This window comes from Hakea prostrata, chromosome 7 (assembly GCF_041222555.1).
Source record: "Hakea prostrata isolate BN-2017 chromosome 7, UWA_Hpros_2, whole genome shotgun sequence".
Lineage (NCBI taxonomy): Eukaryota > Viridiplantae > Streptophyta > Magnoliopsida > Proteales > Proteaceae > Hakea > Hakea prostrata.
In genome coordinates this window covers 23,189,510-23,259,451 of record NC_142606.1, presented here as the reverse complement: position 1 = coordinate 23,259,451, position 69,942 = coordinate 23,189,510, and the positions used below count along the sequence as shown (strand labels likewise).

General features: G+C 39.4%; 6 protein-coding genes across 15 annotated transcripts in view; 3 read left to right on the top strand and 3 right to left on the bottom strand.

Annotated features, from left to right (window-relative positions):
• Nucleotides 1–1,942: 1,942 nt before the first annotated feature.
• Nucleotides 1,943–3,721, top strand: LOC149010653 (Chaperone DnaJ-domain superfamily protein). Of its 2 annotated transcripts, none has more exons than XM_089162001.1 (5): nucleotides 1,943–2,275; nucleotides 2,377–2,464; nucleotides 2,571–2,641; nucleotides 2,744–2,806; nucleotides 3,013–3,253. In XM_089162001.1, exons 1-5 carry the CDS (start codon nucleotides 2,168–2,170, stop codon nucleotides 3,058–3,060), a joined length of 378 nt encoding a protein of 125 aa, XP_089018127.1. In that variant the 5' UTR covers nucleotides 1,943–2,167; the 3' UTR covers nucleotides 3,061–3,253. The 2 variants fall into 2 exon arrangements, with proteins under 2 accessions (XP_089018127.1, XP_089018126.1); XM_089162000.1 differs by lacking the exon at nucleotides 3,013–3,253 and adding an exon at nucleotides 3,269–3,721 and having other exon boundaries at nucleotides 1,947–2,275.
• Nucleotides 3,722–17,743: 14,022 nt separating this feature from the next.
• LOC149010651 (calmodulin-binding protein 60 B-like) lies at nucleotides 17,744–27,062 on the bottom strand. The gene is made up of 10 exons (XM_089160494.1): nucleotides 26,329–27,062; nucleotides 26,160–26,235; nucleotides 24,936–24,988; nucleotides 23,866–24,359; nucleotides 22,593–22,753; nucleotides 22,283–22,486; nucleotides 21,839–21,992; nucleotides 18,953–20,741; nucleotides 18,578–18,837; nucleotides 17,744–18,483 (listed from the first exon to the last, which is right to left on the bottom strand). The coding sequence occupies exons 1-8, from the start codon at nucleotides 26,412–26,414 to the stop codon at nucleotides 20,221–20,223; spliced, it is 1,749 nt and encodes a 582-aa protein (XP_089016620.1). The 5' UTR covers nucleotides 26,415–27,062; the 3' UTR covers nucleotides 17,744–18,483; nucleotides 18,578–18,837; nucleotides 18,953–20,220.
• On the bottom strand, nucleotides 18,075–19,099 carry LOC149010652 (transmembrane protein, putative (DUF1218)). Its single transcript, XM_089162468.1, has 3 exons — nucleotides 18,953–19,099; nucleotides 18,578–18,837; nucleotides 18,075–18,483 (listed from the first exon to the last, which is right to left on the bottom strand). The coding sequence occupies exons 1-3, from the start codon at nucleotides 19,097–19,099 to the stop codon at nucleotides 18,075–18,077; spliced, it is 816 nt and encodes a 271-aa protein (XP_089018594.1).
• A 149-nt stretch (nucleotides 27,063–27,211) lies between the features above and the next one.
• On the top strand, nucleotides 27,212–36,483 carry LOC149010650 (uncharacterized). Of its 2 annotated transcripts, none has more exons than XM_089160495.1 (9): nucleotides 27,212–27,591; nucleotides 27,702–27,832; nucleotides 27,920–28,008; nucleotides 28,142–28,236; nucleotides 31,165–31,261; nucleotides 32,837–32,951; nucleotides 33,101–33,255; nucleotides 33,466–33,591; nucleotides 35,657–36,483. In XM_089160495.1, exons 1-9 carry the CDS (start codon nucleotides 27,410–27,412, stop codon nucleotides 35,876–35,878), a joined length of 1,212 nt encoding a protein of 403 aa, XP_089016621.1. In that variant the 5' UTR covers nucleotides 27,212–27,409; the 3' UTR covers nucleotides 35,879–36,483. The 2 variants fall into 2 exon arrangements, with proteins under 2 accessions (XP_089016621.1, XP_089016622.1); XM_089160496.1 differs by having other exon boundaries at nucleotides 27,923–28,008; nucleotides 35,657–36,478.
• A 7,423-nt stretch (nucleotides 36,484–43,906) lies between these two features.
• Nucleotides 43,907–48,841, top strand: LOC149010649 (Ppx-GppA phosphatase). 3 transcript variants are annotated; one of them, XM_089164177.1, is made up of 3 exons: nucleotides 43,907–44,077; nucleotides 44,206–45,399; nucleotides 48,548–48,841. In XM_089164177.1, the coding sequence occupies exons 2-3, from the start codon at nucleotides 44,305–44,307 to the stop codon at nucleotides 48,623–48,625; spliced, it is 1,173 nt and encodes a 390-aa protein (XP_089020303.1). In that variant the 5' UTR covers nucleotides 43,907–44,077; nucleotides 44,206–44,304; the 3' UTR covers nucleotides 48,626–48,841. The 3 variants fall into 3 exon arrangements, with proteins under 3 accessions (XP_089020303.1, XP_089020305.1, XP_089020304.1); XM_089164179.1 differs by having other exon boundaries at nucleotides 43,907–44,081; XM_089164178.1 differs by lacking the exon at nucleotides 48,548–48,841 and having other exon boundaries at nucleotides 43,909–44,077; nucleotides 44,206–46,735.
• Nucleotides 48,842–56,651: 7,810 nt separating this feature from the next.
• LOC149010648 (protein FAR1-RELATED SEQUENCE 11-like) overlaps nucleotides 56,652–69,942 on the bottom strand; it is a 16,837-nt gene continuing 3,546 nt past the window's right edge. For 3 of the 6 annotated variants that reach the window (XM_089161689.1, XM_089161692.1, XM_089161690.1), the window contains 4 exons: nucleotides 59,418–59,700; nucleotides 58,238–59,245; nucleotides 57,647–58,090; nucleotides 56,652–57,572 (listed from right to left, as the gene is read on the bottom strand). In XM_089161689.1, coding sequence (XP_089017815.1) covers nucleotides 56,706–57,572; nucleotides 57,647–58,090; nucleotides 58,238–59,245; nucleotides 59,418–59,435 — 2,337 coding nt within the window. In that variant the 5' untranslated portion in view covers nucleotides 59,436–59,700 and the 3' untranslated portion in view covers nucleotides 56,652–56,705. Of the gene's footprint in view, nucleotides 57,573–57,646; nucleotides 58,091–58,237; nucleotides 59,273–59,417; nucleotides 59,701–69,942 lie in introns of all 6 variants that reach the window. The other 3 variants (XM_089161693.1, XM_089161694.1, XM_089161695.1) reach the window with 3 other exon arrangements.

Sequence of the window (69,942 nt, the reverse complement as noted above, 5' to 3'; positions counted from 1 at the left end):
ACCATACGATCTCGATTTCTTGCTTTATTTTAGCAATTTCTTTCGATTTTTAGGCGATTTTTTCACAATTCTATAGCAAAATCTTTAAGGTCAATTGATAATTTTACCAATTTTATCACAATAATTCAAGCCTCAAAAGGGGATTTGGCAAATGTAATTAGGGAGGAAAATCCACATATAATAATTTTTTTCAAATTAGAAAGACATATTGTAACAAAATCTTTAAGGTCAATGGATAATCTTATTAATTATATCTCAATGATTTAGGCTTCAAAAGACAACGTGTCAAATGTGGTTAGAGAGGAGTATATGCATAAAAGAATTTTTGGAAACATTTTAAATTAGGAATGTATTTTATACTAGAATCTTCAAGGTCTAGGGAAGAGAATTTACATGGAAAATTTTATAGGAAGCAATTCAAATTTACCAATTCCCAATGTGTTTATTAGCATCAAATGAAGGTAGACACCAAATTTGAACCTAAAATACCCCCGAAATGGGGATTGAAATCTAACCTAAATTTTGGCAAAATTTCCCTCATTCGTCATGTTCACCGAGGGACGAGCCGACAAATTTCGCCCAAATATCGCACCTTGCTCATGACTCATCCCAAAGATTGATTAACTGAATCGTATGAGGCTCTTCCAAGAAGATCACCACTTAATATTGCGTGACAATATATCTCTTTTACCCAAAAAAGTAAAAAGACAATATATCTCTCAATCCCACAAGGTCACCTTGATGAAAGGACCTCCATATTAAGAAAAGGAAGAAAAAAAATAGTAAGGACCACGGACTTCCAAGCATGGTCAAACATGTCGGTTTGTATCGCCGTGTCGGACCATGGCAACACGGTGACTAGGGCGACATGTAGCCAGATGTGGGCCGATATTTTACGGGGTTCGATTTTTCGAAGGGTATTTCAGGTCATTTTGATCTGAAATTTGACGTGTAGCCTAATTTGAGGCCAATAAACACATTGGGAGTGTTATTTTGACCTAAAACATCACCTAATCTAAAGTTTATAATTAGCACATGTCCGACTATATGCAGGCAAAACTGAAAGTTTGGAAAATTCATATAAACTAATGTAAATATGTAAACAGAACATAAATACACAACTAGTAAGTATATGCACTAAAGTTTACAATTCATTATACAATTATGTTGAGTATGGCTCATGCTTCACATATTGTTGTGGACGGACATGGGGGTGTGGAGGCAGCGCCCCCGGAGCTTGTAGAGGTCAATGTCACTTTGGCAAAAATCGGCGAAAAACGAATGAAATACTGTTATATATGCGAATATAGCGATATATCAACATTTTGGTGATATATCGCCGACACAGGGCGATATATCTCCAATATATTTTAAATATCGTGTCGCTAGGGGGAGTCGTGTCGCCCCCAGCGACACGACGATATATCGCCAACACAGTATATCATGCTTCCAAGCTTGTTTCATAACTAACCATAGTAATTATCCATTTTACTGGTCGAGATTGGGATTAATTTTTGGTCCACTTGTCCTATATATTGACACCATTGGATAAGACCTAAGAAAAAAATCTATCTACATGAAGATAGCCCTATTTTCAACCACAAAGTCTCGCATTCCAGATCAGTGTAATGTCGTCCGTCTGATGAGCATCCAACCGTGATAAATGTGTCTAAGTCACTTTACATGGTCAATCATAGAGATTCTTATTTGCCTAAGGCGTGATAAAGCATGTCCATTCGTTTATTACCAATTTTCGATTCTATATTGGTTCTGAAATCAAGTAAGATATTGAGAACCGGGACCGAAAGAGAAAAACGTCTTTTCAATCTAGGTGTGTGGAGTTTCCGTGGCAATAAGGTAATTTTAGTTAAAAGCAGCGGCATTCATTGAGCTCCAAAAAAATATCTAGCCGACCACTATCTCTCGTACTTTCCTAACGTTTAAGGCGTTCAAGTTCCCGGGTTCGCCCGGGCAGATATTTTTCGGAACGCTGATGAGGATTTAATTCATAAAGGATCTCTCTTTGTGTTCGTTTCTGGGTTACTGTTTTCCAGAGATTTACAGGAAGAAAGCGCTTCGCTTCTGTGTCTGGGTTTGATTTCTGTATGTTGTTCTAGTATCTGATTCACCGCCGTCGCTCTATTTCGTCGTCAAGTCACCGGAAGAGATGGATCGAGAAGGGGGATCCGACGAATCCTGCTACTATTCCGTTCTCGGGATCCGTAGGGATGCCTCCTTCTCTGAAGTCCGTGGCGCGTATCGAAAGCTTGCTCTGGTTAGTTAGTTCTTCCTCTTTCTTTTCTCCTCTTCTGCATATCTTCGAAGTATTATGAGTTTTTATGATTTTTCTTTCTTGTTTTGTGCTTTGGAGTTAAGAAATGGCATCCAGATAGATGGACTAAAAATCCGACGGTTGCCGGAGAAGCGAAGAGGCGGTTTCAGCAAATCCAGGAAGCCTATTCCGGTAGGTTACACAGAGTTTAACTGCGATTCGCTTTTTCCTTCACAACGACCACCATGCGATGGTACAGAGACATCATTTTTTCGCTAATTTTCGATGTACCTTGCAGTTTTGTCTGATAAGGGGAAACGATCAATGTACGATGCCGGTTTGTACGATCCCTTCGAGGAAGAAGATGAGGTCGGTTCTCTTTCCTTGCCTCGTACTTTATTCTGTTTAAAAAAATTTTCATAAGAAATTCGATTAAGTACTGATCGAATGATTAAATTTTGTTAAAAATAGGGATTTTCTGATTTCATGCAAGAGATGCTATCAATGATGGACAATGTTAGGCCTGAAGCTGAGGTAAACGTTCTCCTTTTCTCCCTCTCTGCCTCTTTCTGAACTTTTTGTGTGGGGAAAGGGGAAATTATTGGTTTCAGGGAAAAAAGAAAGAAAAAAATAGACACCAAAATTGTGTATCATGTGCAATTAAGTTAAGTATATAATATTAAAATCAAAATTATATGTTTTTAAGGTTGATTATACTGATTATGTCATTAATTCTACAGGATCCATGTAGCGGATCTCATTGGGATAAGATCATATTTGTTGTTTAGGATCACTAATTGTGATTACGGAAATTTATGTATTTATTTAATTTTGTTTTATTAATTAAATATTATATCTTCCCACTTTCTTTCCCTCCAACCAAACACGGTTTAATATGCAGTCAATTGAGGGCACAGTGGTCATTTGAAAACCCTTTAGGGACAAAAGGTGGAAAACTGATGGAAATCTTGGTTGTTGGGAATTGGGGATGTGCAGGAGGACAGTTTTGAGGATCTTCAGAAGATGTTCGCAGAGATGGCCGGGGGGAATGGGATGACATTTAACGTTGGAACCGATCGGACGGGAGGGAAGAGGACACGTGTGCCAACCTCCAAGGGAAACGACACGAAACGGAGTAGTTCACGTATGAGCGTGTCGGTTTCCGTTTCTGACTGAAAAAGTAACGGCCGTTATTGAACTCCGTCCGTTCTTCACCTTCTGTGTATCTTCTCTTTTCGTTTGAACGCCTTAACCTAAGATCAGGAGGTAAAGCGGAAGAGTCGTCAAGAATTAGTATTAAGGGAGGTGGAGGTTGTTGGTTCTGTTCTTGGGGTTTTTTTTTACTTTTTCAATTTAGCTCTCTAGATTTTGTTGATTTGGGGATTCTACTCAATTGGTGCAAGGATTTTTGTCCCCTACTCATTGAAATGAAATTCCCCTCGTCTCTAACCTTTCTTGTGTCAATTGTGGTGCTTCTAGATTATTTTCAGTGAAAATGAAACTGTCTGCTCCCGTGTTTTTTCATTTTTTCTTGTGGTTTGGATCTTCTTCCTCAATGGGTTGCCATTGCAGAGATGTTGAGAATCATAAAAACATGGTCAGGCCCATGTTCATCCCAACCTTCCCCCGTCCCTCTTCCTCCTCCTTTTTCGTTCCTCTTTTTTCTTTTTTCTTTTTTTCTTTTTTTCTCTCTCTCCCCCCCTCCCTTCTCTCCCTTTTTTTTTCTTTTTCTCCTCTTCTTCTCTCTTCTTCTTCTTCTTTTCTCTTTTTTTTTTTTCTTTCTTCCTCTTTTTTTTTCTCCTTTTTTTTTTTTTTTTTCTCTTCTCCTCCTCTTTTTTTCTTTTTTTTTTTTTTTCTTTTTTTTTTCTTTTTCTTCTTTTCTTTTTTTCTTTTTTTTTTCCCTTCTCTCCTCCTCTTTTTCCCCTTTTTTTTGTTTTTTGTTTTTTTTTTTTTTTCTTTTTTTTTTTTTTTTCCTTTTTTTTTTTCTTCTTGTTGTTTCTTTCTTTTTTCTTTTCTTTTTCTTTTTTTTTTTTTTTTTTTTTTTTTTTTGTCTTTTTTTCCCTTTCTTCTTTGGCTTCCTTCCTCTCTCTCTTTTCTCTGTTCTCCTTCTTTTTTTCTTTTTGCTCCTTCTGTTTTTCTCCCTTCTTCCTTTCGCTTCTTTGCTCCCCTCTCTTTTTTTTTCTCTTTCCTTGTTTGTTTCTTCTCTCCCGCTGTTTCGTTCCTCTCTTCACTCCTCGGGGTCTCATCTCGTGGTATCTGTTGTTCCGTCCTCAGGGTCCCTTCTCGCTTCGGGGATCCTCCCTACTATCCCAGTCGATCCTATCCTAGAGCAAGATCCCGATATTTTCACATGGCTCCCCATCACTCTGGAGGGATGGCAGTACTTCGTGGATGTACTCATCTTCCCCTCACCGTCCTTACTTGTAATATGGTTACACTATTCTAAGGCGGTCTGACATCCTGTCCTACCCCGGGGTGTTGACCACTTTCTCGAGAAGGAGGAGCTCAAGTACATCGTTTTGAGATATTTTGGGAGACATATGGATCACCATTATGTGTGATGGCTACCGTCCCGAAATCCATCATCAACTTTATGGTGTATTGTGATCGACTTCTTTCTAAAATCTTGGATGCTCTGCACAAAAGACCCTATATTCTTGGACTTTGCGGGATGTGATTGATAAGTTGGGAAGGAGAATGTGTGCGTTGTCACCGACAATGCGCCAACTTCAAGAAACCGTGTCGATGAATCAGTGATATAACCTATTTGGACACCTTCGCACTCTTGTATCGACCTCATGTTAAAGGACATCGCAAGATCAATATTATCCCACGTGAGAGGCCCGGTAACAATTTCATCTACAATCATCTTGCTCTCGAATATGATAGCCTGCCTGGTAGCTGTCACCCGGTCCTCAGATTTGCCACAATTTCATCGCCCTCAACGGTATTCGGAACGGAGTCGCTTGAGATCCATGTTTTCATCGGGGGTGGTTCTCTGGGTTGGATCAGTAGTATTTTTATTTATTTTTATCTATAGTCTCTACTATTTGATTTAACAGTTGTTAACTTCTTATACATTTATACTATGAAATATGAATATCTAGTATGTAGTATTTAATTATTTATTACTAACTTAATGTGTTTGTGATAATTCGTACTAGTAGTGGCCACCCCTCACAATCTCGTCGATGACTTTTGGAGGAATGTGAAAATTGTGTTGGAGACCTTAGATCCTATAATAAAGGTCTTACGTATGGTTGATTCCTCCCTCGGGGGCCCACTATGCCCACATATATCCCCGAGAGAATAACGCAATCCAAAGAGCTAACCCCGAGGTTTTTGTGCATACTTGAACATTGTTGATGTAGATGGCCGCTCATCGATGCATCCGATGCATAGGGCGGGTGTGTTAGTCTGTGTTACTACTTATTATTATAATTTGTAACTTGTAGTAAATATTAATTCTTTGATGTGAGTTTGTGAATTATCCCTATTATCTCAATCCAAAATATCGGTCCGATTTGGGATTGCGGTCCCTACTCGTGCCGTTATGGAGGTTATTGGAAATTACCAACGTCGGTCCAATCAAATTGCCATATGGAGGTAAGAACTTAAAAACTTAGAACTTAGTACTTGCTTTTTATTTGTGAAAGAATTTAGCTAACCATCAATACAAATTATTGCGGATAAAATACTTTGAGATCGGGACCTTTGGTTCGTTCTCTATTCAAAACCGACAAAATTATGATCCGGTTAGATGCATGATTACATTTACATTACATTTACATATAAGTGATACAAGTAGGTTTTTGTTAAGAATTAGTATTAACTTCATTATTTGTGATAATCTAGTGGTGGATTCTATATGGGGCGTGCGAGAACCTCCGAAGAGTGGCGTCGGATCCTCTCCCGGACTTGCTCGCCTCGGTGTGAGAGGTTGGGTACTTTTGGGATGATTCACTCGCGGAGGAGGAATGGCTGGGAAGTCACGCCCAATGACCTTGTGTTTTGTCACTCAACATGAGGCTAAAATTAGAGAACCCCGTTTAAATACTAACAATGGGCAAGACAAGGACATCCGCTCGATGATATCTTCGAGCTCACTCAGATGCCAACATCCACTCACGGTTGGTTGTTGGATGGGCAGCGTGTTAGCCCCTGGAGGTAGGCCGGCCCAATCTTGCTCGCTGCGGAGTTAATATATGGTCTGGCTTCTCAGGCGCATCCCTCCCCCCGATGAGTTGATGGTCTGCCCCGCAGATGATGATCCGGTGCACCCTTGCTCCCGGTCCCGTCATACTCGAGGGATGATGATGACCGTGGTGGTGGTGGTGGTGGTGGTGGTGGTGGTGGAGGAGTACGAACGATATCATGTTCCATTATCGAGCACGGATCCCCCCGGGATACCGGAGAGACTCTACACACTCCACCCGGGATGACGATCTGGTGGTGAGCTTCATCGAGGTCGTCCTCGGTTCTCCCGGAGGGGAGTTTGGCCCTTCTGCCCCTGGGTATGGGTCGTATGGCTTGGTTATGTGATGTCTCGATCTTGGCTCATACGCCATTTGTCCGTGGCGTTGTCGGTGTGGGGTCCTGCCTTGGAGGAGTCGGGCTCCCCCTTGGCTTGGTGTCCCTCCTATGGCCGATGATATGTCGTCTGGGTTCCACTATGGATATTGATGGATCTTCCATGGCTTGGCTCGCGAGGCTCATTGGTGTTGGGTTGTGTTTGGGGTTTCGCTCGGGGTGTCCCGCTTTGCCTCCATTTGGCTCCGGCGCTTGTTGGGGCCTCGTTCCTTTCGTGCTCGTGTCTTGGCCTCCGTTCCGTTCCCCCCGGGGTGTTTTCCGTCTGGTGTGACTCGCCGTTTCCTTGTATGTCCACCATCGCTGCTGTCTTGGAATGACTTCGAATAATGGGCGGTTTTGTTGTGCCTTGGGCCTTGTCCCACTATCCTGAAGCATGGATCCCCAAGGCATGTCTTGGTTTGGTGTTGTTTTGTATTATTTTCTTGTTTTTTCTTACTAATATAATGTTTTGTGCTTATTTATGTTGTTTAATTGTTATGGTTGTAATTCGTTTTCCGGTATATCTCTTATGCCGATCCTCCCTTGTGGTTTTGCAAAACCACCTTCCTTGTGTTTATTGGCATCAATTGGCTCCCACCAAATTTCCTCATTTGGACCAACCCCACATTGGGGGGGGGGGGGGGGGGGGGGGGGGGTTGGGTTGCGGGGGCCGGGGGGCGAAATGCCGATTTCGTTCCCTGGTCAGGCCACAGGGCAGCGAAGAGAAAGGGAGTAGTAGTAGTTCGATTTTTCCTTTTAAAAGCCAGAGAGAAACGCATAACCGAGAGCCTGAAGGCTTCTTAGAGTTACAATTGGGTTGCAGAAAGTGTTAAAAGAGATTCATAACAGCATAGACATTGAATAGTGGGGCCAAGCTGATTTTTCATAACATGGGGATTGGCTGGTGGGGCCGAGTTGATTCGACTGCTCTAAATTCCTTTTCAACCGTGGTTGCTGCATCAAGTGGGTGTTGGATTGCTGGATTGCTGTAAAGTTTAAATCATCCCATGAAATGATGCAATACTTGCCCATTTGTCTCTTTTTTGTTTTTTTTTCCTCTAAAGGATGAGTATTGAATTGAATCAACTTTTCCTCAGACCAATATGATGAAATACTCTGTTGTTTCTTAAATTCACTTGATAGTTTTTTTTTTTTTCCAACCTTGGTTTTCAAGGCTTTGCCCTGATTAATCAGGTGTTCAATCCGGGTCGCACAACTAGCTGTGGTGGGTGAGTCTCCTAGCGGGTATTTTTTGCATCCACAAGGTTTTGATACCGGAATCTTGCTTAAGCGGATCAAGCTGCTTACCACTTGGACCAACTCCCTTTGTCATACTGTTCTTAATATCGGCGTAATCGTGCTTTGAGAGTTGTCTAAAAAGTAAGTGGGGTTGGCGTTCTTGTGGTATATGTAATATTCCTCAATCTCTCCTGTAAAGCTGTTACTTTCACACTATCACTACTTGATTGAGATCGATGAAAGTGGCAGTAGGAAATCTATATTCTTTCTAAAATATAAATAGTTAAATATTGATTACTGATGACTGATGCGAAGAGTCTAATCACCTCTCGAATCCTACTCTCCACATTAAAAGGTGTTATTTTTGTTTGTACATTGTTTGGACTATCTTATAAAGGCAATGTTTATAGAGAAATTCAATACTCTAATTTTCATATAATTAAAAAAACCTATGCAAGTAATTCATTTAAAACCCGTTGCAATTATATGAACTCGTAGAATATAAGAGACATTCAGACCCAACAAAAATTGATGATGTCATTTGATTATTTGAACATAGATTATTTCAGCAGGAGACAATCTATGTAATTAGTGAATGGTGTGAATTAATTAGGTGAGTCATAAAGATTGGTATATTGACTATTAAAGGATTTGTTGTAGTAAAAATGTGCTCTTACCTCCTTGGTTTGGGTCTGATTCCTAAGACCAAAACAAAGGTAAGAGTGGGTCGCTTCTAGGGACCGGAGGCCACCTCTAATGATTAACTCAGTTTAGGTAAGAAAATCAGAGACTCTCCTTGAGAAATAAATGCTCAAAAAAATGGAGAAGAGAATATTCTTCAGGAGTTAATGCAGGAGAGTAATGGCTAGAGTATTCAAAACATCTTGACTTACCTCTAATCAGGCATAGTGAAGGTTATATATGCAGCAGTCCATACCTATGATGGATAAGAACACCTAACAACCCTTCAATCCCTAGATGTCTGAATGGAGGGTGGAAATGACTTCTTAGAGAGGCACGGCCAATGGAAGGATAGTGGAGTGGTTGAGATTTGAGAACCTCACCTCTCAATGGAGAGATTGTGGGTTCAATCCTTACTGACGGCATATGTAATATTATCATCCCCAATTTCTCTATACATAAAACGCTTTTGTTACAAAAAAAAAAAGTCAAACCGCACAATTTTTATGTCGATGGGAGATCTCATTCATGAGTCAAGTAGTCAGTTATAAATTGATACTGACATGACATTAGCCCGCAGTTGGGGGGAACAAAATAGTGTAGGTGCAAGGCTCGAGGCAAGCTTGGGATGAGGGAGAAGCTTCTTGATCATCCTTGAGCATTTAATGACTCTTGGCACACTCAATGCGGAATTAAATGTCGTGATGACGTCTGCATAAAAGACATGCCAAATTTGTTGCCAAACACTGCTTCTACCAAAAAGCTACATGATGGCAGCTGTGTGTCACTGTAATGTATGATTCTTGGGTTCTCAGTTGATATCTCATCCGATAAGCTCCATGATTGAGAAGCGTCAACCGATCTATCTTGGTCTAAGCTTGAGCCCTAAGTTTGGTTCAAGTGACTTACTCCGGTTCAGGTATTCGGACCAAAATGACCATAACAAGATTCAATTCTTACCCAAAAAGAAGACTAGTAACGGATTCAACGTACCGGTCCAACTTGATTTAAAAATAAGAGAGTAGTTTACAGTGGAACTTGGCACAATTTTCAATTATGGACAAATGTGTGATCGATTCTAATCCCTAATTGCCCGATATGGTACAATCATACCTTTTTCGCTTAAAAGGTAGTGTTTTTTCTTCTAAGTTATTTTAATGCTTATTATTTAAATATAAGTGCAAGTTGTCTCAAATTCTTACCAGAAAGGAAGCAACTTGATTCAAAATCTCTTTTCTAAGGAAGCAAGTTGTTTGTTGTTTACAAAACTTTGTACTTAAAAGCAAGTTGCACGGCTGCACCAAAAATAAAATAAACCCAAAAAAAAAAGTACTTAAAAGCAAGTTGGTTTTTAAAATGAAAAATGGTGCAGTTGCGTAATTTTCCCTCACAGAAGATTCTCAATAGATATGATGAAATCCACTCCATCAGTTTCATATTTGACTACTTTTGCCGTTCAATCATACATACTTTTTAGATAGAGACAATTTAACAATTTTATTTATTATAGAACATTTGTGTTGCTGGATACGTCACGGCGTTTATTGCGAATTTGTAAATATCCGATTCGCTGGTTTCCCGGAGGCGAAATAAGATTGACGCCGAAACCGACATTCTTTTCGCCGGAAATCGCGTTTTCCGGCGACCATTCCGGCGCTTTCTTTTCGCCGGATCCGTTTTCCGCGACTCAAACTTTTTTTTTTTTTTTTTCCTCGCTCGGTCGGTGGGTGCGGCTCCCCGCTTTTCGCCGGAGAAGAGAGAAGAAGAGGGGGTGGCATCTCTCCTTGGTCCGGGTGGGTGCGTGGAGGGGGGGAGGGGTGGGCTCTGCTCCTTGGTCCGGGTGGGTGCGCGTTGCCGGAGAGGGGGGGGGGGCGGGGCTTCCGTTCGTTCGTTGCGCGGTCTCGCTCTCGGCGTTTCCTTTTCGCCGGTTCGCCGGCGCGCCGCGCTCGTGTTTCGTTCCCTGGGATACATTACCATATTTGGCAACTTCTTGTCTTCTTCTTCTCTTTTTTGTCCTCATTGCTTTGCAGATCTAAAATGAATATACGAAAGTATTTCTCAAAGAGGAAAAATAAGATTTGTTTGATAAATTACCAAATGTGAAAATAGAAATACTTTTATAAGCATTTGATATAACTTTCTTCTGGGAGCAAAAGGAGTACTAACAAGCATTATTAAAGCAACCAGAGATAAAGAAGATGAAGAGTAGGAACTTTGTAAAGATAGGTGATGCGTCTAAAAATTGATCTCTCTTCAGATCCTTGATTAATGACCTGCAAAATTTGGTTAGACGTGGACCGACCGTATGGTTAAGAGGGCCGTGTCCGTTTTGGAAAAGATGATTTGGCCCAATTCTGATTCTTAGTTGCTTGTTTCTGTGAATTCAAGGTTAGTGTGTTGTTCTCGCTTGTGCAATCGAATGATATTTACCAAATAATAATAATAATAATAATAGGGATATTTTTCTGGTGAAAATGTGCTTTATATTTGTTGTTGTCAATTGTGAGACGACCGCTGAATCACCTGCAAACACAATGGTCTGACCTAGAATCGGTCGGGACCTCCTCCAACTATCAAACCAGTAATGGGAACAACTAAGGTAGAAGACTAGAGGCAGTCTCCTCCGAGTAAGGGAAGTTGTTAGATGCCTTTACCTTTTGGGGTTAGGGGTATTTATAATGTTACTTGGTGCCCCTATCGTCATCGGACCCCTTTGGGATTCTTTTCATGTAAACCATTGGATCAATATGCTGTGGAGTTACATTCCAAGTTGGTTTCATTTAGTAAGTTCGGATATACCCGTTCTCTGGGTCTTGCAAGTTCGGCAGGGAGATGGTTTCCTCAAGTGACCCCATCCTGCACGGGTTCTGTAGGCATAATGTGTTTGGTTACCTGGTTGGTGACTTGGTTACATCTAGTTTGACCACTATGAACCCCGTTTGCATCCCTTGGCGTAACAATATCAAATTGGAAAAGAAAAGAAAATAATTACAATTGATGGTAGCATCATTGTAGCGAATAAGTCACGCCAAACCGGAGGAAGATTGCTAGAACACAAGTGAGTCTCCCCAAGGGAATTCACATAACTTGCCAAAGAGTAAGCACAAAAGTTTGTTTGTCTCACATGATGTGTGAATACACACCGATGGAATTCCTGTTTGATATCAAGAATGCCTTCAATAATACTTTTTGCTGCCCAGTTTTGCATGCATTGGAAATCTGTGAATCAGTTTGGACTTGCACTTGTGGATACCTATGATAATATTGCATTTAACTCCATCTGTAAGTCTTACCAAAAAAAAAAAAAACCCCATCTGTAAGGGAAATATCTTTCAAGGTGCCATAGATGAGTAGCAGCACCAACGGGGTTGGTCCAAGTGGTAAGCAACTTGGTCCGCTTAAGCAAGGTTCCGGTATCGAATCCTTGTGGATGCAAAAATCCCATTGGGAGACTCACCCACCACCTGGTGTGCGCGGGGTCAAACACCGGTTTATAAACGGGGTTGGACGATATAGCGGCCATGTTGAATTTGACCGTGTGCCGTGTCGCTCCTTGGCGCACGGCCTTTTGCCGTGGACTTTTGGTAGGGTTGATATCGACCCTGTTTGTGGGTTTTTTGGTTTTTGACCTGTTTGATGTGTAGCCTATTTGGGCTAATAAACCATTGGTAGTGTTATTTTGATCTAACATTACCTAAACTAATGTTCTTAATCGACCCATGTCCTACTATATGGGACGAGCCCCAACTAAAACCTAAAACTCATAACCAAATCATATAAAGTCTACAATTCATTGTACAAATCTTGTAATACATAAAGTCATCCAACCATATAAAATCTGAAACTCTCGGTCTCGGTGCGTCTTGTGCCTAGGTGGATCAATTCCTCGACTCGTTGTCTCCATTGATGCCCCCCAACAAATTCACATACTCATCCCATCTCATCGATATTGAATTGTCTAAGTAATCATTCACTGCAGTTCTATGCGGTCATCTTCCTCTATGCGGTCATCTTCCGTGCGTGAGAACTCATTTGGGAAGTGAGAATAGGGCCAGGACTCTGCATGCCATCGGATGCCCTTGTTGGTCGTGACTTTGATTGTGAAAGAGGGAGAGGGACACCATAGCTCCCATGATACGAAGAACTAGAGGGGTTACTAATTCCCATATCATCTGTCCATCGGGGGAGGGCACCATTTCCGTGGGCCATCCTGGTGTGGAGCCTCGGACTCATCCAAGCTCATGGACCCCATTGCGCTCGCCGATCCCGGATTAACATAGTCATGGCCGGCTCCCCTCGATGGTGGCTCGGCCTCGTTCGGGTATTGACGCCACGCCGATATCACCACCATGATCATAATCCCGGTCGCATGATCAAATGACTCTCCCGGTGTATCGGGTGGGGGCTCTGTGTCTCTGGTAGTGGACATGTATCGCTCTCAATTCCTCCACCACCACCACCACCACCACTACCACCACCACCACCATCATCATCTCCACCGGTCGACTAGGCGGGTGTGTCATCGGGATTGTTGTCCTGCGGCTCCTCCGTGCCCGGTGCCATCATCCAATCCTCATCGGCGGTGGCGGCTGCCTCTGCTGTGCCGACCCTCTTCGGTGGCCATTCTCACCCACATTAACCCCTGCGCTTGGCTGTTGGGTCGACCTCCCTCCGGGTTGGTCCAATCGGCTCACCCCGTCCAACATCCCGGTGGGGATCTTGGTCATCTTCGGCAACATCAAATATATCATCGAGATTGATGTATTGCCTTTCATTCAGCCTGCTCCCGGCATTTGCGGCTTCAACCTCATATTATAGTGATAATCGAGGTCATTTGCGGCTTCAACCGGTTCCTCCTTTGGGAGTGGATCATGCTGATGTCTCATTCCTCTCACATCCGAGGGAGAGTGTGGCGGATCTTGCCAATCTTCGTAAGTTTGATGACTATTGCCATGAGTCCACCATTCAGCTGTATTATCACAAACATTAAGTTAGAAACTCAAAGTCAAAGACTCAAACATTTATGCATCTGCCCTAAGGATCTAACTATATGTATCTAACCTGGATCATGGTTTTCTGCCCCTGCCCAGCTCCACTAGACCCAATGCATCTCTAAACAATTTGTCTGCAATAATACAATCATTAGTATTGATTGGTTATCTAAATTATTTAAACAATTAATACAACTCACTAATCGTTTGAAATTCCCAATGTCTCACCTCATTGTGGCAAAATGATTGGACCATCTCATCTGCTCCAACTTCGTTATCACATGTATCGGGGCATCCTAGATTTGTGTCCAACCCTAAATGTTGACTATATTGATACTTAGGGTTTAGAAAATATTTGCATATTAAAAAGCTTAAAATTAGTACCAACTACCAAAGTACCAATACCTACAATGCTACAAGCCCACAAGTCTACAAGACTACAAGTCTACAACTACAAATCAACAACCCGAATATTTACTTACCGGCCCTATGAGGGATGCTCGGATGAGCTGTCCATCGTGCATCGACAATATCTAAGGCCCGATGTCCTCTAGGGTTTGCTGCCTTTATAGCATCCTTCATCGCTCAGGGATGCATACAAGTGGGGCTGTGGGTCCCCTCGGAGAGTCCACCATACGCAAGACCTTTACTATAGGATCTATGGTTCAACACTACGTAACACATCTCCGAAATCATCGTGATATTGTGTCTTGTGGGTGGCCATTGGTCGTGTACTATCACAAACTCATTAAGTCAATAGACAATAAATATCATACAAGATATCATAAACTCATAATATAAATATATATTTATAAGATGAAATAGTAGATAGTTATCTTACTTGGATCCGCCAATCAAACCACTCTGCGATGCAAACATGGATCTGAGGCCCCTTCTTATCTTGCATCTTTGCTCGGCGCGAATTTGTCGATCTTGTCGGCAGTGCACCAACTCACCTCCACATGATCTCCGCATCATTGCCGCAACGTTATGATTGTAGATGAAGTTGGTTACCTGTCTTGCACTCTTAGCGGTGTTGTGGACAATGCTGATTTTTCCAATGTCCTTGACATTGGTCAATTGAATGTGCGGCCGGTGTCCACATAGGTTATAATCGTGAGCCATCAACACTTCACCGGCCTTCTTATAGTTGGAGCCATTGTCGGTGACAATTTGCACCACATTTTTCCTACCAACCTGGTCATCACATCCTGCGAGACCCATGATATATCTTGGTCTTTCGTTGCCGTGCATCCCTGATTTCAGAAGCGGTTCTCCAATCACGGTATACCATGAAGTTGATGTGGACTTTCTCGTCGGGGTCCATCCATCGCATGATGGTGCATCCATGTATCCCGGGTTTCATACTATCTTACTCCTGCGCTCTTGCTTCTCCTCTTGGGGGTGGTCATCAACTCTGTAGGGTTGGGACCACTATATCGGCTCGTGCAATAGTATCAATCATATTCGTATGTTGGACCTGTCTTGTGTTTGCTTGGATGTGATTGTATATCCACTTTGACATTGCCTTATTTACCTTCTTTGCCATACCTTTCCATGCCCGGATATCTTGGGTGCTTGGCCCCTTTTCTCGATGTTCGGGATCTTGCTCCATGGTCGGTCGGCGGCGTGGATTCGTGGTTGCCGTGGTGTGGCCTAATGGTCCACCTGATGTATGGGGCCCGCTCGTGATCGCCCATGCCAATACCCACCCCTCCCCCGTCGGTCTGCCCCGTAGGCCTGTGGACCGCTCTGTGCTCTGCTCGGCCATATCTTGCTCCCGTGGTGCATCGTCTGCTCTCTGCCTGGCCCGCCGCATTCCCTCTCCTCCCGTCTCTGTCCACATCACGGATCAACATCCCTATCATCATCTGATCATCCACATATGTGCGCCCCCTCCGCATCATCTAGTGCTCTGTTGCTTTCTTTCGTCATCTTTCTTCTTCCCCTTTTGTTTTTGTAAATCCTCGAGTAACTTGTTCATCTGGATGGGCCTCTGTGCTTTAGTCACATCCTTTGAACTCCCAGTGTGTGACCCTTGAACCTCTGTGCCACTCGGTATATTCTTTTGTGACAAAATTACACTCGTTTTATTTTTGTCTCCATCAATGCCGTACAATATTGCCTCTTGGTCGGTCCTCCCTCCTCTCTGATCTCTCGGGTTGTCCCGCCCTCCTTGACCCTGTCCCTGTCCCTGTCCTCGTCCACCCTGGGAAGACCCAGTTCCCCTCTGACTCCCACCAATAGACATGATGACTGTTGCATTCAAATAACATTAACAAATAACAACATCATTATAATTGTTTATACTTTATACACATATAAACAATCATATATGAAATTATGAATATTGCATGTATGATATAATTATAAAAATAGCTGCCCATATCAAAACCGCGATGAAGCCACATGGGCAACACAACCAACAGTTGAAAAATACTTATATAATTATTCCATAATTTTCAAAACATTTCCCCCCCCATTTTCCCCTATTTTTTGCATTTTTCATAATTATTGATATTTTTATTAATATCAGGATATTTTTTGAAAAATAAAATAACTTATTTTTGGGTCAAAAAATATTTCGACTCCGTGAGTCCATAGATTGGCTCACGGAGTTCCACATATGTTTTTCTATCATCATACAACCACTGTATCACTTAAAAAGTAATCATACAAGATAATCAAAATATCATTTTTACCCACAAAAATAAAAAAATTAAATACTTTGCGGAAAAAAATTCCGACTCCGTGAAATCGTAGATCGTCACATGGTATTCAACATATATTAATTTCAAAATCATCCAACATCATATAGCATGCATTTTGTGAAAAATTACTTGGATAAGAATGGTTACCTGTTTGACGAAAAAACTCTCGATCTGTGCGAAACGGCTCGATCGACGAAACAACGTGATATCCGGCAACAAGGAAGCAAGATGTACCCGTAGATGTCGAAGATCGGACGAAAATATAGTGAAAAGTGCGAAAAATGAGAGAGAGAGCTCGGAGAAGAGAGAGAAGAGAGAGAAATTAAAAAATTCGACGAAATTCGCCCGAATTTCGCCCTTTATCGCGAGAAGTCGGCGATTTATCGACGCGGCGGGGGGGGGGGGGGGGGGGGGGGGGGGGGCGCCCCCCCCGGGGGGGGGGCGGGCGGCCGCGGGGGGGGGGGGGGGGCGCCGGGATTTGCGGGGGGGGCGGCCGCAGGGGGGGGGGGAACCCCCCGGAGAACCTCCTGGCCCCCTCCGAAAACGTAGGTCGATGGGCTTGGTCTAGAAGGCCCATGGGTTTAGCTTACAAGGTCGACGGGCATAGCCTGTAAAGCCCAAATTGCCTAACCTACATTTACAGGGAATTCTAAGCGTAAGAGATAGATTTGTCTATATTAGTTTCTTGTTTTCGTTTGATAGTTTAATGGGCCCTGAAATGGTGGACTATTAACTATGTTAAAATAATATATTTTTTTTATGTCGTACATTTTTTTATAAGATTATGAGTTTACTTTATTTTATTTCTTTAAAAAAAGGAGTAATTTTCATCTGGACTCAATGACAAATAAATGGACCCATCTCCTCTCTTGAGGTATCCAATAAGATCAGTTAAGGACAAATTATTATTTTTATGACTAAAATACCCTCATGTATTTGCATCATGTCTTCACAATTAAATTCAACTGTGAAAATCAAAAGAATTGGGTATTTGCATATTATGAATTTATGAATTATTAAACTTTTGAATATAAAATCAAATTGAGTGGGTGGGTTCACTTGTAAATTCTTTTTTTATTTTTACATTTAAGGATTTGAAGTTTTTTAATTTACAAAATCAACCCTTATTTACCCAACTCTCAGAATTAGTTGGGAATTAGATTTGTAAAAAAAAAAAATAATAGTTCGATTAATTCATAAAATTGTAAATTACCATAAAAATTTTATTTAATTGGCAATATTAGATTAAGGGGTCTAGTTCTGTATTGTCCATCAAATGCCTTCATAGTTAAGTCTTTTAAGAATAATGATTTCAAATCAATGTAAGTCGTGGTAATATTCATATAAAAAAAATTTAAGTTTTGGAAGTTATCTTCCTTTCAAAAACGTGAACAGAACTACTTACAAAATTAATAAATATTTTATATCTAAGGGTTAAATAATTAATTATTTACAAAATTAGATCAACCACAACTTACAGTTGAGAGAGGCTCAAACAATTTGGGAAGCCATTAAAATTTTCAAATTTTACAGTATATACCTCACGCAAGGAAGGAAGTCTGGTGTGCGCATCACGCCTTTCGCGCACAGTAGCAAGAAGAGCTTTTCAAATTAAACAGAGGGCATAGATTTGTACAGAAGAGGTGGGTCCACAGTAGCAGCTCTAGTCCCGGCCCCACCTTCAGAAGACGTTTGCTGCCGATCCGCGTATCGTTGCCATTCACGTGGGTGATCTGTATTGCGACGAGGAGATCGTGGCGGAGATGCGAAAAGCATAGATGTGTTGAGTACCTCATGGCGCACGAGATCCTGCTGCCGGCGTAGCCTAAGTGCGCGTAAAGCCGTAATGTAAAGACCCGAAGCAAGGAATACGGTGGTGAGTCCGAAAACTCCAGCGGCGGAAAATAAACCCGGTCCCACGATGAGGCAACTCGGCTTTTGCTTCCACCATTTCTTCAGATGCCCCGATTCAACACTCAGTCCGATCAGCAACAACACCTCTCCAACAGCAAAACATACCCTGCAACTTCACCAGGTAAGAGAGAATAGAAGAGAAAAGAAGAACAAGAGAGAGAGAGAGAGTTCTTGGTTGATTCTTGAATGGAAATTCTAACCAGGTGGTGATAAATAGAAGGCCGGCTTGGCAGGCAATGGATCTGGCAGAACGAGAATCAGGGTCCCAAGCAATCAAAGGAGGTGGGGTAGACCTGCTAACAGCGATGATCAGGTAAGCATATTGAAAGATGACGGCAATGGCGAGACCCAGAAATGCACCAATCCCACACAACAATGGCATCTTCCCACTTCCACTGTACACGCATTCGTATTTCTCTCCTCCTTTGCTCCCACCTTTCATATTCGGCAACCATGTCACCTGCAATTAGAAGCCAGAACCAACCCATGTTCTAATATCTTGAATTTCAAATTTTGATAAAAAGTGAAGTTTTTTATTTTTTTATCGAGCATTATAGATTTGGTTGAATGGGTACCTCTGATCTTGTGGACTCTGCAACTAGGCATAGAACGAAGCTCATGAGACCAACGAGTACAGACAAGACCATCACAGCGGTGCCAGTTTTGCTTCCCAGCTCTGTACTTCGAGGAGCTGGAGCGAGATCCGCATGTGTGATTGCCATTCTAATCTATTTCCAACTCAAGAGAATAGGCTCTGCATTTAGGAAGGCACAGACACAGAAATAGAGTTGAATAGAAGAAAGTAGAGAGATAACGGAAGCAGAAAGCTTGATAAAAAGGAGAAATCGAATCGAATGTCTTGCCGCAAATGAAGTTAATGATGGTTTGCTTAAAGGAAGGAGATTCTTGAATTTGATTCATCCAGAGACAGAAAAGACTTCTTTCACAAGTGGAAACTTGAAACCAGAAGTGGGGTCAGTGGAATAAAGCTTCAAAGGAAGGTTTGGGATCTTCACAAAACAGAGATGAGTACAAGACATGTTGCTGACTTCTTCCACACCAACCACACTTCCCAGACCCCCTTTGCCCGATGCTCTCCCCACGTTGTCATTCCTGTTCCTACCAAACCCGCCTTCTTCTCATGTTTCGATCAATCAGGCCATGTCGACTATAAAGTATAAACCTTTTCTTCATTTTCTGGGGATTTATTTATTTATTTTTATTGACAGGGTGTTCATCATTGATGGGAGGGAAGAGAGAAAGTGAAAGGGTGAGACCATCTACAACAATAACATTATTCTGTTTAGAGGTTTTTGGAGTACTTAAATTCTTGTTGACTAATCTAATAAACAAAAAGGGGGAAAGTTTTGAATCAAATCTCAATCATTCAAGCTGGTTCCTGTTCCAGTTAAATCTTTAATCTGCAGTAAAAGAAAAAGAATTATTAAAAAAATAGATAAACTCTTCAAGGTTCAGGCTTACGCTTGGGAAGGCTGATAACATCAGTACCCGACCCTGAGCAATTTCATTGAAAGACAAACAGAGTGAAAGTGACTGCTAAAAGTTTCAACATCAGACAACAAAGAATATAATGCATTTGGGCAGTGGAATCCCTGAGAAGCCCTGCCTGTTAGCCACTTCAACATTTGTTGAGGGCTGGTCTTGAACTCTAGATCACTATGGTTACACATTGCCATCTACATTACTTGCTGGAGTCCTTGCTTGATCCTTCTGGCATCCAATTTTTCTGCACTTTGGGCAAAAGAATCCTCTTCGGTGTCCACATCATAATACCATCTGTGAGGACTGCCATGGACCTAACAGAGACTGAATTCTAAGATGATCACTTGAAATCATTGATAGTAATAAAACTGCAGAAGTCTTGCCTTCTAGCAGCAACATTCCTCCTATGGGATATTCCCAACTTAATAGCTGCCTTAAGCTTGAACCACCCCATGTTCAGTCTACGACTCTTAGAAATATGTGGACTGATATGATGGAGAGAAGAAAGTAAGCCCAGACTTCCTTCATCCCTTGAGTCCACAAAGAATCCACTCCCCTCTCCCCATTGTGTCTCATCTGCAAATAAACCCTGCCACTGGACCTGACAAATGTCATCACCTGTTAGATGTTCAAAAGACACAGCAGGTACATTTGGCCCACCTGGACCCCATTTGCTTCCATCCTCCACAGAATGTCCAATGCAAGAACCCTCCATGAAGCTGTTACCTTGGATTGGTGTGCAAACCTGCATTGTGTGAAGACCTTGTGCAAAGGAAACTTCTTGGATTTCACCATGATTTCCCATAACAGATGTTTCAGTGTTAGTCAACTGATGGAAATCTGATTTCATTGGCAGTTGCTCTGCATGAGATTTTAATTTCAGTGCCTCATTGAATTTTTATGGATGATAAAAGAGAAACCTGAGAAAATGATGATAGCCTAGGTAATCTATTTTGAAAGAGCAAATCTAAGGAAACAACATGATGGATCATAACAATTTTTTCAGTCCATGTTAAAATGGCACATTGGATAAAAATGATGCAATGTTTTTTTTTTTTTTGGATGAATAAATAATTATATTAAAACAAAGGAAAGAACAAAGGAAAACAACCTTCAGGGGAAGGAAGAAAAGAAGAACTAAGACCCCACAATACAACAATGAGCATGTTCCTTGGGGAATCAACAACTGGGGAATGGGGGAGAGAGGAGAGCCTAGCCGAAACATCAAAATGGATGGCCTTCCAGATCGTGTCTAGGGATTGGGATTTGGAAGTCTATCTCCTAAGATTGCGTTCCCACCAAAGGTGATGGGCAATAACACTAAAGACTAGCCTACCTATTTGGGCACAAATAGAGGAGCCAGAGTAATTTCTTAGAACTCAGGACCAATCTCGAGCAAAACCAAAAGAACGTCTCGATTGGAGCCAAATGGTAGCAAGGGTTTTTCTCCTGAGGGAACTAGAGAAAGGGCAGGAAAAGAAAAGGTGTTCAAGGTCCTCTAAACCATTCCAACAAAGGATGCAGTTGAGGTTAGCTGGGATGTGACGGCCAATGAAAAAGGATTGGGTAGGGAGGGCAAGGTGGAAGGCTCTCCAAAGATTCAGGGAGTGACAGGGGGATATGATGCATTGTTAATTAGTCAAGATTAACGGATCGGGTAATGTAGAAGGGAAAATGAGGAGACCCTTGTTTAGAGCCTCTAAGAAGCCAATGGTACATTCTCATATAATGAGTATTTGCCTTATCAAAGCCTCTACAATCTTTTTAACAATAGGTCACACCTAGACAATTTTTCCATCCAGTCATTGATCTGATCAAATCACTATCATGCTAAATCTTGATTAAAATTGCAGATGAGTGATCCTAATTTGGTTAGCAACTGTTAAATATCAAATAATGAAATCAACCCTGTTATCCAATGTTACCTCAAGGTTTCAGATGGTTCTTTTCAAGGTTACCTGGAAGAATGAAGAGGGCGTCAGGACATTGCATACCCTGGTTTGAACCTTGGATGGGGGCAGATTGCAGAGGCAATTGCCTGAAATGGCCATCAAACTCAACTATCTCTACCTTGTTTCTGTAGGCCACCTGCTTCAAATTCTCCACAAAATTCTGCCAATGGAATGGGAAGTGTGTGTGAAGAATTTCAACTCCATATTGTCATAGGCACAAACAAAAGACTAAGAAAAAGAATACTGGTGATCAATCTTCTTAAACCATCCACCAGGTTCAAAGATCCATTCCTTGCCCAGTGGATGTTGGAAACTGATCAGCAAGATTCTTGCTTTCTCAGACAACATGCATTTTGAAGCAAGACAAAGTTGGAGAAAAGTTCAATCAACATCTAAATTTTGGAGTAGAAGTGTTTTTAAAACAGGGAGTTCCATGTTAGAAATACAGACCATCTGAGATGCCATGAGGTTTTCCAGCGACTGAAAGCTATGACCATCAAATGTTACGCTCACAACCTCATAAATGGAATTGAACTGAAGTCCAACCTGTTGCACAGCATCGTAATATATGTACAGCTTATTATCTAAAATACAAGTTTTCGCATGATTAACAATGATCTCCCAGGTTTTGCTTGACATCCTCTTGCCAAAGATCTACATTTCACACAAAATAGAGAGAGACAGGGTCATTAGGATGACCGACTTGATTGGAAAAATTGAGTTTCCTACGTAAATGGTTAAACCATTACAGTTTCCTTACAGTGCGGAGAAAGGATTGATCAATTGTCAGATGCCGCAGAAAATCCTGCACCGTTCTTATTTCATGAGAAGTGAGCCGGTTATAAGAGACACCATCTTTCCGAATCTTTTCTAGACGCCATATTTCATCATCCAAGGATGGAGGGTAATGTTTTTTATATACTGAACGGAACAACCAAGATCTCATTAGAGAGTAGCCATCTGAATGATACATAAATGAGCAAGCACGGAACAAAGAAAACACACTAAATGACTAGAGTTGTGAATTAGTTAGCTCCTGAGAATCCATGCTATCCAGTTTGATACATAAAGCATAACTTTTCCAATATTTTCCCATATGGCATGCATCACCCAATGGTAGAGGTTGGTGCCCTCATACACAATATATACAAATTAAAGTTCAATTCTATAACAAGAAAATCTTTGCAATAGATATATCTATTTATTTCTTTTCATTTATCATTGAAACAGCTATCCCCAAGAATAAACAAACTTACCATTGAAAAGAAAAGAACTGGAACTCAGGCGTTGGATCACAATGAAGGTCATGAAAAAAAAGTGATATTTTAGTTGAACTGCAGACCAATATAAAAATCTGATCCATTCAAGAAAGAGAAGGCCACAAGTTTCTCAGAGATGATTTAAATATGAAGATAGATAGGGTGACCCTAGCATCAGAAAGGTGGATGATTCTATGAATTATTTTCCTGTCCAATCAGAACAGAGGAACACATTTTCAAGATACATGGAGATTGGCTGAACATAGATTAAGGGTGAGTTTGCTGGTATGACAGCTCTATGTTTATTACCTTGGTGGATGTGAAGGAGGATGACAAGACAAATCTCTATAGAAAGATACAAAGATACAGCAAAATTGTTAAAAACATCAAACGCCAAATGATTGCAAACAAAAGTCAGTAACATGAAAGAACCAAAAGAATAAGTAATAGAAGCTTGATGGACAACAGGTTATAAAGAGAACTATCCATGTGTAATTCAAAACAGAAAAATGATCCCCATGTTCAATAAAACATTATCTAAACAGAAACTAAAGTTCAATGTCAAACAGAAAGTAGCACAGCAAACCTCATAGAATCCAAAAGATTCAGAAGCATGTAAGAGTTCCAAAAGAAAGATCGAAATTAAGAGAAAATTCACCATATAATGTACAAGGTTTCATGCGAAGCTAATATAGAAAATGATTACTTAACCATGCAACAGAATACGGGTTACGACTCTTACAAGTAACTAGCAAAAATGCAATAAGAACTTACTTTCTCCACGGCTGTCTTTTACAACAAAAGCTTCACTTCTTGCTCCTTTAATTCTATCGTCAGAATCCGAATTTTGGACGGCTCTAGCTCCTAACCTAAATTTTCGAGTTCGACTCCAACTGGAGTTATCTGTAATGGTAATGTTACTGAGACAACCTGCTCCATCTTTCAGTGTAACTACTCGAGTTCCCGTCAGCAATGGCCGTCTACCTTCTCTTTGATGTATGACACTGGCATGAAATTGCTCGGCAGTCCAATCTTCTAGTTCTTCAGTACCAAATTTACCACCAAGGCTGACAATCTCTACCCTTACAGATGATAAAGGGCCAGAAGTGATAACTTCCTTTGAACCAGCATCACGTATAACTATTTGAATGGGTGTACCATCCTCTGATTCTATTTTGCTGTTTGTGAAAAGTGTATGGGGCAACCTACCTAAAAAATGCAACTCATAGCCTCTTGATCTAGATGCCTCAATCTGTCCACCAGAAGGTCTATGAAAAAAGGGACATACTGTCAGGAAAAAAACAGAATTCTAACCAGGGAAATGGAACACAAAAAGTTGGATTAGCATACGGATCTCCTGCCCATCCAAGTCCTAAACTTCACACACGTCACTAAACCTAACAATCCATGAAAGGACCTCCCAGACCACCATTGACACCCCCCCCCCCCCCCCCAAAAAAAAAAAAAAAAAAGAAGAAGAAAAGGAAGAAAACAGACACACACCCACAGCCCCCACCCAAAGCCATCAAAATAACAGTTCTAAGGCTACTTTGACATAAAAACCAACTCAATCCTCTACCTCTTAAATTAGAAAAAGATTTAAGGAACACAATTACCTACAAGTATAAAACCTAAGTGTAGAAATACAAGGCACATAAGATTTTGATAATTTACATGGCCTTTGGATACTCAGATGATACTTAGAAGGAGAAATTGTGCAGAGTAGCCACAAATTCTTGGAAAACATTAATTTCAAAGCGGAAGAGCTAAACAAACCAAAAGTTTGGGCCTTTTTAGAAATTCATTATTAATAAATAACGACAAGGCAATAGACACAGCAATACCTTGTGGATGATGTGATATAGTGCTGAATTGCATGTTCCACCTCTTTTCGCACCTAACATATTAAAAATGAAAACAGAAAAGAGAAAATGAGTTCAGAAACATGGAAGAAGTGATTTAGAATCAACAGTTCCAATAAAGGTTTTAAAATATGGAACAACCAATTCAAATGTCACCAGGCAGAATGTGCCAAATTCAGATACAAGGACAGTCTAACCTACTGCATTTGGTCATATATGTACCCATCATAAACATCTGCATTTATTCAATCTCAGCACCCAACTGCACTTGTTTTAGAATAAGCATACAAATTAATAATATATGAGCAACCAAAAAACTGGTAACAATGAAAACAAAATGGAAGGCGAGTTACTACAGAGAACCAAAATGACTGCACTAACTAAAATCAGTTGATACTACATGCTTAAAGTGCCAAAAGCTTTCCATCTTATGCATAACAGGTCTTTAGTGTCCTTCGACTCTCATGAGATTCCTCCTGGGTGTCGAGATCCTTCTCTAGATCATCCATTTGTGTCTTGTGATACAGTTGGCAAGATGGTTTTCGGCACTATGATCTTCCATTTATGGTGGGAGCAGAATCTCAAGAGATGAACCTCCAATTCTAGATCTCTAAATATGATTTGGAGAGCCATCTGCTTTGATGTCTCCTCTAGGATTCAGACTCTCCCCCACCCTCAGTTTTGGATACCCTATGGAAAAGGTTCTTTATTGTTGCCTCGGTCTTGGTTCTTCTTCTCCCCCCCCCCCCTGTACATTCTTTCTTCCCCTTTGGGGTCTTGGTAATGAATTTCTTTATTCATACAAAAAAAAAATTTTTTTTTTTTGAGTACAAAAACCTCAGGCATAGTTCAAACCCAACAGTTAGGGGAATAAAACACAGACATCATAAATGATCGTTACGCTTTAAAATTTCAAATTTCTATCACTCTGAAGTTCAACAGAACAACCAAATATACAGATACTGTAGTTCTACATAAAAAGAGTTTCCAGGAAGATTAAAGTTTCTATGCTGCCAAAGAAAAGCATGACAGAAGCACTAAACTGCACAGCATCAGAGGGAGGGATGCTTTGAGAGAGTGACAAAGGTTCAACAGCTAACTGGACTACAAAATTAAATGAAATTCATTTAAAGACAAAATTAGCTGAACTGTTGTTCCATGAGTCTAAGAATAGTGGTACTACTGAGAATCAGATTTATCTCATACCAAATTCCTTAGAAAAGGTTCCATCCTTTCAGATAACTTGTGTATGGATAATCCCTTCATCACCTCTCTCACGACACTGCCAACAATAGAAACTACTACCTTCAACATCGTTTATAAAAATTACCAAAGGATAAACCCAAAACATAGCTAAATGCTGACAAACACCTACATTGGAAATGTACAATGACGCTTTGATTCCAGAATTGGAACATCTGAATCATCATTCTCTTCGTTAAGACACCTTTTGGATACCATCAGATGAATCAAGAACACCAGAATCTAAACCCCCTAAAAGTACCACCAAAGGTTACCAAAACTGCAAAACTATGCCTGTCAAAATGCCCTCTACTCACTGACGCGCTCTATATAAAGTAATAATAACTAATCAACTGCAGATGTTTGTCAAAACGCGAAGGTTCGTGGAACTCTGAATCGTCTAATCTGAAGTAAAAAATCTAAGGACCAAATCGCGTTACTCGGACAGTAATGTTTTCAGCTTTAACAAAAAATGGGAAAAAAAGAAAAAAGTGTTTTTCCAGAAGCTAATATAACAATTGATAATCCAAATGAGACTGGAAACTGCATTCATCAGGAAAAAGAAAAAATATTGATCCCAAGAAAGAAAAGGAAAACAAAAGAAAAAAAGGGCGGCTCTGGGGGGAGACAACGAGAGAAATAGTCCACTATTACGCGTAACTGAGTTTGAGTAGTAATCTTTGCAGAGAAAATACTTGGAAATCGCAGAGAAAGTCCACACTCCAGAACGCGCTTTTCAGCCTTCACTTGTCTCTCCGTTGAAGCGGGAATTCAACTCCCATGGAGTTAAATTTAATTTTAGAACTGGTAAAAGGAAATATATTAAAACCCAGAAAACAATCACGCGTTTGGTCTGCTTCTTAACTTTTTGGTCGGGTCGCTTTCCACTGATTCCCGTGTGTCTGGAGCATTTGCAGCCACTTAGTTACTCCGATAGAGCTTTCATGTCTTGTGTTCTGCGATTTTGTGAGAGGTGTTGCAATGGCGGATCCGTATCGTAGACATGCGTTGGTGCGATGCCACAATGCCACTACAGGACAGAAAGAGGGGAAGAATTTTGTTTTTATTGTGATAAAATGGGAATTCTTTAGAAAGTTGTAATGATTAATGAATCAAATAAGAGAAAAGTTTCTTTATTATTACCTAATTAAGACTTTTGGAGGAATAAAAAGCAATATCTTTTGGAAATTCAAGGATAAGATTACAGAGCAGAGATGGAAGAAAAACTCTCTAAAGTTGCTCTGACACTAGAGCCCTCCCCAATACAAGAACTATCACATCTTTCGCAGAGATGCAATGCAATCAACCTTGCCGAGGGTTTCCCTGATTTTCCCGCACCTATCCAGATCAAAGAGGCTGCTATTTCCGCCATTAATTCCGACTTCAATCAGTACAGGTTAGTTCAGATGTTGCAATCAATTCAAGCCTCGAAACTTTCTCCAGGCATATTCATATTCGCCATTTCCACAATGGCCGACTTGAACTAATTACTAATTGTGATGGAAGGCATGTGCAAGGAATCTGTGAGCACTTGGCAGAGAAGATGAAACTGCAACAGGGTTTAGACGTAAACCCCCTAACTGACATAGTTATATGCTGCGGCCAGACTGAGGCATTTGCAGCGGCAGTGTTTGCGAGTATGTGTTTGGAATTTCTAGGTTTTTATATGTTTCGTTCGCACATTCATTCATATATCCTGATGTTGTATCCTTTGTTGCTTCTAGCAGCAATAGATAGAGGAGATGAAGTTCTGCTGTTCGATCCTGCTTATGAAACATATGAAACATGCATCCTATTGGCAGGAGGAATCCCAGTAAGCAATTTGTTTCTTTTATCCCTAGGGTGGTGCTCCTGACTTATATCTCAGTTAGCAGTTTGAATTGAGTTAATAGATCGGTGAGAGTTATGTGGTTCTGATAGCTTTTACCCCCAAACGTTTTAATCAGGTGTATGTGTCACTGGATCCACCTCACTGGACTTTGGATAGGGGGAAACTGATGAAATCTGTAACAAGTCGAACAAAGGCTATAGTGCTGAACAGGTTAGAAAAACCCATTCACTGATCCTCCAAGGCGTTCTAGCAAAAACCATCTTTATTTTAGCTCACTATTGATTCATGATAAGTTCAAATGAACATATTGAAAACATTTTCATATTCTATGAAAGCATACCATTTTGAACCATTCTAGATTGGAAACTGAATTTCAAAGAATAATATTTGAACGCTTTATGAACGGATGTGACAAATTAAATGCAAGTCTGGGTGTGCATTTAATATCCATGGATTTTAGAACCATCCCCAGCTGGTGTAATGCATAGCCAAAATCAAGGACAACTTAGCCTAACAAACCCTCAAATCAGTAAATTAGAAACAAGGACCTAAATAAACAATTTAAGGTCTGAATGGAACCAATATTCAGAAGTAGAAGTAGGATCAGCCTGGTTTAGGATGAAACTTGTATAGTGGTTAACAGCTGATGCAAGTTCCTCTCTGATCCAGCAGTTTGACTAAAAGTAATGGCTTTGCTTGCCAAAATAGTAACCTAGTCCAGAAATGGAAACTTTTTGTCTATAGCACAAACTAACTAGCTAATGATCCTCAAACTTGGATCGAATGGAGCCCCATATGAGGAGATAATATGCTGCAAAATTGAAGTTAATGTGACGGCTGGATCTCCAAGTGTGAGGGTGGGTCGGTTCAATTGGAAGGGCAGCAGCAGGCTTACATTGGTAGCTTGGAAGTGAGTTCTCTTCAGTTTGATGGTCTCAACAGCAGCAGCAACTCAGGAACAGGAATAGCAAATTTCTGACTACAGAAAAGAGGCAAAGATAGGTGGATTTAGCTTTCGACAGCAAGGATTAGCTTTTACTGCAAAGCACTAACCCTTCTCATCACTCATATTGGAAAGTGAATAACAAACTTAAAGCAAACCTTCATTAGTTACTAACTTATGAGCGCAGGGCAGGTGGGGTGGGGTGTCATATGTATAAAGATTTGGTTCTTGCTCTCCAAGTTATGTACAAAAATAGAAACTTATAATTCTCGAAGTAGAAACTAACTTCTTTGACAATCAAACCAGACTCTCAGCTCTAGAAATAAGAAATCTTCACATTATCTGGCCAAATAAAGCCCCACAGAACCTTCTTGTATCATTTACTATAAGGCCAAATAAGGGCTGTAACACTGTTCACATTAGCAGTGTTTTGGGCTCTTTGGGGTTCTTCTAGAAGACCTGCTGGACTGGTTTGACCTGATCCTGTTAGTCCATTTGACACTGCTTTGGTTCTGCCCAGGTTCTACATTACAGGGATAGTTGATTTTAAGTGATTGATTCATCTTCCCTGTTTCTGTTTTGAGGCATGGAGTGCAATCTGCAAATTTGAGTTCTCACACTTCACAAGCTGATTTGCAATTCAAATTGGGTGGCAAATGATCTTGTACAAGATGGGATCATCCTTCTCCGTTGGATTGCTGTGTCTGGATGAAAGGGAGACTTCACCCTTTTTGGCTCTTAGTCCTGTTTCATAAGATTGGAAGTATTTTGGATCTTAAGAGTTATTAGCAGTATAACATAGTTTAGATTTTACTTTTAGATAAACTCTGCTTGAAGACTAACTTCTAGGTACTTGTTAAACAAGGTCAGGGTGTTAGCCGATTGTCTTGAATTGTGAAATACAACATGGAGTAGATGACTGGTGGTGATTTTCCAGTTAAGTTTCTAATGGGGGACAGAATAGAGAAGAAAGATGGATAAGAAGATAGGGGAAAGAAGGGAAATCTTAGAAGAATTAGTCTTGAAGAAGAGGAAGAGAGAGAAGAACACTCATAAGGAGGAGAAGAAGAAAAGAGGAGAGAAGGCTGGGGGGGGGGGGGCTGCAAACGCACAAAGCTCAAGCTTCAATTCATTTTTTCTATTTTCCATGCAAACTGGACTTGGGGGCCACCAAATATGAAATTATCATCTAAGTTACTGTTCACGCTACTGTAGTGTGAACAGTAACTTCTGGTTGTGCTGCATCAATTTCTCCCTCTCTTAAAAAAAAAACTCGTCCTCGAGTTTCATAGAAAAAATCTGTCTCATGATTGGCACCATAAAAAAAGGATTTGATAGGTTGTTGTAGCATTGTTCACAATTACTGAGAAAAGAAATTAGGGGCAATAAAGAAAGGATGAAGAATAGAAAGATCTCAAGGAGGAGAAGAAAACAAGGTAGAGAGAAAAGAAGGTTGAACAAACCATGAGATAAAGAAGAGATCTATCCAGGTTTGGGCTCTGATACCAATTAATGGGGGACAAAATAGAGAAGAAAGAAGGATAAAGAAGATAGGGGGAAGAAGGGGAAGAGGGAGAAGAACACTCATAAGGAGGAGAAGAAGAAAAGAGGAGAGAAGGGGGGGGGGGCTGCAAACGCACAAAGCTCAAGCTTCAATTCATTTTTTCTATTTTCCATGCAAGCTGGACTTGGGGCCCACCAAATATGAAATTATCATCTAAGTTACTGTCACGCTACTGTAGCATGAACAGTAACTTCTGGTTGTGCTGCATCAGTTTCTGTTCAGCCTTTTACATGTTTACATCATGAGCTGGACTTAGACAAGACGTGCATATTTCTTTTCGTATGATAATTGTAATCTAACTGTAGTTCCCATCATTTATTTGTTTCCTTTCCCTTGGGCTAGACAAATGCAGAATATTTGAAACAAATACTTCATCAAGTTGTACTTTTCCCTTCATTTCTCGATTCTTAGGGTGCTTTCCCATTTGAATTCTTCATGGGTGATTGGATCCATGGTGCACTAAAAATGCACTTCTTAAATGTTAGTTATGTACTTATGTTGTATAAATTGCTTGAATTTAAGACCAATGTATAAATTCTCCTGAGTACGTTTTCTCTATTTTTACTTTTGGGTGCATGAAACTGCTTTTGGTTTTCTAAAGAAGCAAATGAACTAACATAGAATGGAACAGTCCTCACAATCCAACTGGAAAGGTATTTTCCAAGGATGAGCTTGAAGCCATTGCTCAGGTTTGCCGTGACATGGATTGCATAACTATAACAGATGAGGTATGACTCCTTCGGATTAAGATTTTTTTACAGTGAGAATGGTTGGTCTAGCTGCTTTTGTGACTTTGCAATAGAATCTGATGATATTCAAACCAGTGGAGGAAATTGTTGTTTTGATGTTTGCATAAATTTTAATTGACATTTTCAATTATGTTGTGCATGATTTTTTTTTTTTAACTTCCAAGAAATAATAATTATTAAATGAGTAAAGGCATCTGTTTTAAGTAGAGACCTACATCGTTTTCAGCTATATTATTTTGGACTGCACAGTGGCGCACGTTAGGCTAGCCTTTTATTGGCCCTGGGGCCCAAGGTCTCAGCAGGCTGGCCCAGAAATAAATTGTCACATGTCCATAAAAGCATGTAGTAAACACGAACCATGTTCTGCCCATTTGTGTTACTTTAACGACATAAGACATCTAAACTTGTATGTAATAATTTCTTTTCTTAAACACTTCAATGCAAGTTACATCTGACCTTTCTCTAGGCCTTTGAACACCTCTAATAATCCAATTTGCGCCATATCACTTCTTGTTGGTGCACTCGATGTTCAAAGCCAAAACTGTTGTCCATCTCAGTTGAATTTCCTGCAACTTGATGGCCATTGGCTTCTGCTTTCTACCTCAATTGATTTTCCTGCATCGTGACATCCCAATTGGCCTTCCACTAATTTCCTTTCTCTTATTCATCACAGTGCTCCCCATCCCTCCTTAACCATAGTTTGCATATGTAGATGTTTCGTTTACCATACGTTCAGCTTCACAAATCATTGTTGGTCATATTGCAATCTTATGAAGTATGGGATGGCTAAGCCTTCTGCACTTGACCTAGCTTGCTATTATCTAGCTGACTTTAGTTCAGCCTAAAGCATGGTTGTCAAAGCGTCTGCCTAGGCGCACCTTGGTGGCCGCCTATTTTCGGGTCAAGGCGACCTAGCCTCGCCTTGTCTCCTAAGGCGACTTTTTGTTGTCCTCTATCGCCTAGCCTGACAACCATGGCCTAAAGTGTTATGGGCTGAATTCACTCTCAGGCTTGTCCTGAGTCCACCTTACCTGTACTAGATCCATTCTGATTCTATGCTGGTCCAGATTGTCCCAATGTGCATGGATGGGTATTTCATTGGAACTGGTAACTAACTTCACAGAAGGAATAAGGTATGTAACATCAAACCAAAAAAAAACACCTATTCCTTTTTTTATCGGAGTACTTCGACTTATGCAGGCTGGAACACCAGGACAGAACTCAGGTTTTGCATATTTAAATAAAAGTGGCAGACATGAATAATTCCAATATTGAAGAATCTGAGAGAGTATGACTAATAGGGAGTAATGTTGCTGGCTAGTGCTCACAACGACAGTAACCTCATGAATATAAAACAATTTCAACTTTGCCGATTATCTTGAGATATTGTAATTGCCTAATGGTTTGAGATACATCCTAACTCAGATGTGTCAAATTATCTATTTTAAGCTCCCCTACAATTGTGTACATTGCTGAGTCACATTGATTATACCGCTGATAAAAACATAAAAGAGAGTTGTTTTTTTCTTCATTAGAATGTATATTTTTGTGCAGGTATACGAGTATATAACATTTGATAGGGAGAAGCATATATCCCTTGCCTCTCTTTCGGGAATGCAGGAGCGGACAATCATCACTTCTTCATTGTCGAAGACTTTTAGTGTTACTGGTAAGGTTTCCTTTAACTCCTAAATCTTGCCAATTCACTTGTTGTGGATATCACACTGTTGAAAACTAGCTCACAGGTAGAGGCATATCTAGTTGCAATTTTTACCTTTTTGTTCCTCATCATTTTACTGGTAGTGTGAAGTCTAACAGGTTGGAGAATAGGATGGGCGATTGCTCCAGCTTGCATTGCTTCTGCAATTAGAAACGTCCATATTAAAATAACAGATTCAGCTCCTGCACCTTTCCAAGAAGCTGCCTTGACTGCTCTAACAAGTTCACCAGAGTATTTTGAATCCTTGAGAACAGTGAGCTCCATTAAACAATACAACAATTGCCTATTTTTGAGATAACATTTCTCATTATGTGAAGCTGCCAGCTTACTAAGTTGGCCAAGTTGGTGGGGTGGACACTACCTTAGCCTACTCTAAACTACATAGCTTCCCTGCAAAATTGTTAACATCTAAAATTTAAAATGAAAAATATATTAATACTTCAATCAATTTCTTGTCTTCCAGGCATATGAATCAAAAAGGGACTACATTGTCAAGATATTATGCAGCATTGGTTTCAAGATCCATTTCAAGCCTCAAGGTTCATTTTTTGTGTTTGCAGAACTTCCTGAGGAATGCATTCTTTCTGACGTATGTTCCTTCTCCACGAGCTTTTAAAATTCCAGAATTTATAGTCAAGGTTCCATTTCATTATAAGAAAATTAGGTGGGTTGCTGGCAGATTAGTTAATTCTTTTCATCCAAACCATAATCTCTATATGCCAGTTTGATGTTTGAAAATGGTCCTTCCCAATTAATGATCACCCCCCCCCCCCCCAGCCAAAAAAAAATCTCTTTTTTCTTTTCTTTTCTTGAAAACATTTGTTTTTCAAGGGGAAGCCCTCTCATCCCACCTCCACCCCCACCTAACCCCAATGAAAGGAAACCTTAAAGATTGTTATAATTACTGAGATTTATGTGGAACTTTCTGATGCTAAACTTATGAGTGAAGTTCTTAGATAATTTATTAATATCACTGTTTCCAAAGATGCAAGAAATAGTTACACTGAGTGTAAAGGATGAGTCAATGACAATAGATTGTGGAGTTTGAAGCAGCACACATTCCCAATATAGTGTACTTTAATGAAGTCCCCCAGATGATGATGTTCTAACTACCTTTCTTGTGTGAATTTTAGTCTGATGGCTTTTTGTTGGTCATCTTCCTTTATCAGTTATTTATTTGAGAAGTAAAGCCTCAGTCTCTTGAAAGTATCCGTAACCAGCATTTTGATGCAATTGCTTTCACTTTGTACTGTCCGCACTAATATGTTGAACAAAATGGGTGCTTGTAGTGTGAATTTCTTTAGAATGGATGGGAACTGGGAAGATACTTCCAAATTTCAGGGGTGAGCTGGGAGAATCAAAACATGCATTCTTCAATACCTTTTTAAATGTTGGGGAGATCTAGCAACCAGTCTTACAGTTTATAAAGTTAAGGAAGAAGAATGCAAGACATGCTTATAAGAAGTCATAATAAACCTTATGGGGATTGGACTCATAAAACCAGGGCATCATGACTGAGGTGGGAAGTGGGCTGAATTTGACATATCCAAAATATCTATGGTGCAAATATCAGAATCAGCCTCTGTTGACTTCCCTGTTTCATTGAGCCTCTGTTGACTTCCCTGTTTCATTGAACCTACTTATATATCAATCCGTACCCAGCTTTAAATAGAAGTCTAACTAATTAGATGATGAATTCTCCTTTCTGACTTGTTAGTCTATTAGGGAGAACCAGAATTAATGCATAAGATGATTGCTGATATGGGAATTCAAAGGCCTAGGGTTTTCACCCTCAGTTCATGAGTGAATTACTGTGTAGAAAGAGGAACTCCTCTTGTCACCCAGAAAGTGGAAACTATGTGACTGAAGGTGGTAACATCTAATCTTTAGTGTTATGCATGTGTTGCTTATATTATTTACATCTAACTTTCAATCACCTAACCCAGAAGGACTTTTTTATGTGATAGTCATAAGCAATCCATCTCCAACTTACTGGTCTTGGTGAACTTGGGCCATTTTACTTTGTTTCCTTTCCGGGTGTTCCTCTCTTCCGCTTCTATAAAGTCACCTTGTTGACATAAATGTTGGAGCTTGATCCTTATGACGTCTTGGGCTGCTGCTCTTCTTTCTCTTTTTATGTCCTCCCCTTTTAGTTTCCCCCCTTCTGGGGGCTTGGTAATGATAACATTCATCCCTTCCCCACTGCCCTCTCCCCCCCCCCCCTGGGGGGGCCCCAGTGAAAAATATAAAACAAATAAAAAAATAGTAATTTGTCCATTCCATTGATGTACCAGTGATTTCAAAACCTTACATGATAATTGTAGCTTTGGCTCATGTAAATATGTGGTTCAAGTCTGATTCTTTTTCTGGCCTCCCTATTCTACATCCCAACCAAGTGTTATTCTGAAGTAAATCTTGTTTTCAATGTGTTCCATTAAGCCAACCGGATATTGGAAAATTTTGTTCTGTGGTTATGATACAATAACGTTGTTCCAGATTTCTCTAGTCGTGTTTTAGTCTGGTTTTCTTTTTTTAAGAATCTTTTATAATGCTAGAAACATTCAGTTCTGTTCCCCCCCCCCCCCCCCTTTTGGTATCCTTTAGAATGATAGAAACCCTATCAATGGATTAATCAAAACAAATATGTTTTTCAGATAGATTTTGTTACAGAACTGATAAAGAAAGCAGGGGTGGCAGCTGTACCTGGCTGTGGATTTTTCCACAGGAGTTTCTCTTCAACTGAATTATGTTTGGATGGACAGAACTACCAGAGGAGATATATTAGGTTTGCTTTCTGCAAGGCTGATGCTACACTGGATGCTGCTGCACAGAAAATGGGCAAGCTTGTGGATGGTGAAGGTTTTCTCAAGCTTTGATGGGAGGAATACTTTTCAACCAAAAAAAGAAAAGAAAGGAGGAATACTTCTTGAAAGGTTGGAACAAGTAGTGCATATATGATATTTATAACTCATGTAGTGCAGCAGAAATGAATTCTGATAGTTCTTTCAAAAAGGTGGGAGTTGTAACAGACAGGTCTGATTAAGTAAGCATGAATCACATAACTTACCAATTACACTGGGCAACTGTTATAAGAAATGACATGGTTGAATAGAGATTAGATTGTATGCTTTGCATCAAACAAGATGATTAATTCCTAGACTATTCATTGGATTGATTTAAGACAGCACTCTTACGGTTTTTTCGGGGTAGAAAGACAACCCAAGTTGGATTCGATAGGATTGATTCCAAACGATGTGTAACAATGGTGCAGTTGAGATAGAATGGGAAAAGAATAAGAATAAGGGGAAGACTGCCTGAGAAGAAGCAAACAAGTTGACAGATTGTCTTCCCCTTTCCGTTTTTATATGCATAAGGAGATCGGAAGATATTAGAAGGTTACAACACTAAGTAAGAAACCTTGTGAAACCTTTTAACAAACTTTGTGTTTTTGGAAGCAAGCTTGTGACCTTCTTCTTATCGTCTCATGTACAAAACCATTTTCTCACTTTTCATTAGTTTGCTCCCATGTTGTTTGTTCAAAGAAATCTCTCCCTCCATTAAATTATTATTTTTCTTCATTTCGATTATTGACCTTGGGAGGCTTTACACGTCACCCATTAGTTTGGTTTGGGGTGAAATTTGGGGTTCTCAATATTACAAGTACATTAGAATACTCAATCTAGATCAATGGGACATTATCCAAGAAGATTATCCCCTAGAGAGATATTAGACAGGGTTGCCTTCAGAATCCCTATATCTTCATTCTATATTAAGAGTTTTTCTCCCAAAGATTATTGTTAAACCATGGAATCCCTAGATTGTCAGGAATAAAATTACTTATCATGCCCCTAAAATTAACAGTTATTTTTTTGTTAATGATTGTATGTTATTTGCTCAAGCTTCAATTACTTGTGTTTCCCAAATTCATACCATTTTGCAAGAATATGAACAGGTGTCTAAGTTACATATTAACAGCCAAATCCGCAGTCTTATTTAACTCAAAGACTCCAGATAATATTCAGGCTGATATTGCTTATATTATGGATTTAAAGGAGGTACAGTCTCATTGTACTTACCTTGGCTTCCCATCTTCAATAAGTAAATCAAAAACCCAAATTTTTTCCTTCATCCTAGATAGACTAGCATCTAAATTGGCGGGTTGGAAGGGGAAACTTCTTTCCCATGCAGGAAAATAAGTCACCATCAAGGCGATTGCCTTTGCCCTTCTAGTCTATGTTATGTCTTGTTTTATGATTCCAAAATAACTATGTGAGAAAATGACTCAAAATGATTAGACACTTTTGGTGGAAGAATGATCAGGGTAGAGGCATTAATTGGGTTAGTTGGGGTACCTTATGCAGAAGGTGGCCTAGGTTTTCGTGATGTTAGTTGCTTTAATAAAGCCCTACTTGCCAAACAAAATTGAAGACTTTTAACATCTCCAAATTCATTATGGACTAGAGTCATGACAGCAAAATACATCAGAGGCAAATCTTTTTTGAAAATGGAAACCCCTACCTCATGCTCTTGGGGTTGGAGAAGTGTACTTATGGCCTAGGGGTAGGTGTGTCCTAAGAGAAGGCATTTTGAAACAAGTGAGAAACTGACTAAGCATTTATTTTTTTTGGGTCAACTCTAAGCATTGATATCTATAAAGGGAATCCCTTCCTTGCTCCTCAAGTATATTGCTACTCCCTATCCTGGGGGCCAGACTAATCTATAAGCTTATAATATGGCATGACCTTCAATGGAATTTACCTTTATTGCATTCACTTTGTCCCCCAATTAAAGTGACAGCTATAACATCTATCCCAATTTTTTCCGCTTCTACAAATGATTCTTGGATTTGGTATAAAACTAAGCATCGTAGGTTCAATGTTAAGTTAGCCTACTACCAATGTATGGTAATGGCAGACTCCCATGGTAATGTTGCATCTTCCTCAACTGTATCTTCGTGCTGGAATAAGATGTTAAACATGGATACCCTCCCCAAAATTAAACACTTTTTATGGCGCTCCTCTCATGAAGCATTGACTATTAGTAATTCTTTATTTATTAGAGGTAGCTCCCAACCCCCCCCCCCCTAGTTTAATTTTTGGTGTTGGTAATGAAGCTGTGACTCTGTGAGTCAAGCTTTATTTTTCTGTGATCATGCTAAGGAATGTTGGTGTTTATCCCGCCTTCAGATTGATACATCAAACTTTTTAGGTGACTCACTTTTTGATTGGATAGACTTTATTGCTCATCATTTTAATGATGCAGATGATAATCATACAATAGATCAAATTTGGAGTGGTTTGATGTATCTGGAAGTCTAGAAATGATGTTTTATTTAGGCACATAAAGCCTTTGGTTATTCATACCATACACTTTTATTATTCTTTGTTTGGAGAGATCCAATTCCATGTTTGTACTGATCCTTATTTGGAACCGAGCCATATTACAATAAATTTGGAAATTAAGATGGCACTGACCTCTTCCAATTGTATGTTGACGATTCTTGGGAGAAAAACTCTTCTTCAGGAGGGAGAAGCTGCTTACTTTGGGATTCAGTAGGAGTTTTCTTGATTGCACAATGCAAGTTCAGTTCAGCCCAATCAGCTTTGATGATGGAATTGAAGGCCATCCGTGATGGTTTTCTTCTAGCATCTTCTCTAGGAGTTTCTGCAATCCAAGTAAATTTGGATTGCCACTCTGCGATTTTAGCTTTACAATATTCTTCTATCTCTTTAGATTGGTTATGTATAGGTCTCTTATGTAAGATTAAACTCCTTACTACCAGATTTACTTGTATTTATTTTCAGTTTATTCCTAGGCATCTTAATAGTTTGTGGACTACTTAGCCCGTGGGGCACCTGTTTCAGTTATCTAGGGTGTGGTGGGGTATTCCTCCTTTGTTGTAACTGACTCTTCTTTTCTCTCTGTTAGGTCTCTTACTCGTATATATACACAACAAGTAACCTAGGTTTATTTATTTATTTATTTTTATCTTATTTTATTTTGTCAAATCAAGATTCCATTAAGTGAGGAGTAAAATGAGGTAGTTAAATTACCTAATTGCTCCCATTTAATACCTTCTCATACCTTGGTTAGTGAAAGAACCTTTATCCATCTTGTACATATACTTTGCCTGAAACTGCCCACCTTCGTCCAAAAACCACCCCTACTAGAAGTCTCTCTCCCTTCCACAACAAACATCTCCGAATGAAGGAAGCATTGAACTGCAACTTGACAAGCTAACAGAAAAGAAAAAAGATTCCAAAATAACCAAACTCGGTAAAATAAAGAAATCCTAATTCTTGATAAAAAATGTGGATGTGTTGTCACATTGACTTTATCTACAATCGGGTAACTAACTTGATTTGGTCAAGCACACTATAGCTAACTGATCTAGGAGGAAAATAATGTGATTCAGCATAAAGGGAGAGTGCCATAGCCATTCTTTTCTCCAGCAACGGTTCAATTAAGACTCCTATAAAACCAGTTAAGAGGGACTACTGAGGGAGTTGACTTATTTCTCATTATCTATTCTTATCCATCAGTTGCATCGGAATAGTTCGATTCAAATACAGGAATGTGGAAGTGCTTTTGCAAAGACAAACAATAAAGCATGTCTATTGGCTCCAATGATGGCCTAGGCCAGGAAGTAGCTACAAAGAAGATCCTGTTGTTGTTCCTGAGTTGTGGGTTCGAAAACTTCCTAGTTATTTTTTGGAACTGGTGCCAGTCTGGACAACGAAGCTCTGATGGGTAAAGAGACAAGGAGAGAAAGATTTTGGTAGGGGACGTTGTCATGCTGGGCTAAGAGAGATTTCTAGCAGGAGTGTGGTGGTTTCCAGCCAAGGTAGGCAGGCAGATGATGGTTTGAGGGAGAATCTCTTTATCCACTAAAGTGTTGGATATGGGAAAGTATTAAATAGGAGATACGTAAATAATTTAGAACCATTAGAATTATTCTACTTCTTACTTAAGGGCCTGTTTGGTTATATGAATCCAGAGAATCTGAGATTTATACTCGTTTGGTTGTGAAAATCCCTGGATTCATGAAATCTATAGATTCATTTTGTTACACTAAAAACGTGAATCTAGGCATCTGGTAAAATCCAAAGATTTTACTCCAACTATAAAAGAGTTATGGCATACAATCCAGAAATTTTACTCTAGCTATAAAAGTGCTAAACATTTGCGCATTCAATAAAATCACATCAACTAAACAGTTTTTCAAGATGAATCCATAGATTTCATTCCACAGATTCAGGTTAACCAAACAATTAATTTTATGAATTATGACTCCACATATTTGAAATCTCTTGACTCATGTAACCAAACAGGCCCTAAGAGAATCTTAATAAAAACCAAAACCAAAACCGTATCTACGGTATATATTACAAGTGGGTGACATATAATTTTAGTCATAATAGTAGAAAACTTCAAATTTCACCCCAAAATAGTGAACTGGTAAGATCTTTGCTGTAATAGGATGAAATTGCTTCAATGATGTGCAATTACCGTACAGGCTTGCAGCCTACAGTTCATATTGAAACTCGTGGTCGAGATGAAATCTTAACTATTCATTTGCCTCATTTCTCATAAGTGTTTATTTTAGTAAAATTTAACAAACGAGTACTCGACATTTTGTCTTCACTCAAAGTAGAGCTAGTAAGAAGAAGTGGTTGTAAATATCAACAAAACAAGAGTTCACTACAGTCCAAACACTCCAGCGGTAGTCAAAAGAAAGTTGTCATCACAATTTCACATTTCTCCCACATCTTCAGATGACATCTATTTGGGCATTCCGCTCTTTCCAGGTAAACTGGAAAGAAAACACTGTCTCACACTCCTAGATCGAGTCAACACTCACTTACAATGATGGAAATCCAACTATTTGGCCCCCCTAGTAAAGCAGTATTAATCCAGTCCACCCTAGCAGCTATGCCTACCAACTTTATGTCTTGCTTTCATCTGCCAAATACTACAATAGAGGATATTAACAAGAAAATGAAGGTCTTCTTCTTATCAAACGGTGACAAGCAGCAAGTACATACTATTGACTGGCAATCAATTTACGCACCAAAATCTATTGGTGGGTTGAACTTCAAAAAATCTTTTTGATTTTAACCTAGCCCTTCTATCTCGGAAAGCATGGGAGTTACTTTAGAATCCCCAATCCTTGTGGGGTCAACTGATGTTACAAAAATATTGCAAATCCAGCTCCTTCTTAGATGTTGTGCCACAAATAACAAATTCATGGGGTTGGAAGTCATTGCTAATGGGTTGGGATCTTCTTAAAGAGGGACTCAAGTGGCAAATAGGAGATGGCCAAAACATACACCCATGGACTGACAGTTGGATTCCTACTACAGACTTAGACAGAGGTTGTTACCCTTTTTCTCATCTCTCACCTACTACAATGGCTCATTTCATTGATCCTCGCACACACCCTTGGGATAGAGACTTATTGCAACAATGGTGGCCACCAGACTTGATCAGCAGGATTCTCTCAATCCCTCTCCCCATGTCATTGCAAGCTGATAGATTAATCTGGTATCGGATAACTTTAGAGAAATTCACAGTCAAATCAACTTACAGGCTTTCTACAGACAAGCAAGCTACGTGCTCTTACATTCATCAAATACCACAGAAGAGTATCTAGACAAGCTCTAGAAAATACCTCTGCATTTGAGAGTCACCTTTTTCCTCTGGAAGGTTCTTCATAAAAAGCTTCCAACAGCCTCCTTGTTGCTCCTAAGAGGATGCTCATGCTCCCCTCTTTGTCTCCACTGTGGTGAAGATAATACAAATCCGGATCATATATTTAAAGATTGTCCGTTTGCACAAGAGGTATGGAATGAGTTTCATTTTCCCATTATGGCTACATATGACAATTTGGAAAACTTAGTCTCACATATGATCTCTCAATGGCATTCAAACACACCTACTAAGTCCACAATCGAAATCCTAACAACTCTTTGGTTATTCTGGAAAGCTTATACCATATTAATCAATTCCTCAGAGAATCCCACTTCTACACAAACATACTTTCAGATTTGGAAAGGCCTTCAATTTTATTGTCAACAAGATGAGAAAGTTTCCATTCACAATAGCCGCAAAAACATTAAATGGGAGGCACCTATCCATCCGAGGATCAAGATAAATGTAGATGGGTCACTCTTCCCAAACAAAAACGTAGCAAGTTATGGAGGTCTTGCTCGAGATTCTCAAGGACATATGCTTTTTTGCTTCGGCCGAAGTCTAGTAGCTCAGAATATCCTTCTGGTGGAAGCTGTAGCCATTCGTTAAGCACTGATCTGGGCGATAGACTTCAAATTAGCAAATATTGTAGTAGAATTGGATAATCAAGAAATCATTAGTATTCTACATAATCCCCTCACAAAGGTTCCTTGGAAGGTATTCCCAATAGTAGCTAATATATTCAATCTCCAAGAATCATTTGAATCTATCTCGTTCAAACATGTTCTACGTGAAATGAATATAGTGGCGAACTCTTTAGCAAATGACAGTGCACTCACACAAGAAGTATCCTTAACTATAAACTCCCCCCTCCCCCCTCCCCGTATTTACTGGCTTTTACTGTTTGATTTGTTAGGTGTAGGTTGTACAGAGGATTTTCTTTTCAATAAAATCCTTTCTTTTTTACCTAAAAAAAGAAAAGAAGGGGTTGATCCAAATCATCCTTAACTTGATTATGCTTTTTCTCTCTTTTTTAACCCTTTTGGTAGGAACTCCAACTCGTAGTCAATACCAAGGAACGAAGTTTCGCCGGGCGAAATGGGAAATCTCGGCGATATTTCGCCCCCCATATAGAAAATTTCGCCCCTAATATTTTTGGATATTTTTACTCAATAATTTTGGTAAATTTGATGCATATCCTAATCTGATGCAAATATGTGGTAAATTTGAATTATTTTCTAAAAATTATTTCATTTAAATTCACTTACCTAGTCACATTTAATATGTTACCTTCTAAGGCCTACATCATTCGGACATAATTGGAATGATCCAATCACTCTGAAGAGATTCTATTACAAGATTCATTAATAATTTAAATTGTTTTCATAAATTATTTCATGTATACACTCCTCCCCAATCACATTTGGCATGTTGACTGTCGGTAATTTTTGCCCACGGGATATTTTTTGTCATTTTGAGCCCAAATTTGATGCATATCCTAATTTAATGCAAATATGTGGTAAATTTAAATTATTTCATATAAATATCTTCATTTAAATCTCCTGCCTAACCACATTTAACATGTTACCTTCTAAGGCCTAAATCATTCGAACATAGTTGGAATGATTAACCGATTATTCTATTACAAAATCCCTTCATAATTTAAATTGTTTCCATAAATTATTTCATGTATATACTCTTCCCTAACCACATTTGGCATGTTGACTTTTGAGGACTAGATCGCTAGAATATAGTTGGTAAGATTGCTCATTAATCTTGAAGATTTTGTTATTAAATGTTTTACTATTTATAAATTATTCTATGTAGATTCTCCTCCTAATTACATTTAGCACATTAACTTTTGAGTCTTGAATCATTGGGATAAAGTTGGTAAGATTGTAATGGAATCGCAAGATAAATTGCTAAGAATGCAAGAAATAGCATAAAAATCAAACACACAAAAAATAAAAAAAATAAAAATTTCCGATCTATCTCCAGATATCGCCGATTTCTCAGTGATGTCTGCTAAATATCGTTTCGAGAATTTCGTTTTGCCCCGTCCCAATATCAGTTTTGCCCCGTCCCAATATCATCGAAATTCAGTGATATATAGTTCCTTGGTCAATCCCACATTGCCATAATGACACCAATGGTGCTTTTAGTCAGCCATGGGTTCTATGTATGAAGCCCAAATACCGTTCCTTCGAATTTATCGCCTTGCCCCCTTACAAACAGAAAAATCTTCATCGGTCCACTCTTCGCGCTATTCTAGCAAAAAAAAAAAAAAAAAACTACTCGCGCAGTCGCGCTATGCTATTCGGGTTGATAAAGAAAACCCTGAAACATTTGAAACCCATGAACGGAGGGGGAGAATCAGGGCACATGTAAGTATGTAACTCTTGCCCTAATATTGCAACTGTCATAATGGTTGAGTTCCTATCGAATTTGATGACAGTGAACAGATTTTGATTCGTAATTCAAAATTCGTGTTTGTGTTCCTTATTCCAACAAGGTTTGCCGGCTGTGTACACCCCTACCCGGGCTACAGAGACTCAAGCAAGATTTTTTAGGAAAAGAAGATAAAGCGGAAAACCACAGACCACAAGGAACAATGGCGATTGATCTTTCAAACCCACTAAGTTCCTCAAAACTTATAGCCGCGGTCGACATGGGTACCAATTCATTCAAGATGCTGGTGGTTCAAGTAGCCCCAGATGGTAAGTTCCTTGCGGTTAGACGCCGCAAGAAGCCTGTTGTCCTCGGCCGTGGAATGATTGAGGAAGACGCTATTATCTCCCCCGATGCCCAGCAGCGAGCTATTGCTGCTTTGCAGAAATTTGGTCAGGATTTGCAGAGGCAGCGAGTTCATCACACCAAGATTGTTGCCACCTCCGCCGTACGAGAAGCTTCCAACCAAAATGAATTTTTGTCAAGGGTTCGAGACGAAGTAGGGTTTGAGGTGGACGTATTGTCTGGGGAGGAAGAAGCTCGGCTTGTTTATCTTGGCGTTCTTCAATTCTTACCGGTTTACGATAGAACTGTTTTAACTGTTGATATCGGAGGTGGTTCCACTGAATTCGTTATAGGCAAGCAGGGAAAGGTTCTTTTTGCGACTTCATTGAAGCTAGGGCATCTTAATTTAACAGAGACTTTTGTTAAGGACGGCAAACTCGTAGAGCTACAGAACCACATTCGTTCCGTTCTACAGGAGTCTGGACTGATTAAGAAGATCAAGGAGGTCGGATTCGAGATTGCCGTTGGTTCATCTGGAACAGTGAGCTCCATTGAGAATGCTATATTCCGTGGTTTCAGTCAAGGCTTGACTTCCGCCCTGGAAACCTTACCGGGTAGAAGGAATTGGAGATTCAGTAGGGAGGAACTTTGTGCTGTTGTTGAGAGGCTTTGCTGTTTGGATGGTGGAGGTATACTGGCAGCAAGGAGAGCTGGGTTTTTCAAGAAGCGGTCAGAATATATTATTGCTGGGGCAGTTCTGTTGTCTGAGATATTTGAGACTCTTGAAATTGATAAGATGCAAGTTTCTGGTTATGCATTAGGAGAAGGGATCATTTCAGAAATCCTAGCTACTGCCTGCGATGACTATGACATCAATGTGAATGCCAGACGGCGATCTGTTGCTCACCTTTCAAAAAAGTTTAATAGTGATAGGAAGATGAAATCATCTGTGCGCTCTGCAGACATCGCTAGGGTATCACCGTCCCTGCGCTGATTGTCATGTTATTCTCTGTGTTGAGGTTATAGTCTGAATTTAGACTTTAGCCAATATAATCTAGTAAGATTAAACATGATTTTTTCTCCTTACATCTTATCTAAATTTTATTGATTGTAGTTTTACCCTGAAGCTGCCGAAGATTTGTCTTCCACAGGATATTTATACTCCGGAACTAAATTATTTGGGCAAGATTTTTTTTCTTCTTCTTTTGTGGGTGAGAGGATGTGAAAATAAGTTTGGGATCTTTTTTGGATGAAGCAGATATTGCTTTTGCATGTTTGCTTCATAAATTTGAATGTTTTTTGGGGCTAATAATGCTACTGTGAATAGCGATACCATATTACCAAGGTATTGGTGATCCTGGCTTGGTGCTACTTGAAAGTCTACTTTTGTTAGTGCGTAAGCATTTAGATTTTTCACGATGGTCAGCTATGGATGTCTTCTTTTATAAGTGAGAACATATTCCCATCTTATTCTATTGAATTGCAGTCCTCTTCAGGGTTATAGTGGTGAGGAGGGAGGTCAAGGTAAATGATCAAGTTGGGTGCAACAATGGGTACTTGAAAACTGATATTTGCTAATACTTTATTTGATTCTGGAATATACTCGGACATGTAGGGAAATTGAGCCTTTTAGTTCTCCTTTTCCATGTCATGTGTTATACGATCTAAAGATGGAGCTTTTTCATAAATTTTTACAATAAATAATTCACATTATATGGTAAGAATCTAACAACAAAAGCAGATCTGAAGAATGAACAACCATAGTTCATGCTAAATGATATAAAACTAGGCTCATCATCATCGATGGAGTTGAAATAAGAACAGTTGAAAGAACTATTCTATTAGTCAAAAAGATTTCTGAATTGGGGGGGGGTGACATTTTAACAGGTAAATTTGAACTTAGTATTGGCGTAGTGTAACCTCTTAGATGGAAATCAGGAAGGTTATCTCTCAAAGTCATTGTTTCTTTCCTAGTTACCCTTTTTCAAAATTGCAGCGGAGAATTTGTCATTATTTGTGATGTGAACCCGATTTTAGGGTTAGGGTTCCCAAGATGGTTTCCCTAAAATTGAAGGGTTCGCCCAGAATCTTTCAGCAACTAAGCCTAAAATATTATGGGATGTTTGTGGATCTCTAAAGAAGTTGTGGGAAGATCCTAGAGGCAAGTTAGGAATAATATGGGTTGTTTTGATATAAATGTGGATAGTAGGGAAGGCCAAGGAGATAAAAGTGGGATATTATAGGTTGACAGGGAAAAGTTAGGGTTTCACCAAATTCCTGTGGGATGATCTTGAGGGATAAAATTGATCCTAGAATTTGTAGGAAAGGGAAGGAATAATTTGATTTACTTTTGGTAAGCTTTAGGGAAGATTTTAGGAATATGGGAAAAGGTTTGGATAAAAAAATTGGTGGTTTCTTGGATGGATATTAGGCAATCTTTTGAGCTTTCTTTTTTTTTCTTCTTTTTTTTCCTTTCCTTTTCTTGTTTCAGATCTGCCACAAGTCAGAGAGGGGTTGGGAGGGTACCGAATGGGGGAGAGAGGGGGAAGGGGATGCCGCAAGGCAAAAGGGAGGTGGGGGAAGGGTTCAGGTGAAGTGGGGTAGGGGAGAGGGTTCTAGGGTATGCAGGGGTTGGGGAGGGTGGTGCGACAGCAAGGGGGAGGGGGTTTCTGGGTTGTGCAAACAGGGGAGGGGCAGGGGGGCTGTGCGATGGATTTGAGAGGTGAGGGAGGGGACTGGCATTGCTGCGATTTTAGGGGAAAGGGTGGGGAAGTGATGCAAGGAGAGGGGAGTGAGGAGATGGGGGCTGGGGATTATATACTTTCTTGGAGAAGGCTTGCTGATTTGTTGAAGAAGGTTGCTGCAACTGAAATCAAGATTCTTAAATCCGCCGTGGCCAGCATGAAGAGAACCATGACCTGTTTCTTACAGACAATATTCAATCTCTATTCAATGCAGACCAAAGTTTCTAACCATAGACTAGTTTATTATAGCCTTACATAGAAATCAACTTAACTAGGGTTCCTTTATAAGTTAGGATACCCTTCTACAACTAAATAACATTAACCAAGATTAAAGGAACTTTCTTGAAATATAACAGTAGCCAAGATTAAAGAGAACCTTCTTGAAATAAAAGACTAACTGATATCTATAAGAGTCCTACTTTAAAGAAAGACTCCTAAGGACTCTAGAACCCAACTAAGACTTCAAACTAAATTTTACTTTGGAAATAAAATTCAAAATTCTGAAATTATATTCCAGCAACTAATTAGGGCTGAAATTGACCAAAGTACCCCTCTTGGGGGTGGAGTGGCCTTGGGGCCCACTTTAAGGTTTTGGCCAGGGGGTGAACCCTTGTTCACATCAATTTGGGGAACTGTAAAGAACGTGATTGAATAGCTTTCTTTTCTCAATGAGCTATAAATTGAATTGACCATATTGCTGTAAGAAGCCATAGCTTTGGGGTGATAGCACAGGTTTGGTCTGAGAGCATCCAATTTGTCCAAAAATGCCAAGTGTTAGGGCCACCTCCAATCCATCCTCTTCTAAGACCCTCCAAAACTGGAACTTGCACCAGATTATGGTCCTTCAAAAAATATAGTGTTGTAGACAGAAATACAAAAACTGAAGGTGTGAAAGTGTGCTTACTGTTTTTGCAGCAGAAATGGCATCACTGGTATGTAGTTCTCACATAGAGGGTTGTCTCTATATTAAGCCAAGTCTAGTTAGAGTTGGTTTGTTCTTTGTCAGACGGTGCCCTACTAAGTTGGATGCCCATTAGGTTGTAACTCCATTTTTGGTCGGTTATAGGTGCTGAGCAATAAAAATACTCACTTGTTCAGTTGCAGGACTAGTTCTTCCATACTCCTCTCCCTCTCCATCGTTTCTTTCTTGGTTCTTTCTACCTTGATTTCTGGTACATTATTAAGAAAGTATTCTATTGTTACAAATTACCGGAGCTCTTATAGGTGGTCTTCATCTATTGTGGTTTTGAGAGTCTACTTTATATTTTTATCTTACGTATACTGCCTTGTGGGTATTGCTGACCCTGGTTTTCTGATGGATTGATCATATACCATGGCCAATATATTCAGATCTGCTTTTTTTTCTTTCTCGTAGAGACTTTCATTGAGATTTTTCAATATTTAAGACATCAAAAGTACTCAAAGCAGATTTCCAGAGCTGCAGTAATTTGTTGAATTGATTTTGCTGAAAACTACTCCAGGACAGAGTGCCCCCATCGTGGTGCAGTTGTGACTCTTAGGTTAGTCTCCTTATGAGCTTATTACTTGAGTTTTATATCTAGACAATATTTGATGCAACTAAGCATTATAAACAAAGATTGAAGATCAGGGATAGAACTGCCACACAGATTGTTAACCTATTTTCTCCCATTCACTCTCTCTGTCTCTGCTTTTGCTCTTCATCAGGTTTTGGTTGGTAACTTCTTTTTTTTTTTTTTTTTGGGGGGGGGGGGGGGTGTTGGGATGAGTGGTAGTTTTGAGGTTTCATTATAGATGTCATCCCTTCATTTTCTTCATCAGCTAAGTGGCTCTCTTCTACTTTTCTAGGTGGTAGTATTGTTTACCCTATCTAGGACTAGTCAAACTTGCAGCCAGTGTATCTCCATGTTACTCTTCTACTGTTTAAGATATCAATCTAGTCATTCTAGTACTCTTGTATTAGTAAATATTCTTTCCTTGAGATTCTGCAGTTAATATCAATCTGAAAACTTGTTTAAGGTTTTGGGAGTATATTTTCTATCCTGAAGGGACCAACCGATTCAGTATTTGGTGCTCATCCAATTTTCCTGATTGGAGGTAATTATTTCCTTTTGTTGATACTTACTGTAACAGCTGTTGCAGTATTTTAGTGATCTGGTTATCAGTGTAATTCCTGGTGCAGCCAATGTCATGTTTTCTTCCACTCTGAAGGAGTATAGGATGATCTACAAAAGGACCTTCTCTGAAGAGATAAGTATCTCCAGTTTGTATGTGATCCTTATGTCAAATTGTTCTCTCAAGCAGGGAGGTAATCCTTGGATGATTATTTCAATATTTTTACTGGTATCCCTCACTCTCTTTCTTCCAATCTGGAAGAACTAACACTCCTATTGGAAGTACTTTTGTTGCAAAATTTGCGCAGGATTAAGTAATGACTAGCAGTTTGAAAAGAGCCAACTGCTTACTGTTGAAAATGCGCCCTCAGTCAATGAATCTTTTGCATGCTTTCAACATGTTGTTGCTCCTTCCTGCACTGATATGTCACCTCCCAAATACAACTCAACCTATATTGCAGCTTGTGGCCCAGCTTTCTCTGGGGGAGGGCATGGATAATGGGTTGTTTGTGCTTGTGGTGACAGAGGTACAACTGGGCAGCAGAGTGATCAGCCACCTAGACATTGTGCAGTTTGTTGCTAGCACAATCATGCAGTTGATACTTATTGGGCCAAACATGTCGACCGGAGTGGGTTCCTCCCTAAGCTGATGCTGCTACTTATGATAATATTGCTGCGAAGATGTCCTTTAGTGATACCAACCTTGCATCCTCATTACATCATGGTTTGTGTCTTGAAATGACAACCATCTTCTCCCTCAAGCTTTTCCAGAATTGGCTTCCATCGACTGACCTCTTCCTCCACTATCACTGTGGCTCACACAACAGGATCCATCTTCTTACATTCATAGTTTCTACTCCAATCATTGATTATGTTCCATGCCTGGTAAGTCAGTGTTATCTTCTTCTCCCAAAAGCTTCTACCTTATACATTCCTACCCCCTCTATCAAATCCTTTACATTTACCAATAAATTAGTTCCACCTTTAACGGTTTTCTCCTCCTAGAGTTCTGGAACCCTGTTTCATGTATGGTAAATCTCACAGTTAAGTTCACAATTTAGTCATGGAAACTTTATAAGTTTGACTGTGGTATGATTTTTTTTCTGCCTAGTCACCACCAAGGAGTTATTGAGAAACTAATGATACATGATGTGGTTTACATGTATGTAGACTTGATTTAAGGAAAACAGAGAGGCCAAGGATTAAACTGATGCCATTTCACCATTTTTTCCCCTCGATGTTTTGTTCAGGATTTTTTTAATTTGTAAGCATCCTAAATTGTCTGAGGCTAAGGATTTTATCAGATGTCATTGACCATTTTTCTCTTCCACATGGATTGGCTGTATGAGATTCTTTAATTTGTAAGCATTTAAAATTTTCTGTCTCACGAATGGCAAGGATCCAATGTGAGTGATAGCCAGGTGCTATTTAACTGAAATTCTCCAGACTCGCTGGGCAGTGCCTGTTTCCTCCATTTTTCTTTTATTTTTTCATTGGTTTTCACTTCTCATCTCAAATGTATGTTCTCCATTTCACTTTTCGGTTGTTGGCTTTTATTTTCTGCTTTTCACTTCTCATCTCTTTTTTTTGTCGCCTTATTATGTTGGTTAAGGCTCAGCTAGCCATTGTGTCTGTCCCTCTATCACTCTTAATCCCCCCCCCCCCCCCCCCCTCCCTCCCTTCTTTCTTTGTTTCCTACAGTGGTTAAACTCTCAAGGGCTGATCTGCCTCATGGCTTTAGTCTCCATAGTTAATTTGTACACACTGGAAAGACTATAAATCTAGCAGTAACCAATTTCATTTGTGAATGGAAAATAATTCACCCACACTCTGTGGTTGCTATCATTTATCATTTCGAATATTCAGTACAATCTCCCATGGTTCGTTGTCTATGTATTTCATTTCTCCTTTCCTAGTATTCTCCTCCCCACCACCAACCCCCCACCCCCCCCCCCCCCCCCCCAAAAAAAAAAAGTAAATAAAATAAAAATAAAAATAAATTGAACAAAAAAGATTTCTGACTTTTCTAATCTTAGTCTGGAAAAGGGTGATACAATTAGATAAAGATACACAGACAAGTCCATGGGATTAAGGACCCCCAAGACTGGTACTATACACGGTAGAAACGTCTACCTGGTGCTTCATGTACGTAGTGGTGGAGTTGCGCAAGGAGAGACAAACGATCAAGACCACGAAGGAAGGCCGAATAACACATTGTGTGACCCAAGCGATAAATCTATGATGAAAGTTGAGGCGAGCCAGAAGCATGAAGAGGAATCTCCATTGCACGGAGTCATAAGCCTTTTTCAAATCCACTTTTGTTGCAAACCATGGAGATCCATTAGGTAAATGGTACCCCTACATGATCTCCTGACATAATAAAATATTGTCTAAGAAATTCCTTCCTCTGACGAAAGTTGTCTGGTTAGGGCCAATCAAGCTTGGAGCTACAACTTTCAATCTATTTGCCAAAAGCTTCACAATAAACCTGTAAACAAAACAACCCACCGCAATGGGTTTATAATCACCATAAGTCTCTTTTACCATCCCCTTGGGAATAAGGCTAACCTGGAGAGCTTCACCTGGTCGGGAAGGGAAGGCCTCTCAAAGAAGTAGAGGATTGCCTGGCAAAAATCTTGCCCTACAATGGCCTAATAGTGTTTATAAAAGTGTGCTCCAAATCCATCAGTACCAGGCGAACTCATATCACTGGCTGCGAACACTACTGGCTTAATCTCCTCCTTTGTGAAAGAGCGAACCATATGTGCAAATTATCTAATTATGCAGTTCATCTGACAGCTTGATGAGATGTAGTTGGATTATCTTATGTAATGATATATACTATTTTCCTTCATCTGAAGCTTAATGTTTCAATCATTCAATGAATATATTTCTCTTACATTAAACTTGAAATTTATGTCCTTTCTGGCTATGTTTATACTTGAAACCCTATAAAAAGTTTTATGCTATCAGTGAATGTATTGATCCAAAGTTTCATAATATAAAGTAATTAACTTAACATGTTGCAGTGAGCTCTGACAGAATCATTACAAGTATTAACAAATTTTGAAAAAGTTTGTAAGGCTAAAATATTTTGACATGATTAATATATTTGCAGGAACAGGTTCCTACCGACTTTGACTCAGAAAGCTTACTTTATAAAATTTTGTTTCATTTTCAAACCTAGGATGATAGGTCAGCCACCCCATGATTATGAGATTGACCAATGCAATTTTATCACAAAGCAGACCCAAAATTCAATACTGCCAAAGTATACTATACAGAAAAGTTGCAAATCGGGGGAAAAGGTTAAGGAAGAAAGGACAAGCGCAAGGGGGAGGGGTCAAGGGAATTGCCATAGTCCTGCGATGCGCAGGACTGTCAACCTGAATTTTGGATCATCATATCCAAAATTTCGGTCAAGATTTTGATCTTGACCGTTGAATATTAACAGCCGATATCGAAATCTCAACAATATTTTGATCCGGCAGTTAAAATTGTTTTGCTTGATAGTCCAGCGCATTAAATATGCAGGACTGAAGCAAGGTCCAGGGGAAAGTGGGGGAGACAAAGAATGGATGGGTTCAGATCAGCCAACCGTCAGATAGGAGTCCGGATCATCTTCGTTGTGCTTCCGGAATTTTTAAAAAAAAATTATAATTTTTTCTTTCTGAGCTCTTTCTATTTTTGTGGTAAAAAAAAAAATCATTATACTCCGATAGCCTACCACTAGATCCAACGAGGCACAAGAGATTGGCCCATATTCTAGGTGAGCCTCGATGCAGAGATGTCAAATCGATGTCATGTGGAGTTCGGTTTTCAAATAATTTTGTACTCACATTCTACTATTACACATTTAGGGGGTTAATATTAAATATCTCTCCTAAATATATTATAAAGCTATCCATTAAAAAAAATTAAATATTACAATTATCAGCTCCTGATTTCTTAAATTTACAAAATCAACCAACATTTCTCCCGATTGTACAAAAACCTAGACTTAGAAGGCATCGTTCTTTGCAACGGTCTCTTCGAATCTTCTTCGTTGCATGGTCGCGTTCGAGTTCTCTTTTGTTTGATCTCCATCGCACCGTCGGTCAAATTTTGGGTTAGAAGGAAAAAACATAATCAGGTGAGAAGAATCAAAACCTTAATCGAGGAACGAAATTTTACCCATCTAATCTCTCACTAGCTTGTTTACTATTCGTAGATTATTCACTTCAATTCTTCATTGTTTTTGTGTTGCTCTTAATTATTATTTGACACATCCTTGATCAACCCTCGAATTCCTCCAAAACAACTTTAGACATAATCCGACTCGGTGGTTGAGAAGCCACCTCCAAAGGTTATGTCAGTAAAAGCACCACCACCGAGTTGCAAGCTTGATTAAAAGATGAGAATAGAGGGAAATAATCAATTACCTTATCTTTGCGTCGTGCTTTGATTTATATAGGGTTTACCTCTTACTGTCAATTCGTTAGATCAATCCACAAGTTTTATAATTAGTCATTCGATCCTATAGAGTTTTCCTCCTCAATGTGGGTTCTTTCATGCTTACAGTACTTTTGGGTTACTTCTCGGACTAGTCCCAACATGGTCGATTGAACCGACCATGGTTTGATCCGGTCGAATGTTAATTTTTACTTTATCATTATTTTTTATTTCCTTCATTAAATCATCTTCGTTAATGTTGAGATTCACAATTGGACTTTTCTAGTGTTTGGCACTCATCTTCTTCCTCATCCCGTGTTCTTTCTTCTCGTGGGAAATCGTGGTTAAGGATGGATGCTTTGGTGGAGGTCACCAACTTGATAAAAGCTGGTTTTGGTTCTTTGTCTCCGATTATAAATTTTCCTTTCGTTGGGTTATTTGGCCTCATTGGGTAAATTTGACTATCATTAGGGATTAGTTTGTAAATTTAAAAAGTAATTTATCCAAAAATAACTTAATTACAATAATACCCTCTCTCTTTTTTCATCCGGCAGGATGAAAAGAAATGACATGCGATAAGCGCGAACGAAAATCCACCCCCCCCCCCCCCCCGAGGATTTCAATTCTATGTGGGAAGGTTTTGCTTGGGGGCTTGTCTAGGCCATATCCTATGTGGACCTATAAACGGATCGGATTTGGCTTGGATACAATAGTATCTAAATCCAAATCTGATTACCAAAACCATAATCCAATCTGAATACGGCTCTAGCAGAAATTTAGAGAAATTTTATCAGATATCCAATAATAATCCGATCCAATTATTGATTGGTGATTGTTATTTTTTTTCGATTATCGATTACCGATTTTCGAATCCGATTATCATCCATTCAGAGAAAAAAATGTCAAATACTTTATTTTATCCAGATAAATTTTTATTCAGATATTATCCGATCCGATAAGCAATTATCTAAATCCGAATCCGGTTGTTTAGCGGACGGATACATATATTTTACAGTAAAAAAATTTGAAACAGACACCCTTAAACGAATACAAATGCGAATTTGGAAGCGAATTTCAGCTATCGATTCACAAGTCTAATCCTAGGTTTGAGACCCATTTCCAGAGATGTGAAGCCTACCCGAGTTCTGATTTGTAAAAGAGACTACCCCAGGGGGATGGACCCATACTTAAGATATGAGACCCGAAATGTGGGGCCTATCCACTGTCTGAGGTCAAAATTTTGGGGGCTGGATACCAACTTGGAGGGGCCCCTCCCAGAGCTCTCAAATCTTATCAAACCGAAAGTCTGTTTTCATTCAAAGCTCCCACTAAGTCATCATGGATTTACAGAAAACCAGGTGAAAGGCAGAAATCTCTTTTACTTTATAATCCAAGATGGCTAAAGAAAGAGAGAGATCCCCACTACTTGTGCCTTGTCTTTATTTGCCTCTACTTTGTCTATTTAACCTCGCATAAAGATCACCACTAGCAGTATGTGAGTTATATGCTTTCCATTTTCCTCATTTTCTCTGTTACTTGCTCTGCAACAACCAGACTGGAATAATGTCTCCTCCTAGTGCCAATTTTAATGCCTCTGGCACCCAAAACTGCAGCAAACAAGCTACCGTGACTGAAAAACCATCAAATACTCGAACCATAGGGCATTTCCCAAGGAACTCAGTGGCACAGAGAGCGATTTTTGGGTGCAATAGCCCTTGCACCGATGGCAGGACACGAAGCAAGGAATCCAGGTCATTGCCGAGCAGGCTAAGCAAGGTTTCTTTGGCTGATGACTGCTCAAACTAGGGAAGGGGCTCTACTTCTACTTCATGCTACCACACCCAATTGTGAGAAATAATGTTGTGTTCGAACTAGGTAATAGCATTTCAGTAGATGGTGTCCTGTCGACATATATATAAATGTTGTCGAGAATGAAGTAGCCTTCGCCATTCGAAATCTTTCAAGGCCAGATCAACAGAATCATGGCCTTCTCCATTTTCACACAATCATACAAGAAATCCAGTAACAGCTTCTGGGAAAGTGAGAGTAAGGTTGTGAAAGAAGGGTTAATGCTGCATACATTTAAAGAACTCCACACAAAGCCTTAACCCCCCAGTGAAGATAGCCTTCTGCGCGAGGTATACCTTTTCATTTTGTTGGGTTTAAGGGCTCATAAACTACGTATGTTGAGCATATAGAAAAGAAATCATCGCTTCATCACAGCTTGTAAGGTTACATTTTGTCCTGAAGCTAATTTGAACAGCATCCCTTAGGGATTATGTACACCATTTAGACTACTATAGAATACGCAGAAATTTTCAATATCAGTAAATTGAGCTCATAAGTCATAACACAACTTGATATGAAACTATCTGAAAAGGTGAAAGAAAATTGAGAGTTACAATTCAAGAGCATAACTAACAAGCTGGACAAGATCATTTGTTTAAGCTTGGATCCCTGTTTCCGGCTGCACAAAAGAGGAATAATGCTCATAACAGAACATGGAAGATGTCACAGACTACAGCAAAATTGAGATTGAGAGAGACACACATAACTGAGTATCAAGATTATAATAAATTGGGAACCAAAGGTATATCCCATTCTTCTTTAAATTTCGCATCATCCACTTAAGAAACTCACCACTGTAAATCTGTTGGATTTAAATCTCTGAACTGAAGATAACTCAGGAGCTATTCATTTGTATATGCTGCGGTCTACCATGAATACTAAGAGTTCCAACTGAAAGATAAGGGAGTGGAAAATGTCTCCCTAACTTAAAACGCCAACAAACTCTGTACTCTCACAGGCAAACAATATCTAAGCTTCTTCAGCCAAGATACTAAAGTTTATCTATTCAAGAAGGAGATTCACGCAAAAATAATAGAGGAAGCAGTGACAAGAAAATATTGCACGGTGGCATTCATAAACATGGAAAAGTGAAAGCTGATAAATGTGTGAACATTTTAAGTGTATTACTACTTTATACATGCTATCACCTTCAAAATTTTAATCTACAAGAAACCTAGTCCATCTGCATTCAAACCATCGCCTCCCATTATTGGACAGTCAGTTGCATCATGGCCAAACTGGCCACAGCAAGGCACAGAACAGCGTCTTCGTTTCCGAGAAATGTCAACTCCATCTTTAGGTCTTCGTTCTTTCAGCTTACCCAAACTGCTAATAGAGTCATGGGGATTCCCAGTAGTAAAACTGTGAACAATCCCATCAGAATCTTCCACTTCTGGTAGAATCAACGAGTCAGATGGACTATCATAGGCAATACCATTTGCACAATGAGTCGACCGAGGAAATTCTTTGATGCGTGATAACACCATGGAAACTTGCTCACAAGCAACATCAAGCCGTTCCTCTGTTTCAACTGATTCTGTAATGAGTGTTGAAACCATGGACTGCAATAACTCAACCTTCCCTGCATGATCCCTTGGAGTAGCATTTCGGAAGTTCTTCAAGGAAGATGAGCAGATATTACTCCAACGGCTTGGTAAATACTGTTCTGGAATGTGGAAACAGTTATTCGTTGACAAGACACGGAGAACATGTCTACAAAGAATGCCCGAAAACTCAAACTGATGGCAGCTACAGCTAATGAGCTCTTCACGAGGGACCCAAATCACTTTAACCCCTCCATCCATTTGGGTATGGTGCCTTACAATGAAACAACCATCTTCTATTTGAAGTGAGGCAAATTGTGGAGCCAACACAAGCTCTTCTTGAAGCTTGCAGAAAGCATAAGGAGTTAGAACACTAGCAGCATGTGATTCAATTGGTGACCCAGTCTTGAGGCAGATTTTGTTGTGCTTTCGTTGCATCTTTTGTTTCACTCCTGCTTGATCTCTGAAGTCAACAATAACAGCCACCTACAAAGACAAGATTGATATATAATATTAAGCTTACGAAATAACTCAAATAAAACCAAATAAAAAGGCAATACCTGCTCGACAAAATGATCTAGTTGAGACTGTGCACTCAAAAACCGTTGGATAAAAGCATTTACTGACTCTGAGTGAAAACTACTAGTCATTCCCGCAAAGAAATAGCATCTCAAAAATGGTAGTGCCCAAAATGCCCTTAGAGCATATAAGCTGACAATGTGCTTATTTGCATGGAGACCATATGCATCAACCATGTCCCTCCATCCTATTTCAAAATCCTCCACCATGTCCAGACTATAGAGTCGATGAAACTCGGCTTTCCAATTATCATACTGAGACCCAAGGAGTACAGAAAACCAATCTGAGAACTTTGAAATGATGTGCCAAATGCAAAAGGCATGTTTTGTACTTGGCATTTCAATAGCAATAGCATCTTTCAGCCACATGTTTTGGTCCGTCAAGATTGTTTGTGGAGCTGACCCTTTCATGAAGCCCAAAAAAGTCTGTCATAAAAGCAAAAAATGAATATTGAGAGTGCAAGAACAGTCTAGATGGTCTAAACTGATAATTTGAGAAGTAAAACATGCAAGTGTACGATCCATCAAGGAATGAGGTCCTTGAGTTATTATACTATAACAAACTTTCTTTACCTTCAATGCCCAAGAAAAAGATTGCATATTCTCATCCCGTAGAAGCACACAACCAAAAAAACAGTTCATGCCATGATTGTCTACTCCAATCCAAATTCCTAGAAGCATATCATAGGCTTCCAAACGGTGAGTAGTGTCAAAAATCACAGCATCTCCAAAAGCTTCATATAAACGAACTGATGAAGCATAAGACCAGGCAATATGTTCCAACCTATTATGTGCATCAATCTTGAAGTCATACTTGAAGCCAGAATCTTCATCCTTCATCTTCTTGCACATTCCAAGAAGATCTATAGCATCATTGTCCCGATCAACATTTCTGAAGGACTGTAATAGATTTCTCACATCTATCTCCGTAAACGGTAAACAACCTAGCTTAACACCTTTCTCTAACTCCATTAATCTTAACATTTGTCGCACTGACATCCCAGATTTTGCAAACATGCAAATCCTACTCTTGTCATCTGCAGATATAGTGCAATAAGCAGGAAGCATACTCACTTCATTTGATTTGAGTAGTTCATGGTTGTGAACATTGCTAAAGCCTGTAATACGCCATTCAGGGACATCAAAATCTGCCCTTTTAACGATTCGCATGTATGCTTGGCAACCACAACGTGATGATTTCCGATTCCTTTGAAGCTTTCCATCATCAGATGGCTTATTCTGAGGATAGCCACCACGATGGCAAGTGAAATCCCTCCTTGTGATTCCCCTACCAACCCCATCTTTCCCTCGAGTACGGTGGCGTCTGATTGAAAAACCACATTGCTTTGCAAAACTGCAGTAAAATTCATATGCAGCATCTTGAGAAACAAACCTTTGGCCAATAAATGGAACAAGGTTGACAGAAGTTTGTCGTGATAAAATTGTTTCTTCTGGAATTTCCTCAATGGTGCCAATATCATCTGGAGACAAATCTGTGCCATTTTCAGAAGTTTCCACCACTAGGCTTGTTCCTTCAGGCATTCTTTCCATAGAAGAGAGATCAGGCTGCAGATATAATAACTGCATAACAATGTGCAACTTGGATCACTGTGAAACAAAAAAAAGCGAGAATTTATATCTGAAAGACTATTAAACTTAAGGTAGGAAAATTGTTTTTCTGTTGGAATAGTTGAGAAATAAACAAGTGTACTTGCATGTTAGAAAACATACTACAACTAGAATGTCACAATACCTCAGTAAGGTTTCTCATTTATTTTATGGAGACCTTTCATTAACTACCTACCCTGAAGTTGATTAGGTAGGCAAATATCTTACGCAGCTACTTCACATATCCATCTTTCATTCTTTCCTTTCTTATTTTTTTAAAAGCAAACAGCATCAAACTATAGGAGCACAATGACTGATGTGCGTGTTTGCTTCCTTTCTATTGATTGACTGGCATGTAATTTTCTCCTAATCCACCAAAACATGATTCTTTCCCTTTGTAAGACTGCGACAGGTATGCTGTTTTAGATCTGCATGAAGAATAGGCTGATTGTCACATTCTTATAAAAGGCCTAGAAAATGTTAATAATCAGAAACAATCAACTACGAAAATGATGTCAATTCCATGTAATTGGACAACATTGGGGTAGGAAGTAACTAGTGCAGTTTAATGCAGGTACACATTATGGAGCCTGGTTAGTTAAAATCCAATACCAACGAGAAAGTTCTATTCATCCAGACCCCACAACAGAATGGTAACAAATTGCAAATGCAAATAAAAGACTTTTTCCCAAAGGCTGGGAGATTTTTATCACTATGAAAATTTCAGTTGTCGGCAATAAAAAGGGCTACAGATTTCACAGCATTAGAGAAGGCTACAAAACCTAGGTGTTAAGGTTCTGAACATTAACAAAAAAAAAATTCCATTGTTTCTAAGAATGGCAGGTAGAAGGCAGATCCTCGGAATGCATCAGCACACAAAGATTCTTGGAGAATTACCAGACTATACAAAATGAGTTTTGAGTTCACCAAAATACCCAGTGAACATTTGGTCTTATCCAATGTCTGAAATTTTGCCCCATGTCGGGGTTTCGGTAGTCGGTGAAACCACCGAAACCCCAACATGTCAGCAAAATTTCGCCGACATTTGGGAGGTGTTTCAGTCAAATTTTGGATCGGAGGGCTATTTCTTACCATTTGCATTTCCGTCATATCTTGTGATTCCAATTACAAGAATCAACCAATCTTCTCTTACCATATGCATTTTTGTCATATCTTGTGATTCCAATTACAAGAGTCAACCAATCTTCTCTTACCATATGCATTTTCGTCATATCTTGTGATTCCAATAACAAGAGTCAATCAATCTTCCCAGATGCATTTCAATCATATTTACCTTATGCATTTCAATCAATCTTTGGTTTCGACTACCTTGCCAAGTATGCTCCCATCCACAATTGACTGGCTCCCATAATTGAAAACCAAAGATGGAAAACACTGAAAAATCAAATTAAAATTCTCCCAAAAAGGGGCAAATTTTCGCTGGAAAATCGACTATAAATGACAAGAAATTGCCAAATCTATCGCAATAATTTGAGAAATTGGCAATGTTTCAATCATTCTGCGATATATCGCCAAGTTGTTTCGCCACCTGGCCACACGACGAAATATCGCCGAAATTTTGTACCATGTTCTTACCTACCCAACAAAGAGTAGGACGTCCATTATGTTTTCCAGGAAAGCTGTATCCTAAGGTCTAAGGATTGCTTATTGCTTTGACTATTTTACCCACTCGATTATGATTCCAGGTGTGCTAATCAGAAAAAGCCCTGGGCAGTGGTCACAGGAGAGGATTCAATCAACATAGCTTTGCATGTATGTAACAGGTCCATGGTTCAAAATCTCACTGAATTTTAACAAACTTCAGATATTTTGGCCATGCTGAGACAAGATGCTATGTTGAAATGAGAAAATGCAATATTTTGGAAAATTCAGCCAAAAAATTGCACTGTTTCACAGAGATTACAGTTTCAATCAATTCTAGTACCTTGGTTACACTTCAGCATTTTACACCCCAAAATGGCTAAGCAAAACTGAAGAAAAATTACAATGTATTGGCAAATTTCTGGCTCAGGAATTTTGGTCTGGACAAAAAGGCCTTCCAAGATGAGAGTTAATGCTACAAGCAAGTCTCTCTTCATAATCCAAGTGATGCACATCTCAGGTTTGAAAAAACCCATTTGGGGTACACCGTGGATCCACCAAATGCGCAATATTCAAATATTAAAAATGATGGCAATTCTATAAATAAACTGAAGTTCCAAAGAAGGGTAGAATTGTGATTGAATCGATTCTTAAGGATCTTTAAGGAGACAGTGGGATATGCATAAGAAGGCATTTAAATTAATGATTAAGGGCAAATTTTCAAGGAAGACAACATTGAAGGGACAAGTCGGAATAATATAGAGAGGGAAAAAAAGGGGGGAAATTAGGAAAAACAAAATAACAAGATTAAAACTAGACATGCATGACAGCCAAAGCCAACAGAAACCTGGTCAATGCTGACCGGCAGAACTCTTCCAGAAGGGACTCAATAAAGTAGAAGATTAGATCCCGGTTGCAAATCCAAGACCCTCTGAGATTCAACCATCAATCGCTCATTTCAGCAGGCTAAAATTTTAGTAAGAATTGCTGAAACCAGAGAAGACATTAACTTCAAATCCAGGTCTACAGTAAGGTCAATAACTCCCACCAGAGGGATTCACAGAGGAAGCAATTCCAGGGCACGACCCACCGAAGGAAAGAGAAAAACTTCTAGGGTATTAACTACCCAAGGGAAGACAAATAATGCCCAGAAACTCAGTATGGAAACAGGAGTTGACAGCAAAAACAAATCAACCAAGCAACAGAGAGAACGAAAGCTGAGAAGAAATAAAGGGGAAAATAGGAATCAATCCTGGGAGTGTGATCCAAATAGCAGAAAGAGAATATCAAAGGAGTATATAGATTAGATCTCTGAACAAAGCCCAGGGAAGCAGAGGTAAGTTCATTCCATAAATAAATCCAGATTGTAGGGTAAAATGCTGCTCTGTAGAATTAAGAGAACAAGCCCTCATCCTATTCTGAAATTGAGAGCAAAAGTTAATTCTTAACTTCAACTAGCAACTACAACTCTATAAGTGAACAAACTCAAACTCCTACTAGTTATTAACGACTAACAAGATGAAGATAAATGAAAAGCAAATTTCATTATTATTTATAATTAATCCATGTCTAACTGCATCACTAAGCAACTGAACTATTAGGTGTCAGGCAGAGTCTCAAGGGTCACTAATAAGCTACCAAGTCTCTGAACATCACAAACAGCAAAACCTCATAAACAAGAAATGCAACACTAGAAACAAGAATGAAAAGCCTACGGACAAGAAAGCCCTGACAATTTTATCAAGTCGGTGATGAAAGAGACACCCTGGATGAGCTTCACACGACCAGAGAATCTAATCAAGTACACTACTGAGTACTGACAAAGAGAAGAACAAGGCAAGGGTATTTCAATTCATTTCTAACTGACAAAGGTAACATGCATGCTGAAGGTCCTTATATGTAGGATAGAGAAAACTTGCATTGGATAACCAAATGAAATGGCTAGAAATTTTGCTAAGAGAAAACTCGATATTATGTAATAAGAAAATTTTACCAAATGTATGGTGCTTTCTAAGGCAAAACATTAACATTCTCCTAATGTTCATTGAAACCAAAGATAACCTTCTCACTATGCTCATCAAAATAGACAAATTGACTAGACTCACTACTTCAGCCTTCTCCCTTGGAACAGTCAACGCCCCATAATTGTGTGCCCCTTTACTCATTTTATTTTACTAGTACACTCTCACGTGCACATGCACGTGGATTTTCACTTAGGTTTTAATTATATAACTTCAAAAACTTAAACTAAATAAAATTTTATTAAGAAAGAGCTGAGAGAATATTGTGCTTATTTTTTTAGCAAATTTGAGAAACATGTTAATTTGCGGAAAGAAATGGCTGAGGTTGGTTTTGCTTGCCCTTCTCTAAAACAAAAGTCTACCAGTGAGTAGGTTTTTCTTGCCCTTCTATAAAATCATCATGGTAGACTCTTAATTTAATGTTATTATTGGGTGGAAGTCTTGAGGGTGAGAGAGAGAAAGCAAATGGGGATGAAATTAAAATGGGGAATTTGGGGGTTTTTTTTATTTTTTTATTGCTAGAGATTTTATAGTTTTGGTTGAATAAGGATTGTTATTGGGTGGAAATAGGGATGGTCTTCTTTTTCTTCCTATATTGTGGGGATAAATTAAAGGAAAGCTTTCTCTCTCTCCCCCAGTACTTACTCTCTATTTACTCTTACTTCTTTCTCACAAGTTTCACCTCTGATCCCCCCCCCCCAAAAAAAAATGGAACTCTTAACTCTCCTTCTCCTCAGATATTTTTAAAATGGCCAAATTATCTTCTATTTGTGTCCCTTTAGTCGATCAAAGCAGTTCCTTTCTTTTCTTGCATCTTTTTTTTTTTCACTATAAGGATCCATTATATGTGATATGTGCTTTTATTTCTTTTATTTTTATTTTTTATTTTTCCTTTAATGGATCATTATAAGAGGGAAAATTTTAAAAAGTATATCTAATCATGTTTAATAGATTTTGATAAAAGATGGACGAACCAACGAACAAAAAAAAATTACATCTAATCACATTTGATGGATTCCTATAAAAGAAAACGGAGAAACAAATAAAAAATCTATAAAAGAAGAAGAAAGGAAAAATTATAAAACATTAAAATACATCTAGATATGTGTATTTTCACAAAGAGGGAGAAATGGGGAAAAAAACAACGAAAAACCATTAAAAAATCAACATCACCAATTAAAGAGGTAAGAAAAAGGGTAGTCTGGCCATCTTGAAATATCAAGGGAGAAGGAGAGGTAAAAGTTTGCATTTTTTAGGGAACCAGAGGTGAAACTTTATAGAGGGAAGCAAAAGTAAATAGAGATAAGTACAAGGGAGACAGAGAAATTTCCCCTAAATTAAATTTAAGTGAATGAGTTTTTAAAGATGGACTCCTCTTTTAAATTTCCTATACCTTCTCTTTTTTTTTATACAGTGTACTACTTAATGTTCATGTTTTTTTTTTCTTTCCTTTTTTCTTTACCCCTCTTATAACAGAGTCCAATGAACGTCTAAATTTTATTTCCTTTCTCTGTTTGTTTTCATTTTTTATTATTAAATTAGGGAACAATAACAGTTCTTTTTTCCAAAGGAGGGAAATATGGTCGGAAATTTAGACAGTGGAAATTATTAAAAGATAACAATCTATTGTATGAAGAGCGTGGTTGACTAAAACTCATGGAGAATTGTTCATTTGACAATGGCTAAATTGGTTTCCTTTATCTTTCATAGGGTTAACTGCCAAACTTCTTATTTTGCCTAACTTCTTCTTATATAGAAATTTAATTATATATTGATAATGTGATAAATTAAGAGACAAAGAAAATAATTAAGATTTAATTATGATTTAACATATTAAAATCTTAAAAGTTAGTGAAAAAATATAAATGAAAACTAACCAATAAATTTTCCATTTTGCATCTTCCTCCTTTTGGAGTTTTTTAGTAGAGAGATTTATTTTGCCCATACATATTCCTGAAATAAGGAGGAACTTTTTTTTTTTTTTTTGGTGGGGGGGGGGGGCGGGGGATGTTGCGAAGGAATAAGAATTACCTATTTTTCCCATTTTCTTAAGATGTTTTCTGAAAATAAAATATAGAGCAGTTTTTTTTTTTTTTCGGGGGGGGGGGGGGTTTGAGATGCAATGGAATTTTTTTTTCTTTAAGTAATACTTATAGGAGAGAAAGGAGGTGACTACTTGTAAAAAGGCAGATGATTTAATGTAAGGGTGTTAGTTAAAGGGACGTAGCTATGATGGTAAGAAGGGGAATTTATGCAACACGAGCTTCTTCCTTTTTTTTGTGAATATTATTTATAAAGAGAAATAAGGGAGGTGAATATTTTGTAAAGAGGCATATGGTTTGGGGTAAAGGGTGTTAGTTGAAGAGATGTAGCTATTGATAATAAGTAGGGGTATTTCAGTCCAGTGGAAAAGTATACCAAAACCTGGGTTTGTAATTTTATATAGTAGTACGATTTTTCTTAATTATTTGTCTCTTCTAGGATCCACGTAGCTAGTTGGAATAAGGCTAAGTAGTTGCATTATTGTACAACTCAAACTCAATCTAACAAGACAAAACTGAAGGGGGAAAAAGAAGAAGAAGAAGAAGACCAAATCCTAACTCAAATTTGAAATACAGTAGACTAAAAGTGTCATGTTTCACCCATGCCCAAATAACACCCAAGGGGCCACATAAAAGAAAGAAAATCACTTAAACTCAAATCTAGGGTTCAATAGATTGATGCAAACCCTGGGTTACATCAATTGGCATCAGAGCTAGCATGAATCAGCAGTAGTCAAGGTCTGGATCAATCTTCAAGATCCTCTTCTAATGAACCAGCAGTAAATTAGGGTTTAAATTTGCTGTTCTAGGTCTGATTTCAGTCGAATTCTCAATGGACAGTGGCTATTTATGGCTTGTAACTCGGCTGTTCAGGTCTGGATTTCAAGGACAGCAACGAATCTTCTTAATATTCTTAGAATAGGTCAATTAGGGCTTAGCTCCTTGCTGCACAGATCTGAATATCAGAGAACAGTAGCCAAGTTGTACTCAAAGCACTCTGAAAATCCTGCAGCTACGCTTGGGTTTGACTTCCAATCCTTGGATCTTGAGTGGAGAAGTTTAGGGCTATGTTTAGGGTTGAACTAGGTCCAAAAATAAGGGAGAGTATTCGTTTTAAACAATCTGTAATTACAGAAAACTTCCCAGGTTAGGGTTGGGTTTGTGGTTTTCAGGGTTTTTGAGATTCTAGAGTTTCTAAGGATAGGGTTAAGGTCAAATGTAAGGTAGGGGATGGGGGTGCTAACCCTAAGGCAGTATGTAAAAGGGAAGAGGGTTTATGGATGAATTCACCTTCTAGGGTTAGGGTTTTAACAGAATTCCAGAGATTCCAGATTTTGCCACAAGGGGGCAAAAAAAAGAGAGAATGTAGAAAAAGAAGAGAATGAGACAAAAGGGGCTGTGAAATGAGGGTAATGAGAGGGAGGGGAGTCAATTGTGGTGTCCTAAGGGGGAACAGGGTTGCAATCGGGATAGGGGCTGGGGATAGCTAGAGCTAGGGTTTGGTGATGGGGGAGGGTGCTGCAAGGTGTAGGGAGAAGGGGGCAGGCTGTCTAGGGGTTGGGAGGGTGGAATGGGATAGGGGAGGGGGCTGGGTCATACTTGCTTAGGATGGGGGCAGTTGAGTGAAAACAGAATTGATGAAGCTTCTAGTTGCTACAGGCTTGAATAAGATGAAGAAGATGAAGTAGAATTTGAAACAATTCATACCAGGTCATCGGCTTGCCTCCCACGACTCCAAGTCTACTGGTTTTATTTAATTCTCAAGACTGATTTGCTTACAATGAGGAGGGGGCTTTTTATACCCTTACAATTGAGGGAAACCAATTAAGACCTAACCCAGGAAACCTACTTGGACTCAAATTAGGGAATCCAATTACAATTCTACAACTAAAAAAAAGACTCTCAAAACAACTAGAAAATGAGTCTTCTAGAGAACTCCTGAACAAAAATAACTCGCAAATTAGACAACCAACTTCAAGAAGGAATCCTACTTAAATAAGGACTCTTCAATAACTTGATCAAAACAAAACCAAAAAATTTTAAAAATAGAGGTAGACTCCTAACAGCATTCTGCACCTAATTATCCCTACTAGGGCTCCAAAGAGGGGGTAAAATGACCAAACACACCTGGTCAAATTCAGCCAGCCCCTGCTGCCGCATGTTTGTGGGCTGAAAATTGGACCCAAAATATGAAGTGCCTTGCGGTTGGCAATCCTTGTTACATTATAACTATTATAGGTCCTGCTGTAGAGTCAAGAGTGGTTCTCTCATTGAACCTCTTCTGCATTACTGAGAGGGAACAGTTCGATGTCAAACATGAGGACAATGACAGTGACGATATCATCAAAATTTAAAATGTGAGATCCCATAAACAGCATCAACAGTGCGAGATATATCAAAAACAAATTGCATGTCAAATTGAAGGAGGTTACCATGAATCCATGACTGATGATGAACAGTTCTCTAGAGTTAATGGGGTCCCTATGTTCTAATATACATATACTTCTTACAAAGCACATTTTTGGTAAAATACCCAATGTTACATAAAATATTCAGCACCAGAAATACCAAACTTTTTGTTGGATGAATAAACAATCATTACCATAATGACAATGACAAGATCATCAACATTTCAAATTTGAGATCCCATGAACAGCATCAACAGTGCAAGATATATCAAAAACAAATTGCATATCCAATTGAAGAAGGTCCATGAACCATGATTGATGATGAACAGTTGTCTATTGTTCATGAGGTCCCTATGTTCTAATATAGATGTACTTCTTACAAAGCACATTTTTAATACCCAATGCTACATAATATATTCAGCACCAGACATACAAAACTTTTTGTTGGGTGAATAAATAATCATTACCAAAAGCCCCAAAGGGGGGAACAAGAATGTAAAAAAGGGGAGAGAAGGGGGAGAGGACAATCTTTAATTACTAGGCTGGATAGTGGGGCTTAAGCCGCAAGTAACAACAATAAGCATGTTCCTTGGTGAGTCCAATGCCAGAGATGGGGAACAAACCAGAGCTTAGAGGAAACGTAAAAGTAAATGGCTTTCCAAATCGTGTCCAAAGACCTAGAGTTGGCTCTAAAGACCACCTTGCCAACAAGGTCACAAATAGAAGAACCAGCAAAGATCTTGAAATCCAAACCCAAAGGAGCATCTTGAGCAAGGCCAAATGGAAGCTAAGGCTTCCCCCAAAGAGAGTGGGAGAACAGACAAGTGAAGAAGAGATGGTCAAGGTTCTCAGTGCCATTCCAACAGAGGATACAGTTGGGGATAGCAGGGATATTGTGGTGGAAGGAAGCCCATATGGGAAGGCAAAGGTTAAGGGATCTCCAAAGGGTAAGGGACTGGCAAGGGATCTTACCCATAAACCAAACTAAGAGGGCCCAAGGGATCAGGATGCAAGCGTGGTTCTAGGCGAAGGCCGTAGAGAAGGTGCTAGAGGGGGAAGGGAGCCGAAGGTTCTATTAAAGGAAATCATTGGAAGGGGGGGAGATTGTCCAAACCTATGTGAGACTTAATTAAAAGTGGGATCGGGGATCGAAGCCCAGAGGAAGGAAGAGAGGCTAGTGGATTTAGGGATGCGGTACTCATAAGACAATACATGGCCCAAAATGATTGTGGAAGATGCCCCAACAGTGCCAAGGATCAAGCCAGGAGGAGAAGGAAGCCACTAGAAAATAGAATGGAGGTGGCAAAGAGCAAAGGGTCTCCGATGCAATAGGGGTTGGAAGGGAGAGGAGCAGTCTAGATACAATCAAATTTGAGGAGGTAAGAGTAGACACAATTGACCCAAACGGAGTAATGCTTGGAAGAGATTTTCCAAATGAGCTTCATCAGATTGGCTACATTATATATATGGATTCTATGGATACCAAGACCCCCTTCAGATTTGGGGAAGTAAATTGTTGAGCAACTAATAAGTGAAGGACAGGGATAGATTCATAGCCCTTCAAAAAAAAGGGACAGAATAGGGGCCTCCATGGCTCTAGTGGTGGTTTTAGGGATGGAGAAGATTCCACACCAATAAAGGTAGAAGGATTGAAGGACTGACTTGATTAGCACTACCCGGCCGACAAAGGAGAGAAGCTTGCCCTTCCAAAGTTGAAGCTTTTGTGGATATGGTCAAGCATGGGGGTGCAATAGTAGCTGGTAAGCCTCCTAGGCATAAGGGGAAACCTAAGATAAACCACAGTAAAGGAACCTAGCATGAACATGAGCTATTGAAGAGAGGCTTGAACTCAATCCAAAATCCCAACCAAAAAGAGGGTTGACTTTTCCAAGTTCATACGGAGACCAAAGAGGACTTCAAAGAGGGTAAGGGAGGAGAGAATGTTTAAGATGGAAGAATAGGAGACTTTGGAGAAGATCATGAGGTCATCCCAAAACAAGGTGACTCAAGTTGAGAGCTTTGCATTTAGGGATTTGGGAGATGAGAAGCTAGTCTATCTTGGATAGATAATATAAGAAAGGACCTCTAGAGCCAGAGAGAAAAGAAAAGGGGAAAGCACGCAGCCTTGACAAATCCCAACACAAGACAGAAAGAACCCTATAGGGGAGCCATTAGTGATAATGGAGAAGGGAGGAAGAGATACAGACCTCAATCTAATGGATGAAGGAAGGCGGAAAGCCCATCGCTGAAAGGACATTAATGAAATCCCAACAGAGGGAGATAAAGCCCTTATAGAGGTCAACCTTAAAGAGGGCGGCAAGGAAGTGGAAGGACCAGTCAAAGGAGAATGTTAACAACGAAGCTTCTCCCAGCGACGAAAGCAGACTAATTCTTGCTAATTAGAGAAGGGCATCACCGACTTAAGCCGATTGGCAATGATTTTGGTAATGAATTTGTAGAGAAGGTTACATTAGGAAATGGGCCTAAAGTTTGAGAGGGCGGTGACCCCAACCCCCATGCCTTTTGGAGATGAGCTGAGGAAGATCTAATTAATAAAGTAAAGCTGGAAGGGTTTAGGATGGTGTGAACGAGATCAT

Bases quoted from the DNA above. Each gene is read 5' to 3' on its own strand.
- LOC149010651 (XM_089160494.1), bottom strand. From the start codon at position 26,414: ATGGTATCCAAAAGGTGTCTTAACGAAGAGAATGATGATTCAGATGTT. The intron at 26,236-26,328 runs GTAGGTGTTTGT...TATTGTTGGCAG, and splicing joins CGTCATTGTACATTTCCAAT to TGTCGTGAGAGAGGTGATGA. The intron at 24,989-26,159 runs GTATGAGATAAA...TTAATATGTTAG, and splicing joins AACCTTTTCTAAGGAATTTG to GTGCGAAAAGAGGTGGAACA.
- LOC149010649 (XM_089164177.1), top strand. From the start codon at position 44,305: ATGGCGATTGATCTTTCAAACCCACTAAGTTCCTCAAAACTTATAGCC. The intron at 45,400-48,547 runs GTATCACCGTCC...TTTCTCGTAGAG, and splicing joins GCTCTGCAGACATCGCTAGG to ACTTTCATTGAGATTTTTCA.
- LOC149010653 (XM_089162000.1), top strand. From the start codon at position 2,168: ATGGATCGAGAAGGGGGATCCGACGAATCCTGCTACTATTCCGTTCTC. The intron at 2,276-2,376 runs GTTAGTTAGTTC...TTTGGAGTTAAG, and splicing joins CGTATCGAAAGCTTGCTCTG to AAATGGCATCCAGATAGATG. The intron at 2,465-2,570 runs GTAGGTTACACA...TGTACCTTGCAG, and splicing joins AATCCAGGAAGCCTATTCCG to TTTTGTCTGATAAGGGGAAA.
- LOC149010652 (XM_089162468.1), bottom strand. From the start codon at position 19,099: ATGGCAATCACACATGCGGATCTCGCTCCAGCTCCTCGAAGTACAGAG. The intron at 18,838-18,952 runs GTACCCATTCAA...TTCTAATTGCAG, and splicing joins CAGAGTCCACAAGATCAGAG to GTGACATGGTTGCCGAATAT. The intron at 18,484-18,577 runs GTTAGAATTTCC...GTGAAGTTGCAG, and splicing joins CTTCTATTTATCACCACCTG to GGTATGTTTTGCTGTTGGAG.
- LOC149010650 (XM_089160495.1), top strand. From the start codon at position 27,410: ATGGAAGAAAAACTCTCTAAAGTTGCTCTGACACTAGAGCCCTCCCCA. The intron at 28,237-31,164 runs GTTAGAAAAACC...AGAATGGAACAG, and splicing joins AAGGCTATAGTGCTGAACAG to TCCTCACAATCCAACTGGAA. The intron at 33,592-35,656 runs GTATGTTCCTTC...TATGTTTTTCAG, and splicing joins AGGAATGCATTCTTTCTGAC to ATAGATTTTGTTACAGAACT.